Here is a 56,121-nt window from a genome sequence, read left to right as displayed (position 1 = left end):
GCATACTGGGCTGTAATTCTTTTACTGGCATGCTTATACTGACAGCAACCTGAGCCAACTGTTTGCAGCCACTGTTCATTCACAGCCTGCAGTGCAATACCTTTATTTATTGATACAATAAGCTCCGTCAACACGCGCGCTCCATTATATCATCCGCTGAAACTCTTGAGGATCGCTCCTGACCTCAAAGGCAAAGTGCCACATATTCAAAACATATTACTGGCATGAAAGGCCTTACTGGGGAAATCTACTGTTTCATCTACCACAGTTACATCTCACTTACGGGAACATTAGCGGCCGTGCCTGCAGGTTATTATGCTTTGTAGTTTCTGTGATCATATTTCCAGCAACTGGATTCATAAACTGAGCTGTTTCCAGCCCCACCAGAGTATTAGGGTGACATTTCCTTGTATGCCAGGATTAATATCTGGATGCAGGCTTTTAATTAAGATACACCTCTTTTCTTCAAAAAACGCCTGAAACAGAGCATCGATTTTGCTGGTAATCTTTGAAATTTGGTTTGCTGAATTGTAGCATCCCAAGGAGTCTTGGTACGTCTCACATTTTCCCTAAGGTTGTTTTCAGGTAGAGAACCCAGGCCAGACCTAGAGTTACTAAGGGACATGGTTTAGTGGTGGGACTTGGAAGGTCAGGTTGATGGCTGGACTTGGTGATCTTGAAGGTCTTTTCCTAAATCCTTGGTGATTCTACAGTTCTGTGATGTGCAGCCTTCCCAGCAGGGGGGAATTTGGGGTGCAGTTTGTTAACAGGACTTATTTTTGTCCTGGTGACTCCCAAGCCTCACAGCAGTCACAAGAACACGTGGCCTCCCAAACAGCACCTTCAATCAGCAACCTAAGAAAACCCTGCTTTGTGAGGAACTAGGGGAAACATGTTCACAAAAAATATAAATAAATAAATAAATAAATAAATAAATAAATCAGTGTGAAGAATTTTAAAACCAGCTCCTTGCATTGCCTAACTAGGAGCAAGGATTTAAAAGTTCTCACCTTTCAGATGAGGAACTTGTCCACCAGGCTAGGGAACACTGAGGTAGGTCTTTCTCTGATCCTGCGGAAATGGTTGCATTTAGTATGAGCAATTGCATCCATACTGTAGCAATGAGCAAAATGTGACATTCACTTAAAACATTTTTTTTTTCTTTCAGAATCAATGCACACTTTATTACCTAAATAATGGAAATTACCTTCATAATGGAAAATGGCAACAAGATAGACCAACAATCAGGATAAATTATATACATACACATCAGTGGCAGTCTTCTCCAGTGAGGACAGACACAGATGCTTTGGGCCCACACCATGAATCACGATGCTCCAGGAGTTCCAGTACAGTTTTGGAGGCATTGACCTTGTACATGAGTACCTCTCAAAACTAAGTGACTGGGAAATCTAGAAGCAACACCACAAAAACAGCATAAAAGCTATGGTGGATTTATATCTATGATTTATTTGCATTGAGGGTGTGCAAATGTAATAATAAGTTTTTAAAAAATCTAATTGTGCTTTAAAATCTAAGCCCTATCCACTGTGGGTTTCATTTTCCATCTGTAAATGTCAGTAGCACCTTCCCATTTTTGAATATATTTTGTGCAAATGAATATATCAAAGACTGAGAAGCACTCAGAAGGTACTCCAACTTGCCTAAGATTATTTTTCCTCTGAGAAGCCAATATTAGCAAAAAAAGCTTCTGTTACTTCAGAGACAAAACAAACACTCCAATCTCAAACTCCATCCAGACAGGCAGTGAAGTTATTTCTCACATATATACATTTGCGTTGTGCATTTGTACATTTTAAATTATTAGGGGTATAGAACGATTTGACCTTGGGGCAAAGCTTGGATGTCATTCATCGACTGTGAACACGGCCATAAAACAGCATCTGTGTTTCGTACTCCTCAGTACAGTTCATCAGCCTCGCCTGCTGCCTTTCTAGATGGCAGCTAGTAAGAATCCTTCGCCGGGGTTTGTAAGCCAGACGAGTGTTTAACAGAATGACAGGGGGGCTAACACACACTGGAGAGGAGGTCGTGACATAGTTTGGCATTTCTCACCTCTCCAGCTGTTCGCACACCTCATCAGGACAGCCCAGCTGGTTCTCCCAAACTGCACCGGGATCGTCACGTTCCCGCAGAAAAGCAAGAACCTCTACACTGCCAAACCTCAAAGACTACAGATCCAATTCCTCAAGCACACAGAACTGCTGTAGTAACACTGATTGTAAGTTGAAGGCATCCCTGCCCATGGCAGGGGGTTGGAACTGGGTGATCTCTAAGGTCCCTTCCAACCCAAACCTTTAACCTATTAATCAGGGATCTCAAATCCTGGGGACCACTCTTTTCAGTCCACTTTAACGGGTACTTCATCAGGTTACCTACAGGGATGTTACGGGAGACAGCTCTGAAAGGCTTGCTGAAGTTGAAATAAATAACACTCACAGCTCTTACTTCACCCACTGATTTTGTTGTAGGCTATCAGGCCAGTCAAGCATGATTTCCCCTTTGTGAATCCATGCTGACTATTTCTACCCCCAGTCACCCTTAAATATCTTGTGTGACAGCAATGAGACACAGCTTGGGCTTTTCTAGCCGTGCAGATGACATAGAGGATGACACTTTGAGCAATTAACCGGGATCTTTGGCAATTTGTAAACACTTTGGTACAACAGAAAGCTTTCAAATCAAGAAAATGTAAAAAAAAATACGCCCTCACAAAATGAAAAATAATATATATATTTATACACACACACAGCTGAAGGCTAAGATGTGACTGAGGTGAGTTAAAATACCTTTGACACTTGAGGGAAATCCCAAACATCCAGGAGCAGAACTCAACATTGCCGGACCTTAGGTCAATTCTTGCTTTGTCTCTAGCTACACGAAACAGAGGTCATAGTAAATTTATCAAAATGAAGTTGTAAGATTATAAAGCACACTAGGAAATGCTTATTTTCAGTACTTTAACCCTCTCCGGTTCAGCACGTGCTCGATTTGCCAGTCATAGCTGACAAAAATGAAAGCTACATCCTTCGAGCGCACCCTAGTGAGAGTAGTGCTGAAGCCTTTTTCCTGGTTTAACATCCTGAAAGCATCTCTACCTTGCAGTGCTTTGCTACTTTGACAAAAAGGTCTAGATTTAAAAAATATATACAGGAAAATAAGAAGAGACGGGTGCCTCGGTACCTTATAAAAATCCTAAATGGTAATTGGCCTGGCTGAATTACACCAAAATATTTTCTGCAAATCTTTCACAATGGTCTTGAAAAGCGGTCATTTTTCTTTTATTGTCCTTTCTATACAGAAATGATGTTGCTACTGTTATGGAAAAGGTTCATGTTTCCGTAATTTAGAATGAGCCAGGAAAGTCCACAACACGCTTAATTTTGGAAGAGCTGTCTATTTCTATTTCCACAGCACGACTCGAAATGTTTCTGTCATCAAATATGTTGGCAACGCTACCCTGTTAGCAGAAGGAGATGAAGATAAAAACATTAATGAATCCTTTTACCATTTCTCATGGTAAAGCTATTTAAAGATGTAGTTAAGAACAAATACACCAAGCATATATGGAAGGGCTCTAAAAAGGTAAAGGTTTTGCAAGGGAATGGATATCACAGTAGCAACTACAGGATCTGTAACAATAGAGACCTTTTATTAAAGTCTTGAAAGCATTTTATCTGCAAGATAAACCTCTCAGAAGTGTTCATTTAAAAGCACATAGCTAACGTAAGCTACAGTGAAACATTTTTTATTTTTATTGTTTATTACCACTATTAATTCTCCCTTTTCGGGAGCTGCTGCTAGCTGTTCCTTTGTCATGCCTTGAACTCCACTCGACTGTCAGGTTGTGACGTGCACTCGTGTGCTTATCTGGTATCTAATCTTTAGGGTAACTCCCACAAAATGATTATGGAGTTCCCTGCACCTACAGGTGACTCTCCATCACTGGAATGAATCTCATGAAAAAAAACAAAAAAAAGAAAACCCCTTGTTCTCTGAGATCACCCTGTGCTACAATTGAACTAACCAAGTCCCTTCATTTGCTGCCTGTTGCAGAGCCCCACGCAGGTGCCTGCACCAGTTCTGTTTTGCTGCCGAGTCCTGCAGGGCCCACGTGGACCCCCCAGGCTAACACATGCACCCCAGCATAAACCAATCCTGGTATCACACAGCATTATTCACAGTCCCCAGCCGTCACAGCACAGCACTGGCCAGGCACAGAGCTACTGAGGGCAAACTGCTTCACCATCTCCAGCGTCGTCCCCAGCAAAGTGGCCCCACCACAGCCAGCAAAGTCCACCTCTCGATGCAGTTTTGCAATGCTCACGAAGAGCCGTGCTTCCCATCAGGCAGACGCAAACGGCCAAGTCAGTGGCACAAAACCAAACAAAAAGTACAACCTGTCATCATGCTAAATCTGCTCAGGAAGGAGCGATCAAGAAACAAACGCAGGCCCAGTTTTCTTCTCACGAAAGAAGTGCCAGTTAGATGCTGGCTTAGTTCCTCTTAACCTTTCCCTCCTATGTTACAGGCTGCTTTGGCTGTGGAACTGGCTGAATTAGCTGTTTGAGCCTTTCCTGGCCAATTAAAGGTTTACATACCATATATTCCTTCCTACTGCTATGGAGCTGAAGAAAAAACATCTTATGGGGAACACCCTGTGAATAAAATAGACAAATCTTAAGTACAGTGGTATATGACACGTATCGCCTGTCCAACACAGCATTCACACTCACCTAGTTTTTCCAATCAATACATGATTTAAGATATTTTAAACAGATGCAATGCATTTATGCTTTTCCAGATGAATGTGGAATCTGACTCCTTGGTTTTAATAACAAGGGAGGGAGAGGAAAATAAACAACACAAGCATTTAAGCAAAGTATTTTATTTCTATGAACTTAGCATTTCGTTTCTTAGAAGTCATACAAAACACCTTCAGAGAAAGTCACCCCTTCGAGAACGTTTCCCATTAGTTACAACTACTGAAAATACAAAAACATTTGAAACTTGTTTTAACCTGAAGCTCTTGAAGTTGCTTTTGTAAAGCTTCATCTCTGTTGTTGTAACTGAACACCAGTCACAAGCAACAAGAAGTTGTAGGTACTTTCCAAGTCATTAGTAATGTCAGATAAAATAGCATGCAACAGGGCAGGATTGCAAAAATATCTCAGTAAGTTTTGATTACAAAGGTTATATTGGAAAAAAAAGACAGTGCTACATAAAAGCCTATAAATAAACCAGTCAGCAGAATCGGTAAATGGTTGCACTATGACAGCAATTGTATTAAATAGTATTTAGTAGACTAATCTACCAAATCGTATGAAACAATAACTCTTTAGAAAATAATTCTTTAGAAAGGTTATAGTAGATATATTCACTGAATACTTTTGTACTACAGCATTCATATTATGAATGGAACTCTTCATGGCTTGCGCATTTTCTTTGGTACAACGCACTTAAAATGAATGCAGGTTGGCCACGTAGGTAAATTAAGTGCCCATCAAGGCAGACACATCCTATAAAGTCCACGGTGACATTGACAGTAATTCCCACACCGTATGCATGTGGATCGTGTTTAAAAATTCTTCTCTTGTAGCCTGTGGCAACAAGAGAGATTCTCCAATTCCTTTAGCAAGAAACTGCAACTCCTTCACCTCCAAAGCACACTGTGAATCACAGCTTCCTCAAGAGACATTACCAATATTGCTTCTTCTATCAGCAGCATCATATAAAGCCGGAACTGCAAAACAAAACCAGGCATATGAACTGTACCATACTCTGAAGAAATAAAGCTGAAACAGAGAAAACAAATCTGGAAAACTTCTCAACTTGAGAATTAATCGCAACAGTACACATATTGACTGATGTTACCAATGATTCCACTTTCACATATAATTCCAATTTCTCCCATGAAGACATGCTGAGGGAGCTGGGGGTGCTCAGCCTGAAGACGAGAAGCCTCCAGGGAGACCTCATTGCACCTTTTCATTACTTAAAGGGGGCTTATAAAAAGGATGAAGAGCATCTTTTTGCTCAGGCAGGCAATGACAGGACAAGGGGGAATGGTTTTAAACTAAAAGAGGGGAGATTTAGATTACATATTAGGACGAGATTGCTCACCAAGAGCGTGGTGAGGCCCTGGCACAGGTTGCCCAGAGAAGCTGTGGGTGCCCCATCCCTGGAGGTGCTCAAGGCCAGGCTGGATGGGGCTTTGGGCAACCTGGGCTGGTGGGAGGTGTCCCTGCCCATGGCAGGGAGGTGGAATTAAATGATCTTTAAGATCCTTTCCAACCCACCCAAGCCCTTCTATGATTCTACAAAAAAGAAGTCTTGGAAAAGGAACTTAGTAAGAACTTAGTAATATTACTCAAAATTAAAAAAAAAAGGGGGGGGGGCAAACCATAAGTGTATATCCCAGAAATGTCAAAGCTGTCCTGCTGATATTTGTGGCAGTAAGTGCATCTATGTAGCTCCTGAAGTTTTTCATAATCTAGCAGTTATGTGTAACTTGTGTACAATAAAATCTGCTTTCAATTGCAACAAGACATTAACCAACCAGATTTTATCCGCAGTAAAGTTGTAACCTATCAGGATCAGAAAATAATAAATTAACTGACAACATCTCTTGTTTTTGTTACTTTATTTAATGTCTATTTACGAAGATGAGCATGTTGTTCTGGAGACTACCTTCAAATGTCTTTCTAAAATCTCACAGTTTGTTCAAGCATTTATTTTTTGGTGGAGAGGGAAGAAACATCAATATGCTCTGAAACTGAGATGTGCATCAGGTCATACTCCGCACTTGGTGTAATTTTACAGCCAATTTTATCAAGCTCTCCTCTCAAAAGTCTGCAAGAGGAAGACACATCTAGTGTTATGGGACAACAGCAGTTGGACAGCTTCATAAAACTAACATACGCTACATTCAAAACCTGAGTGCTGCAATCAAATACTATTTCTGGAATTCCCTGGGTGAATTTCTCTCCCTCTCTAACTTCTCCCTCTCGCTCTGTTCTTGAACATTCACAGTTTCTTCATTTCTGATATCAAAGCACAGGAGTTCAAGTCGAAAACCTTGTTCCCTTAATGGGGGGAAAGAAAAAGAAAAAAGGAAAACTCATAGAATATACAGCAATTACTCTAAATGTTAATCTTAGAGCCAGAGATCCAAGCATGATAGTACTTTACACACTTCTATCTTCTTAGCACATAACAGAATAGGAGCACACTTGTATCTTTTCTAAAAGATTACTAAAAGTTGTGTTATAAAAGTGACATGTAAAGCATTTTTTATTGCCATTTCTGATGACTAGCATCAGCACTTACTTCTTGCGGTCCTTGTCTCTCTTCAGACTAACAACAGGAGTAGAGACAAACGCTTGTGCTTGGAGTAATTCAGCATTAGCTTTCTTCTTATTAAACACAGCCATGTCATCTTCTAGAGCTTTTTTCTTTTTCTCTAATTTCAGTTTCTCTTCTTGATGCATTAGCATAAGACGATCAAATTTACTCTGTATCTGTTTAGAGAAAGCACAAAAAATGCATTTCCAACTTGTAACACAAGGTGGGGATATCACAAAACAAATGCACAGCAATTAAACAATAAAAGCTACCTCAGCTTGCATTGCAAGTCACACAAAATTGCAGTTTTTTTCCCAAAACTGAGAAGACTAAAAATCAACAAACCAGAAGAATAATCTTTTAGATCAGATTGTTCTCCTGGATGCCAGGTGACTGCATACAAAGTAAGGGGTGAAAACCACGGGAGGTACTAAGTGTTAGATTTACTATGGGATATACCTTTATTAGATCAAAAATAAGGAGTTCTTTAGATAGGAAACAATCATCAACAAAACTATTAAATGAGGAAGGGTCAGGCAAAATCTGCTTCCCTATAACCAGATGGAATGGACAAGAAACCACACAAACTTTAGTTATGCAGGTATGTATTTTAAAATGTTTATTAATTACATGTATATATTAATATGTACACACACGATATATCTGGTTGGGAGAGTTTCTTGTGAGCTGTCAGCAGTTAACTGCTTTTCTGCAGCAATAACTCTCTGATTGTTCTTTTGATGTGTTAATGGATCCTGCTCTTGGGATGTACTGGATCAGCTGAAATACACTGTGTAGCTGTGCATGATAACCACAGGGTGCTGCATGCCTCACTTCCTCACCTCCCATCTACCCCCCACGCTCACCTAAAATCCTGCTTTGGTATCCTTGTGACCAGCTGGATCAAGATGCTGATCTGGCTGAAAACTGCAACCCTACCAAAATACCCCTGGATTTCAACTGTGTTGTATCTCTGATCCAGCTGAAAAGACTGAACGTTTACAATCGACATGCACAGCTGCAGACTTTTGCCTATCCTATATAGCAGAGCTGTCAGATTTTATAAATGTGTGTATGTATGTATGTATCCTTTCGTTATTTATTTAATTACAACAGCTAATCAGATGCATTGCTGTACCAGGTCTGGCTGGGATGGAGTTAGCTTTCCCCACAGCAAAGATAAGGTCCTAAGCAGTCCTAAGCTTACTTGTACCACTCAGGAGCAGTAATGCTGCACACTGCGACTACAAGTTTCTTCTAAATGAAGGACATGAATGCACTCTCAGGTACAAGAGAAACTCCTGCTTTTCTTTCATTTCCATACACACACACATGCTTCTGGGAGAGCAAGCAGCGAGAGTATACCACACGTGTCCTTTAGAAGTGACTGCATTATCATTTTCTCGCATCAGGAACTGGGAAAACTAATATCCATAATTCGATGGCAGTATGCAGAGCTCACAGACACTGCATGGTAGAAAGCATAGAAGGGAAAATATCAAAGGGTATCACAGACACTGTGCAAGACCTAGCTGAGCCTATCTGGAACACAGCCAAATATTATTCCAACTGGGTAGCCTTGTGCTCAGAAGGATTGAGCCTGATTTTTTTTCCTCCACCCAGAGCACAGAGGATTTAACATTTGGAAAACAAAATACTCCTTGTATTTAAAACATGCATCTGAACATCATGCAAAAAAAAAAGTGCTGCATCTTTGCTGAGAGACCGAGGTACGGAAAAGAACATTAATAAGCAAACAGATTTCCAATTTCAATTAAGCCACTGTTTGAATACAAATACATATGACCATGACAGAGTCTGGCAGAAAGTAGATCAGAAGATCCTGTTTGGCTGGTGCAGTTTAACAGAACTAAACCTTCAACAACATATTCAAGAAACGTTCCACATTGCCAAACTCCAGGTATTTGACATTAGACAGGGATCTAGAAGTTGTAATATATTGATTTTTTCATTCCCTGCTAAAACTCTGAAGGTAATTGGAAGCAGATTTAAAAACAAAACAAACAAGAAAAAAAAAAAAAAAAAAAAAAACGCTTTCAAAGCTCTCAAGGTGCTGGTTGAGAATATATTAAGTAACTGAACCTGGAGGTCATGCAAGCATACATGCCCTACTACCTGAGATGAAAAACAACTCATGGGATTTTTTTTTCCTGAAATATCAGTTTTACAGTGAAATGATTCTGTAAAGCATACCTTTAGATTACTGACACGATGACCTTACACCCAGCGTAAGGTACATATATTGACTAGCATCTTCCAAAGCACTAAATAAGACACTTTCCCCTATTTTCAAAACATTCCAAAACTTACCACAATTTAATCCATCTACTATCGTATTTTAACACTCAGACAAGAGCTGTTATGGTAGTCTTTTCTGCTTAAAACCTCGCCACTAAACTCATTTCTACCACAATGTACAAAAAATTGCTATTGCATGGTACAATAGTGACTAGGCCACGGTTAACCATTATGAATTGCCAAAATGTGATTTTTAGAGGTCCCAGTATGCAGCCTACTCTTCCAGCACCTATGCCTGCAAAGCGCCTACTTTACTGACACACATAACCATTATATTCATCACTCCTTTACGTCACCATATTTCTTCCTACTCTACTGACTTGTTCCCAGCTATCCACCAAAACTTACAGATCATAAACTCTCTCACCCCCAAAAAGACTGATTAGACTAGCAAGTAAGTGTCAATCTGCTAATCTAATCTGTGTAATCAATCTACTTTTGATTTTAAGTATTACTGCCACCTAAATGTTAGACAATTATAAAGGTCAACTCGTGATTTTGCTAGGAACAAATCACAGCAAACAAACTTGAGACAGATAGGCATGCTTACTTCTTGCTCTGCTTCTTTCAATACTGTTTCTTTCTCCTTCACTCTCTGCACAAAGTGTTGTCTCATCTCCTCCTCTTTTCTTTGCAGCTCAAGGTAGAACTCATGTCTCTTTGCCTCATAGGCTTCCTGCAGACTGAAGTCCAAAAATGTTAGCAAGTCTCTGGCATAGCTCTTTACTCAATCTGGAGAACGAACAATCAGGAACACGATTTAAGCAACTCATATTCATCTGAAATAATAACTACCACAGTTCTCCAAGTAAAAATTCATAAACAAACTTCAATAGGAAGTTTATTTCAGTAGGAAACTTTCCTAAGGAAACATCCCTACATCAAATTATTTAAGCTAACAGCTCCAGGGCACTTGATATTACAAAGTAAATAAAGCATGTTAGGAAACTCGTGTTCTAAAAGACTGGAGTGTTAGAGCTTTCTGCCTCCAACATGAATAATCTTTTTCTTGAAGTTACTTATTAATAAAGGCACTAAAATTGCCAGAAAAATCCCCCCAAACTTCTGCCAAAATTAAAACCTCAGTCTTTAAATAGGATGTTACAAAAACAACACAGCTAGAGCATTAACACAGCACACTGGTTATTCACCCATCATATTATGCACTTGTCTAGCCGTATGCTGGACATTTTGTCCAGAAGGATGCTGTCAGAAACAGTACCAAAAGCTCTGCTGAATTCCAAAAAGATTACATCAACTGGCTTCCCTTGGTCAACTAGATGGGTAACCTTCTTATAAAAGGAAATTAGGTTTGTTAAACAGGACCTTCCCCTTGTAAACCTGTGCTGGCTGTGACCAAGGACTGCGTTGTCTTTCAAGTGTTTTTCAGAAACTCCCAGAATAATCTTCTCCATAATTTTAACAGGCACTGAAGTTTAGACTGACCGGCCTGTGATTACCAGGATCTTCTTTCTTGCTGTTCTTGAAAACTGGGACAACACCTGCCAGCTTCCAGTCAACTGGGACCTCTCCAGATTCCCAAGACCATTGAAAAATAATTGAGAGGTCTCACATTGACATCAGTGCGTATTTTCAGCATCTTATTCCTTTCTTCCAATTTTTTCTAAACTTGCTCTACTAGACACCAACATGCAAGACAATTTTCTTTCCTTTGAAAAACAGGCACTTGAAATTGAGAAACTTCTTTTGTATCAAAGCATATCATAGCACATTAAAAAGTGTTGATAATTTATACAAATACTACCACAGATTTGGTATTTTCTAGGTACACACCACAACTTTCTATCAGCACTGTGGAGACAGGCAAGTTGTTCTTCTCGGGTAAAAAAGAATACAGCCTGTTTACAGATGTAATTCATACCCCAAAGAGCAGGCTACATTTGAAAAGCATGCCTATGTAGTGATGCAAGTCCTCCAACAAAACATTTACCACACAACTTCTTCAAATCACAATTCCACAAAAGCAGAACTGGTGGATCAGAGCTGTGATTGTTGGTATTACAAAACCAAAAGGATCTCCCCAGTGTCTTGTAGGGCTTACAAAAGCATCAAAATATTGATAATATTCTCTTTATTCTGGGGCTATGCTTGTATAGCATTCAACACTTCCTGAAAGCTGACTAGTCAGCCTTTCTCAGTTATCATGAGTTATCCTTTGCCAGGCATCTCATGTCTTTCATTCTGATGTAAATATATGTTTTATACATAAAAATATAAAATACTTTTAACTGCTTTATAGTATTAATATATTAATTTAAATTTAAATGCATTATACGCACACTTTTGTACCCATTTTTAAGTCTCATTCTTAATATTTTTTTTTACAACTTTTATTGAAAGGGTTCTTAAATAGAAGGACTTACGAAACAGGACATCTAAAAGCTTAATAATTTGGAGCAACAGCAAGATGAAATATCTCTTATTTATTTAAACTTATGATGACCAGACAATTTCCTAATCCCCAAGTTACATAGTTTTATTAAAAATATAAACAAAGAGAGAGAGAAATCATCTTGAAATAGCACATGCAGCCTTAACGTTTTCTATGATTACAAAGTCAAAGCACGTTTCCTACCCTACATTATTTGAGCCACAAATCGCAACTAAGCAGGTTCAGAAGAACAACTTTCTGTTTTGTTTTTTAAATCAGCTGTGAACTAATTTAGGTCATCCTGAAATTGTATCTACTACTTGAAAATAAGGGCATGGTTTTCACACAGGTATATTAATTCACACTATCTTTGAGTTTAGACAGCATATGCACTAACAATAAAGCCTCAGTACTGGATATTCAAATGCTAAGTCTCACTATGTGTCAGTTCTGCTAGCAAACAGACTGCTTTCAAGTGCAATAAAGAAAAAAAAAAAAAAAGAAAGAAAGAAAAAGCAACATGCTGCAATTGCACCTTTATTTCAGTATGTGCACATTTTTAGACTCAGTTTAAGCTAGCTTATCAGGTAAAATCAGTAAAGGAGCTGCCATGATATTAGTAACATCTTAACATTGCAGACTCTGGATTTACTAAATAATCACATTACATGTTCAAAGAATGTGAGAAAGAAAAATGTACTTTTAAATCCCCCTCCTCCTCAACTGAATTGTTTTGGAAAGCACCGAGAAAATTAAAGAACCTTGTGTTTGGCATGTCAGCAAGATAAAGACCTAAAGAGTCTTTGGTTTTAGCAGCAGGGATGGGAGGTGGAAATAGCTCACCAGATTTTAAGCCAAAAGGGTCTTTTCAACGTTAGCACATACACTACTTGCAGTGAAACACTTTTCAGTTTACCTGAAGATTGGTCTCACTGTTTCTCATACAGCACATTATGGCAAACGAATTCATGTAGCCTCTCACTCTTCTTGGTTGGACCCCTATAATTTTATACGCTATCCCCTGTTTGTGAAGAAAGCATACGCCTTACTAACCCATTACATTGCTCGTAACAGCGCTACCACCTACCTTTCTACAGAAGCAAAGCTGTGACATACAGTTTTCCTATCTGTGTAAGACTTAGAACATAGATGCCTAAAGATAAAGATGCAAATCAGACATGATCTGTTCATAAATAAAGACTCTAACCGAAGCGAATTCAGCTCTCAGTGGAACACAACTGTTGTGTGCTTTGTGAGCTTTGGATAACAGAGATACTCAACCAATGTTTTACAGTTTGTTCATTTAAAATAATTGTCAATTTTGAAAAATGCACTTGGAACGTTCTGTGTAGAGTTCCAGTATCAGTTAAAGTATACCAGAAAAAAAAAAATAACTAGAAAAAAAAATCAACTAAAAAGTTAACTAGTGGCAGGTACTGTTAGGAGTCCCTTGACTCAGTGGATGACCTGTGTTGATATAAAGCAATACTTAGGATGTGGTAGGTCAAAATATTACTGTTTTCCCAATAGGGACTTGAAAAGCGTGTATTTTAGATGGGGTTCAGTGTTGCCATAAGGAAGATAAAATGTTTAGCTCAAATGCAAACATCAACAGCTGGTCAGATGATCTCCATTCCCAAGAGACTTCTCGAGGAAGAAGACTGATGGCCTTTCAAATATGGTGGTTTCCTTTCCTAGAATCACAGAATCATTAGGGTTGGAAAAGCCCTCCAAGATCATCTGGTTCAACCATCCCTCTACCACCAATACCACCCACTAAATCACATCCCTAAGCACCACATAGAAAATACGGCTAGAATCATATCAATTTTCCTCTCCACATGAACTCACTCATGTGATTGAATCCTTCCTGTTTTTCTCTCATCATCCTCAAAACAGACTGAAAATCAACATGTTTTTGTTGGGGAACTGCTAGGTCCAAATATTCCAGTTTTAGGGAGGAGTAAAGCACAAAATATAGATGGTTGCTCACATACTGAGAAACTGAGACATTTAAAATGGACAGATTGTACTCTTGAACACAGAAAAACAACTAAAACAGAAAATAATTAATATCAGAGAATCCAAACGCAAGCATACAGTCTGAATATCAATCATTGGCTTTTTTTCAGTAGACCCATGCATATCGTTTTTCTTTTTTAAACACTAGCACGTCCCTTAGGCAACACAGCTTAGATTAAAAAATGGATTTACAAAATGTCCAAATTCTAAACAGTAGTAAGCCTCTCCTCCCTTGCAAACATCTAAGCTTCCTAGGCACATATATATTCATACACACACACGTCTTTCTTTATATTCCAGCATGATCAAAGAAACACAAACCTTCCTACATATTAAAAGACGATAATAGAAGAAATTCCTAGATTTTACATCCATCAAGTTATGCACAAAATGCGTAAATCATCCCCCAAGTATTCTGCCATCCATTCACTTCATTACACAAATTTTGCAGTAACATGCTTTCCAAGCTCGTTGCTGACTGGCTGCTTTTCACGGATCAGAAACCAAATTATATCTACATGACTATGTTTAGCCTTAGATGGGATGCACCATATGATGGATTGTTAATTTTTAAAATGGTTTACCATATATTGTAATTTAATCTGATATGGTAAATATGTGACTGGAATTCTTATGACCTTTTGGAATAATACCCACTAAATGACTGAATTCTTCATTAAAAAAAAAAAAAAAAGTTTTGCATATTGTTTTTGCAAAGTATATGAATTTGATTCATTAAGCTCCCAAGTAACCATTACTTTCAGTTATGCTAGTTATTGTTACCTAATTTGAATATATAATGGTTTAAAAAAAATCCCAGTATAAGCAAGGTGTCCTGAAAGCAGCAAAATTAATAGCCTACATTCTGACGGATGATATTTTATATTCTACTATTCCTGCAATGATTCTAAGGTCCTACCTACATCTTTACACCTTTTTAACTATATAATTAGTATCCCTTCAGATTTCCTAGGTATTGTGAGTAGCCTCATGAATCTTTCACATGCACTATTCTTAGGCATTTCCAAATCGCCTATTACCCTCTCGTAGTATTACAATACTGCCAAGTTCCCAAGAATTCCGTAAGACATCTGGTAAGATCCAAGGTCGTCTTTTTTCCTGCAGTGAGAATATCAATTGGATAATCCCCTGGAAGCATCCAATACTAGCACCCAACTGAAGCTGGAAAATGGACAGCAGGTTCAGAAGTTATTAGAGAGAGACTGACATAGTGCAAATTTTAATTTCCATGGAATCTGGTTAATTTTTAGAATGCAGTTGCAAATAAACAAAAGTTAGTATGACACAAATTCACAAAAAAAAAAAAAATAGAATTATGGATTTGTTATTTTTAAGAGTGTACACCAGACGGTCAGTTCAGACTGCTCCTGACTTTATTTTCCCTCCTCACACCTAAAAATAAGGGTGCAAATATATTTTCAATTGCATCCTGAAAACATCTTTTTCCACATCTTTCATGAAAATATGATATACATCTGGACATAAAAGACTTCAAGCATCCCATGAAAAGTAAAGCTTGGCAACTTTTTTTTTCCACATGTAGGAGCTAAAAGCTTTACAGACGTCTGTCTGAAACTTATCTCACAAGGTACCTGAAAATCCAAGAATTACTGGTTTTGCGTTGCACTGGCATACAGTTTTGGATGAATAAATTACTATTTTACTTTTAAATCCAAAAGAGTTGTACCGAAACTCCACAAGTATTTTTTTCACAATATGCAAAAAGGTAGGGCATGTTAGCTACTCAAATGCTACAAACACCAGTGCTGCCAAAACAATTCCCCAAGTCTAGCAGAAATTTTCTAAATTTACATAAAACAACCCAATCGGATGACCAAATTTAGCATGTAAGCAGCTACATCACAGGCATAAAATACAACTTTTCAACATGCATTTAGACCATTATGTATACAAGAGACGTGGAATTCTAAAAATCAGTTATGCACTGCTATGTGTATTAACTAGACTTTAAAGCTCTTAGAATCCATACATACATTGTAAATATATTTGAGGACAGATAAGATAAATATTGAGTTCAATAGTACATATTTGCTTACGGTAACATGATAGTCCCTATCCTGAAAGATATTGAAATCCAGAAGTCAGCAAAATGGGAACCACTGAACTTCCTCTGTGGAAAGAGACATTTTCTATCACACCGCTGAGGATACCACACTTGAAGGTTTCATTGGTAGCTCCATAAAGCACCTTAGGCTATGTTAGTCTGCTAATCACACCACAGACAGATCCTCTGCATTCTCTTCCCTTTCTTGGTATCATAAAGCTTCTCTCCCAGAAGACCAAATGCCTTCTCTGTTAGACCTCAGTGCCATTCACTATGCCACACATCCTCGATCCAGTCCCACTTGTTTCTTCCTGTCTCAGTAAGTCTGGGAAAAAGTTAATTTTTCTAGATTCTTATGCCATGTTTATTCTCATCCTTCCAAAACAACGACATTTTCAACAGATACGTTTCACCAAAACTAATTTCTTAAGAGCACTGCCTTGCCCCAACATTCTCAATAAACTGATGTATAGCGAGCCCTACATAAAAACCAACACACGAGAGGGAACTCAGCTTTTCTCTAACTCCATGAAGGAATTTATTTCTAAACCAACTTCTGATGTGTAAAATACTATGACATTCTGATACAAACCTGCCACTTTATACTGTAAACAAAGTGCCAACTGCTTAGGGGTGTCGCAAAGACAATTTTTGAATTTGTGGCATAAAATGTACTTTAATGTACATGTTATTTTTTATAATTTAAGAACGCTTATCTTGAGATGGCTGTACACTGTGAAATTCAAGTTCAGGAAAGCAAAAGGTACTGCAGTCAATACTGCTATAAACACAGCTATAGAAAGGCTTTCCCTGGATAAAGCAAGTAAGATATCAGCTGTTAGTGTATGTTCTTAAACCCAAAGACATGTTTATGGTCAATTTCAGTGGGCTTTAAATCTCAGTCACCTTTGGTCCTCCATTCATGAAAAGGATTTGTTCCCTTCTTAAGTCCAGTGACGATTCCTTGATGACATTACTCTTATTTATAATTCTTTGAAAAATGTATAAATTAGATCTAGTCAAAGTGAAAAAAATGCTGCAACACACTATGAGTTACAGTAATTACAACTGCTTTACAACTTCTGCATGAAGTAGAGGTGAAAGCAAAGAATTTAAGCCACTAAAAACAGTGATTTGGAGGGAAGCTATCCATTTTTACCAGAACAGAATGGGTAAAGACAGTCTGGATCACTAAGTAAAACAAGTAAAAAAACCTGCTGGTTCAAAGCACTAAAAACTGTTTTTAATGCAAATCCGTATTTTGTTTTCATGTCTTGTTTAAGTGGGTATTTTCCAAAATAACTATGCAATAATACCATTTTGCTAAATTATAAAGACTTTGAAGACTTCTGAAGCATCAGCTTTTCCCTATCAGCATGCTAACAACTGGCATACTTGCAAAATACAGTCCTACATATAAAATGACCAAAGGAAGTTGGAAAAGGAAAAGGGAGATGACAGAAATTGAAATAAAAGATTAAACAAACTGGATATAGAGATTGTAAAAAGCTTTACTACATGAAACAACCAAGTGTCTCTAACCCCTAATCCTCTAATAACTTCCTATAGGCTAGCAAGAGACTTCTTGACCTGAAAAGGCTAGACACTTGTTATTACTGCAGATAATGTGGGAAGTCAATGGTGTAACCAATGATTTTGCAAATGTTTTTGGTTCATTTCCTTTTGAATTTTGAGTCCAACCAAACCATTGCTCAGAATCAGACATTCTCAAGAGAAAAAGTAAAACAGCATTCTAATGTACAGTGAAAATATTTTAAAAGGCGTAAGGTGTATGTACCTGAGGAAAATGAACATCCTCCACGCTGAAAATTAAAATCCTCATGTTTACTATAAGAGATATATTTCAGAAATACAACTAGCTCATACGTCTATAAAAGCAATGCTCATATAATCCCATATCCTGCTCCGTGAAGACAACTGAATGAACATGTATGTACTTACTGCAATTAAAAAATAAATAAATACATAAAAATTCTCTTTCTTAGAGGGACTGTATGAACCTTGTATGTATTAACCTCTTAGAAGAACAAGTATGAACCTTGTTTTGCATTGCATTGATACAGTCAAATGCAAAGTGAATGAAAGCTGAAAGCCAGTGCTGTACACAAAAATCCTTTACCTTACTGGTTTGTTCTCAGGGCCAATGTCTCTGAAGCCCATCTCTTCCAGTCTGCAGCGCCTGTACCGCTCATAGTGGCGTGCATGAGTCTGCTCTCTTAAGTCTTCCATATTTGTGCAAATAAGCATCTCACGAAGCTTCACAAAGTCACAGTGGTTCTCATTTTCCACTAATCAGTTACAAGAGGGAAATGTAATTATTACATACAAGTATATAAATTATCAATATGTATTTTAAATAGCATAGAGATCCTTTTATTTTGTTTACTAGCTATACTTCCAGGAAAAGGTATCTATATTTGTTGTACCTCTTAGACTTCCCTGTAATTTCTAATACAGACATTGAAGCACTAACTGTAAGTACCAGTAAACATGTTCCAATATGTCCTGATTTCCCATTTGAATTGAACAACAATCAAATTTCTCTCTTTTTTCCTCTTCTGTTCTGACAACTATGAAATTTTAACATTTGGTAGCACTGGTGGCACTGCCACAATACTAACCTACCTAAATATTACACATATCACCTCACAACTTGATTCCAGGGACGCATCAGTGTTGAAACTACCAGTTACTGCAGACCTTAAATATTAATTACTAAATTCCCTAAACTGTTTACCCAAAATACAAGCAATGACATGAGTGGCTAATAACAGCCACTTTTAAAATTAGTGAATTCTACAATTTAAAAATAAAAAAATATATAAAAACATAAAAACACCTTTGAGAATTCAGTTACCTTGTACAATGCCCCAAGGGTACTGACGAGCTTTCACCATTTTGTTTCCAATTTTCACCTCTTCCGTGCTTCCTACTACAGCAAATGGCAAGTGACCCTGTAAAAGTCACACCAACACGGCCTTATCTCTCCACGTTCTTATGTCAGAACTGAAAAGCAAACACTTTGAAAATAAACTGGGGGGGGGAACGATGGACACACGACACAACACCATTTCAGAAGAAGGCAGTTTTGAGCCAAACCCTTCAAACTTTGAAGGGATCTTCTTTGCTAGGCAACCCACTCATTCAAAAGTTACACTGACAAAGCCAGGAGGAGTGACTGGTAGACCAGACAGCTGTGCTGCCATTCGGAGGAACCCGTCAGGCTGGAGAAATGGGCTGACAGGAACCTGGTGATGTTCAAGCAAAGGAAATGCCAAGTCTTGTCCCTCAGGAGGAACAACCCCATGCTCCAGCAGATGCTGAGAGCTGCCTGTCTGGAAAGCCTCTTGGCAGAAACAGACATGGAGATCCTGGTGGACAACAGGTGGAACCTGACCCAGCAGGTCTGCCCTTACAGCAAAGTAGGCCAACACCATCCCGGGCTGAATCAGGAAGAGCATCACCAGTAAATAAATGTCTCTGCCACTCTGATTTGTACCCAACCAGAGCTTGAATCAGCAGCATCAGCCAGGAGACAATCACAGGTCTGGACCTGAGATGTTGTTACTGCTATGAGCTCTGCCAAGTGACCAGAAATACAGGACTGGGTGCTGCCTGTCTGGGTGCTGACCTGCTACAGCTGACCTAATAAAAATATGTCACCAACTGGGAACAAATCTTTAGAAAAGCATGACACTGCCTAAGTATCAGAAAACAACCTCTGCCCACAGCAGGCTCTGTTTCTGAATGATGTTCAGAGTCCCTGGCACAAGGGGTGGAGGCTGGCGCTGCAGAGCCATATACTTCCACATCTCAGTTCCTCCTTCCTGCTTTCAAACTCAAGTACACGCTGGGATAAGATACAAACATATGCAGATGAACAGTAGATACAGGCAGAGTTCTCAAAATACTCCAGTCTAGCTTTACAAGCTTGGTTTAACCTGGCGCGTACCACTGGGACAATCTGAAAGCACAGCAGTAAAAAAAGCCTAAAGTATATCTGGTTTAGTAATTCCCAAAGATAATTTGTCCTTATTTGGAAGGACAGCAACAGATAAAAGGAAAAGGCAAGTGGAAAAAAAAAAATTGAAATCATAAAGACCAGAGAAAACTGAAGAAGTGAGGCATTTTAGTATCTCCCATAACAGATGTAAGATAACTTACACTTTAGAAAAGAGCAAATCCAATCTGTCCACTAATGCTAGTAATTATGTTTTAATTATCCAGAAACTAGGAAAAGTATTTCTGAGAGAGATCCTCTTTTCTGTTACTGAGCCAGAAAAGAAAATGTCTCCTAAAACAAGCAACATCAACAGCAGAGGGACAAGATGACAAGATGACTGGGGGGAGGGAGGGCAGGGGAAGCCCAAAAACACAGGAGCTTTTTAAGGACAGGAAAAATAAGTATCAAACTTGCTGCACAAACCCATAAGCCTCAGAATAATCGTGGAAGAATGGGCATGAATCATCACTAGAGAGTGATGCTTTAATACTGAAATATCAGTGCCATTTACTTACATTCATGACGGTGTTAACTTGAGACACGGTTTCATCATCAGTTGGGAACTGGTATATCTGGACATCGTTGCTAACTAATTCACTCATGAGTTTGTTCTTGAACTTCTGCAGTTCTGTTTTCGAAATGCTGTCTGCTTTGCTTATAATTGGTATAATGTTCACCTGTTAACGACACACATTATATGGAATGTGTAAGGCTTCAGTTTTGAGATGACAACTTTTATGAATGTAATTGTTTGGTGATAAGCTCTTCAAAACTTTCCCCTCAGTCTAAACTTTCCCATCAATATCTGATGAGTTTCAACAATAACCAAAGAAAGCTTCACAAACCATAAAAAGAATTATTCATTGGCATCATCTTAACAAAATAATGACACATTATCTAATATATTCCCTCATAATTGACTCTGAGAAAAGAAGGAGGGATACCTCATACAGTGGAGTACTCAAAGAAAAGATCAGCAATGTCTACCTACTACCGAAATGATATTAAGTATTTATGTCTCTGTTAAAAATATATATTTTTTTTTTAGTTCATAGCACTTGGGGATGTAGTTTGGGTGTTAAATGAAAGTTGACAGTTTAAATGCACACAGAAAAGGAAGCTTAACACCAAGCTCTGCCAACCCCTCAGCCTCTTCCCTGGGCTCACCCATTTCAGGTACAACACCCTGTTCATCTCACCACTGTCACCCACAGCTCTTACTCTAGCCCCTAACACAGCAGTGAGTTTCACAAGCATCTGCTGAGGGCAGGAATGACTGAGATTGAATAATCAATCTTGCCTACAAGTTTTTACAGTAATTATTCAGAATTCAGCACGCAATCCTTCTGCTGTAAAGTGCCCTCTTTGCTAAAATGGTTATGACAGTAAGTCAGTATTTTTAAGAATAATTTGGCACCTATTCTCTTCCTATTATCACGTCCAAAGCAGGCACTTTTCCTAACAAGCTCCAAAGAATTAAAGTCAACGTCCAAAATTCTGGTGAAACAATACAAACAATTCTTCCAGATTTCAGAAGATTTGAGAGCTTTGCATACTTTCTTGATTATAGATACCAAAAAAAAGGAGGAAGAAACTCTCCTCAGTATATACAAACACATTCTTTTCATTGTTCTGACTATTCTGTCTGAATGGAAATTCCTAAGCATGGAATTTCAAATCCCAATTCAGTAATTTCTTCTGAGACCGTAAGACAAAAAGACTTAAAAAAAAAAAAAAAAAAAGACTGAACTGTGTCAAGAGGAGAGAAAAAAAAGTAATAAGTACTAAATCAAATAAACAACCCTCCTAGAAACATAGCTGATTATGCTCACAAGTGCTTGCAAGGCAGGTATGTGTAAGGCCTAGCATGTCAATATTTCAGGAATATTTCAGGAAAACAAATCTTGTGCTCTCCCCCTAACTCTGCACAAAACAAATGGTGTTTCAATTTCAGAAAAAAAAAAAAAAAATCTCTCAAAATCAGTATCAACAAAACCAGCATTGTTTTTCTTAAACTAGAAGTTTCTCGTCCTCGCTTGTTTTATTTTCCTGCCCCTGGGGCTCTTCCCTTCCCAGTTTCTTCTAGTGCAAATGCCTTATTTACAATTTAAAAGCTCGATCCAGGTGAGGCAATTCTGAGATTCAATGTTTTTAAATAAGTCTTCTCAATGTCTTAAGCAAAATTTCAGAAAGATGAAAGTATACCAACAATGTACAACTTCTAAGACTATGGCACAGCATATGTAGCCTAAGCACGTATGCTGTAAAACATCCAAAATCAAAATGCTTTATTTTTTATTTTTGGTAACTGAATTAACTTAAAATTTAAACGAGTGAAACTTCGAGCTCCAGCGAAATTAGTCGAGGTATGTCGATTTAGGTTTTCCACTGTGTAGCTTTCAAAATGGATGGGAGAGAATCCTTGAACTGAAATTAACCTTGATGCTGTCTTCTGAACACAAACCACTCACACCTAGGAGGGACTGGCTGGACAAAGAAAGGCAGAGGAAGACTGCTGTGGAGGCAGGTAACAAAAGAAAGCAAGATCGCCGCAAACTGATTCCAGCTATCAATATTGATGTTAAATCACACCTGTCATTAAAATTTAAAAGCAGTACTATTCTGACTTTAGATAAGCAACAGAAACAGTTATTTTTTCTTAATCTGTTAAGCAAGATTTATTTCTGCTTGTAGCACTTAAGGTTTTCTTGATTACTAGTATCTCAGCACTTTCATCCAAGAACAACATGAAATGAAAGCACACACCTGTACTAACAGGAGGCTTAAAGGGTTTTGATTTGGACCACGTCCAGATGTGCCCCAACTCCCAGTGCTCCCTTCTACATCTGCTGCTCACTTGGACACCAACTGACTCCTTCCAGCTTTCTCCACCGTTACAACTCCCACTACTACAAAACTAAATTTTGCTAGAAGGCTATAAGCCATTAATACAAAATCACTTTAATCCTGCATTAAAAAAAAAAAAAAAAAAAAATCTACATCTGCAACTAAAGCAGCAGTCCAGATCTTCCCCATGCCTGCAGCTGCTCTCTTCCAGGCAGAACTAAAATTAGTGCAGCTGTCCAAGGAGCCAGATACTTTTCAGCTTGATCAGTTCCCTAACCAAGCAAAAATCTTTAGCTTTCAGTTTAAATCAGTTCCTTCATCCAGAGAACTGGCTGCTGAACGAACTTAAGCATGCACACTGTGAAGAAGCAACTGATACTACTTCATTCAATAGCAATGCAGAACCGAGTTTAACTAAAATGACCATACAAAGTCACCAGGATAAAGGTTAAATTTTACCCATGCACTTAACTTCCCTGTTTGCTAGAACCAAATGTAGCCTTTTTTGATCATCACTCTGTCTGAAATACAAAGTATCACTTTTTTTCCCCATTTCCCTATTGTTCTAAATTAGGATTTCACATAACACCTTGCAGATTCATTTAACTATATTGGTAGGTGTCTTCAGGTTAAGATGTACACTTAAGGCTCACACACAAACAGTAAAAACAGAGTAAAATTAAAGCACAAAGGAAAAGGCAATAGGAACAGAAAAAACACCGAAGTTTTCAAATTTCGTAACATTTCAACAGTTAATGGATAATTTCTGTCTTCTACCAAATGATATAATACTTCTTAAGATGGCTTAAATATTTAGCTTCATCCAATTCATACAAGCAGGAAGAATCTTAAGAATCTGGAAAGTACAAGTAAACGCACTAGAAAATACTATTTTAAAGTTTTCCACAGAAATCAAGATGTAAGTTTAAAACATTAATGCAGTGTATTGTAGAAAAAAAAATCAGGCTAGCAAGGTGTTCTTCTCATGGCACTTGCCTATCCAGTTCTATTTAATAAGGTTCTTCACAGTGCTGCAAAGCTTTTTATACACCAACATTTCAGCAGCCCCAAATTTCGACAGTGTACTAAAATCAAACTTTATTAGAAGGATTACAGCACTCATGGGTGGTACCCTGCCCAATCACTTTAATATGCTAATGGTTCAATAAAAGAACAGTTAAATTTATTTTCTTTTTCAAACCTTGCTGTTTCTCTTTTTCAAACTTGTCCTAAAGAGGATGTCTCTCTCTGTCTTTCTGATCTGTAAATAACTAGGTGACGAACCTCAAACTGCCTGCTGAACTAATTGGTTCTGAACTTAAGGTACACCAGTACCAAAAAAACACCCTAAAACCAAACACACAGATATAGAATTAAGATGTGGCAAGACATCCACAAGCCGCAAGATGATTCAAAATATATGACAAATCCTTACAACTGCTTCAAAGTCTTACCTTGCTGTCTAGACTTTTCATGGTTAATAAATCTAGCGTTTTTAAGGAATGGCCTGTAGGTGAGATGAAATAGAGGCAGGCATGGATGCGAGTATCATGGTAGCTAAATAAAGAACGTTTAACTTTCAGTTCCTCCTGGAGATAGGCTTCAAATTGGGCATCTATATAATCCACTATTGGCTGATAGCTGCAAGAAATAAAATAAAATTTAGCAATCAGATATTACCTACTTCTAAGCTAAGCAAGGCTAAGAAAGGAATTCCTCTTGTATTCTTTTGTGGATTTTCACTTTACAATTAAGCAGCATGCCTACATATCTACATAATACGTCAGAAAATTAAATGTACCAAGTGATCCTAATTTCTGAGAGACTACTCAAAAATTAATCGTGCACCTAATATAGATAATACATTCTCTAGCTACTACTAGTGAAAAAAAAAAAGCTATGTAAAGTTACTTTTGCTTATTATCAGTCTTCCCAAGTGATGTATTATAAACTTCATCAATCAAGCTGTGCAACTGCAGGACTCTTAGATACAGGAAAGGTGCAAGAAACTCTTTAGACACAATACAAGAAAAGAAAGAACATGCAATTACCAGTACCAAGAAATAGGACTTCCAGTATCTTCTGAAGATGAAGTACTGTACATGAGAGAGCTCTTAATAAACAAAATTGAAAAGGAGGAACGTGAGAGAAGAATGAAAATCTGATTTGCAATTTAAGCACAGTTTAAGTAAACTTTACCCTACTTAAAACATGACTGTAATCTGCTTTCAAAAAGAAAGCATTGCTGGACACACTAGCAGCATGCCCTCACAGTTCTGCTGCTACAAAAAGTTTGTAAACCAGATCAAATGTGACCAAAATTCAAAAGTAGTTGTTGTATCCAAAATTAATAAAGAAGGGTTAAAAGGCAGCTTCCTACAATACAACACGCATCAACACCAGTATCTATACTAATATCCACTTACATCGCATTCATCCAAGTCTCTAGAAGTAGCTATTTCTCTAGAAGTAGCTATTTTCCTTATTATATCATAGAATAGAGATCTCATGACAATCATAACGTGGCTCTCTAACCTTCATTTATAATCACCACCTTTTAGGCACTCATATAGCACAAAGGACTGCTAGAACTCATTACAATTAAGGTGAAAGAAAATTTGCTGGAGTGTAGTTCAATATTTTTAAATCTTCAATTCATAAAAGCAGAGACTCAAAAACAAGTTCTGAACAAAACTAGCATTGTACCTCTACATCTTTTAGTTTAGCTGTCCAACAGAAGAACAAATACCTTCAGGAATCCATGTGATGTTCCTTCCAGTCTGACATCTTTAATATACACCAATAATTAAAACAAACAAACAAAAAAGAAAAATCACTATAGATATATTCTGTATAATGTACTGTACCTGATAACCTAGTTGGTTGTTTAAATAGTATCCCTGTAGGCCTTCTCCCTTCCACCCCAAAAGAAACTCTAGTCATTATCGCACATTTTATTTACACGTATTTATAAAATACTGTATCATAAAGAGGGAGCAGAGTTCAGCTGATTTCTCAACCTGTTTCCTAGACAAGAAGAACAACATGCCTGCTTTGGTGTACAGAGAAAACAGTTAACCAAGTATTTGGAATGTACGTTAAGAAAAATATTTACCACAAAGCAAGGAGAAAAATCAAACTGGAATTGAAGACCAAGACTTCTGCTCACCATGGAAACAAGACAACACTTACCTATCTTCTTTGTTTATCTGGTCACCAAAGCCCACGGTATTTACAATGGTTAGTTTCAAACGAACATTGCTTTCATGGAGTTCGTATGTCTGGGCTCGAAGTCTTACATTTGGCTGAAAATGAGTTGACACAGGGTCATCAAAACTGGTGTTAAACAGACTGTCTATTAAGGTCGACTTCCCAGTTCCAGTTTCTCCTAAGGTTGAACAGAAGGGGTGGGGTAGAAATTGTGCACATCAAATACCTGCTAAGTATATAAAGTGTTATTGCAACAACTTGACAAATTTGTCAAAAAATTGTCAACTAATTTCTTTGAACAGAACTGTTGCCTACATTCCCTTTTTTACAATGAGCACTAAATATCTTTTGTTCAATTTTTATCCTACAAGCAGGAGATGGGTACTACTTACCTGCTGATGAGGAATAAGCAGAATGGCCCAAACACTTTAGTGATTTTTTTTAAAGTACAAAAAAAATATCCAATTGAAATGCTAACTATAAAAACAAAGGATTTATACAAATGAGTAAAGTTGGAGCAAGAGTGGAATTATAGTTCGTGTTTAATATTAAAGAAAAAGCTAAACATTGCAAACGGATTTAAATTTCAGTCACTTCCTTAGGAGAGGGATAGTTTGCAACCAAAACCTTAAAAACTCCATGTATTACTTACCAATACAAAGAATGTTGAAGCAGAAGCCCTGCTTGATGGATTTGTTAACCAGCTGATCAGGTAAACTATCAAAACCGACATGACCAGACAAGGGTAAGGATCGATAGCCATCATTTTGCTATTAAATAAAATAAAATATTGAAATATGTATTAAATATTAATGACATGGCTTTAAATTAATAAAATATTGAAAAATGTATTAGCAAAGTGAGTTGCAAAGCAATTAGTAAGGGCAACAAAAGAACTCTGGTAGTAAGCTAGCACTTACAATTTACAAGGAACCCAGAAAAGCAAAAGTTCAGAAAAAAAAATCCATCAAGTCAACTTTATCCTATGACTTGAGAAAATACTCGGACTTACTTCACGACTATTCGCAGTGTAAAAATGAAGACCATGTTTTAGAAAGAAAAAAAAAAAAAGAATGAAATAAAGCAGACAAGCCCAACTAAAAATGTAAATTGAAAACCATAGACAGAACAGTAGATTATAGACGATTTGCTCTTAGAAATTAAGAAAAAAGCATTTTAAAGCAACTTAACAGGCAGATTTCAAAAAAGGGACCATAATCACAGGAAGGTATATGGTAACTACATTCTGAGTAACTGGTACAGCAATTATTATTTATATAAAATAGCACCTTACCTACACACCAAAACTCTAATATATATTATTAGAAATGTCTAGAGGAGCACACTCAGTTTAAAATGTTAGGAATCCTGCATCACAACACCAAGGCATTGCCCATAGTAAAAATGCCGAAGATTAAAAGGAAGTATCTTGGTTCACACACACAAACCGTGGTTTTAAAGAACCATTCCATATCAAATGTGTAAAAAGCGACAGGTCCATACTATTCTGTCTCTTCTGCTTCCAATCCACATGCCATTAGTGGTTCCTGGGAATACGTGCATAGCCAACAGCAGAAACATCCTCATTTAATACTTATAAGCTCCCCAGAGTGCCACCTTTTATAACAGGTATGCATAGAAAGTTTCAGACTTTGTCTTGCTAAAAGGATGTGGCCATCACTTACAGCAAGTATGTACCCTCTCATTTTGCACAGGACTTCTCATGTGGGACTACTGACTGCACTATCTCCGATTTTAGACTGATATAGCCAGATAACTCCATTTAGACTAATATAACGACGAAAAATATGAGTAAGCAAAGGGTGCAGTTTTAAGAGAAATAAAATAAACATTCATTCAAAATACATCTAAATACAAAATTCCACACGGTATTCTACTATATGGAAATTACTATTAAAAGGGGCAGAGAAGTGTTGACGACTGCAGCATCCTAATCATTTAAAGACAAGTATCCAAGACAAGCCAAGTTCAGTGTGATAGACAGGGAGCAATCACACTTACACAGTCTAACACTCAAACAACCCCTGTCACCGCCAAAATAAGCTCTCCACAAGCCAACCATCAGGACTCCACACCCAGAGACAGTACAAGAGGCTCAGCATAACTGCAGAAGGGAGCCCTTTCATGTGTCACCAGCCCAAATCCAAATTCTGTCGGGCTACCCTCAAAATCACTGCCTAATCATTTGTTACTCTCCACAAATAAATAAACAAATAAATAAACAAATAAATAAATAAATAAAAACACTAGAGCAAGAAGAACCGAATTTCATTCAAGTCCACTTGAATTTCCATGGGCAAAGCAACAAAAGCCACAACCTTACCGATCATTTCCAAAGGTTATTAGAAATACTGCATCACCCACAATACACAAGGACAGGATTAAAAACTGCGTAGATGGAGAAAACCAGTCTTACAGCTGTGTCTGCTGTACTGGCTAGGTGGGAAAACGGATGGCAGGAGTCCTCATAGCCATTGCCTCCATAAATTTCATTTCCAAAAGGAAGAAAGAGATTAATTGCAATCTAGCAATTCAGCTCAAATGTATCGTTTTCTGGGAATAAAACTAAAAAATAGTTAGTTATTCCACTATTATACTGGCTGTTTATCTCAAAATTTGTCAGCATTTCTGTGAAACAGAGGACAAAGGGAAATAATAAAATTGCAAAACAAGGTGCCTTCTCTGTGCTGAGCTTAGAAAACTATGGCTGTTTATAACAATGTGGATTTATCACTATTTAAAAATTTATATTGGAGGTCTAAGATGCTTAATTTATTTGTATTTCGGAGTTCCTCCCAAAGATAATTCTTATGGATATGTATTTCAGTCAGGAAAGTGAGTAACAATTTCTGCGATAGGTACTGATGCATTTGTCAAGATATTCTGAGACATTTCAAATTCAGTATCTTAAAAATACCACGTTTATGTCTTTCTTCGGTACATAAAAGTTAATTTAATGACACCACACTGCTAGGAGTGAAAATTAAAACCGTTTTTCTGGATATGTAAACATACAGAAGTGTATCGCAAGTGCTCTGTCGGTTCAGACGAAACCTTGACACCAGACAGAAAAGCCCTGGTAAACTGTAAAAGCGGATTACAGCCCCAGGAGCTTAGATGAACCTCCCCGACACAACAGCAGTGTTTTACACACGGCCATCTCCAGCCCTGGGCTAGGGGAGGGAGGCAAGCCAGCCACGTCATCTTTACTCTGAGTATAGGGTAAAGCTGTTAGCTGAGACAATAAAAGGAAAGGCCACAAGAACACGAAGCTCATGCACCCCTTAATGACAAGATCACTCTTCCCAGTTCCTTCTGCCAGAGGTAATGACTTTGTAAAGCAACAAACCACCACCACCTCCACCCCAAACCTCGCACATCACCAACTCCACACGGCCTGGCAGCAAGAACGTCAGCAGGAGGACATCTATAACCACCAGCTACGTGACTGCAGGAATGGCAAGCAGGGGAGAGAGTATTACTTATACCCGTCATGAGAACGTGCTTAAACGTCTTGCTCAAGTGTTTTAACATTTTAAAAAGGAGATTGACAAGCTGAAGGAGGATCAGAAAAGGAAAAGTCGTGGTCTATGGAAATCACTTTTGCAGACAGACAGTAAGAAGCACAGCCTAATTAAGTTGTTCTACAAAAAGTGGGCAGAGTTGACTTGATTACAGTGCCTACAATGGGAAGACTTCTGGCAGGATGCACACACACACAAAAAAAAAAACCCACTATATTAATAGTAAAATGTAAAGAAAAGCTAGAAACAAAGATTCTGAATCTATTTCTATTTTTAAATATGCATAATTTTTTTAAGGATTTTAACTGCTCCTAAATTGTTCAGAGAGCTGTCCTAAGACAATTGATTTTCCAGGAACCAGTTTCACCAAAAATGTCCCAGTAAAAGCTCTTAATTTAGACTGTTAAACTTCCAAGAAATATTGTGTAGTTCAACTGGGCCAAAGCCTCAGCCATGCCGATATAGAAGACCTTGTATCCTTCAATGTCCGTTCTCCATCAGGCAAACATGACAGCACTGAGGCCTACGGTCCTGATTTGGAGACCTGCCTCCCTCCAAGCTAATATTAAAAATAAATAAAAAATGGGTCTCAGACTATATGTAGATCTCCTATATAAGCCTCCTGCAGAACCAGACTCACAGCCCAAGCATATAATCATGGGCAAAGACCACTGAAAAGCACCCTCTGAAGCGTGAGGGAAAATAGAAGTAGATGCCGGCCAGCCAGGCCCCTAACACCACACGGGCGGGCGGCACGATGGGAACAGAAAGGAAACCGTGGCAAAATAACGCAGAAGGAAGGGAACCAAAAACATATGGGAGGTAGAAAAATACAGAAAGAAAAGTCTATGGAGATGCAGAGTAAGAAAGGAAATACATTAAAATCACACAGAATGAATACATTGGCCTATTCTATAAAACCAAAAGCAAGTCAAGTATGAAACAACACATTCCAAAAACTTTCCATAGGAAAAAAAGTATTGGCCAAAAGACACTTCAATGAAAACTCATTTGACTAATTTAACTCACAGTTATCAAGTAATTTATTCAATATGACAAAAATTGTAGGCAGTTTTTTAGGGATTGGTCCAAAATACCATGAGCTCAGAATTCTCCTAGCAGCCCTTGCAAATGACTTTTTACATGTTATTTTGTTGTACCTACAATTTTTTTTTCTAACCCACTTTAACACACAAGACAGATTATGTTGCCTTAAATAATAGGTTGCCACAGTATTTCCTTGATGCACACATATATATGTCTGATTCTATTTACATGTATGTATATATGGAAATATCTTAGAAGGAACTTTAAAGAAAAAAAAGTGACATTTGTGTCCTAAGCTTCTGTCTGAAAAGCCTTGAGGCAGTGCAGAATCTCTACAAATGCCCTGAAATCCCCTGGGCCAAGTAGAGGAAAAAGTTGTAGCCTCCTCAGCAAAGAACAGGAGGCACAGCATGCAGGCTGTTACTGGAGAGAATTGCTGGACTGTATTTTAAGGTACTTAGGAACAAACAAGCAAAAATGCAGAAATACCTTGCTCATTTTTCAGTTGTGAGGAGGTGAGTTCACAGACAGCAACGTATGCATTTGCAAACACCGCAAAGGCCTCTCTTCACCAGCACATGATTGAGTAACCTGAAAATCCAGCACATGCTGTACCTGTTCCTCCTTTGCTGAAGGTAAGGAGAAAAACAAAGGGACCGAAATCTGCCGTTGCCCTCTGAGATGACCACGATAAGGCAAAATACTCAGCATTAACACCGTGACTGCTGTCACTTCTGAAGATTTATGCTGGTCTGGCTGTGCTGGCGCAGCTGTGTGTGCTGCAGCTGTAGCACTGGGTTTCTCTCCTGGAGAGCAGCAATTCAGTCTCTGCATACAAGCCAGAGCCCTCGACCACAGCCACCCTGATGCAGACCTTGCTTGTCCTCATGAGAAAGTGCTGGTCCTGGATGTGAGAATGGCAGCTGCTATCTGCAGGCATCTGACTGCAGCAGGGCCTTCTCTTTCGCCTCCTTTTAAATTAGTCAATGGCAAGCATTGTGTGCTGTTGTACGGCAGCAATAGCTGCCAGAACTTTCCCAGAAGTCAAAATTTCAAGAATTGGAAGTACTGAATGCTTGCATCTCAGACGTTGTGTAGCCTGATTGTAAATAGATTTACAGGGTAAGGTCAGGCTGCATTCTGGGAGTGATTTTGCATTTCTTTTGTGAAAGGACTGAAAACAAAATCCTTCCCACAACACAGTAAGAAATACTTTAACAATTACACAGCGTGTGTGAAACTAGAAAATCTTATTTGATGTCAGTCTCCGTTACTTATAAAGCTAGGACTAAATCACTCCCCTCCCTTACAGACCTATCTTACACCTCTGGTTTTAGTTTTCTCCTCTGTGAAGCTTTCCATCTCCACGCATCCCTCAGCAGATCTAGGGAAGCCTCAAGTCCCACTCTCACTCACTTTAGCTGGTTTACCGCCTCTCTCTGCACTCTTCACGCAAACATTAATCAACAAAAGCATCTTGTAATGTTTCTTAAACCTCAGCTCTTAGGCTTTTCTTCTTTCCAGCCTCCTCCAGCAAGAGCCAGCCTGTGAAGCAGTGACTCTCAGTGTCACTATATAGATGGATGGATGTATGGAGAGAAAAAGCTAGCATGAAATTAATGCATCACACTACATCATACCGCCACTCGAGAGGATTTATCCGTGCCTTAACGACAGTATCTGTGAAATGCACCTCTCCAAACATGAACTCTGACGGAAAGCAATCTACGCTCAACAGCCAAGTCTTGGGCAAGCGGGGGAACATGAACAAAGCCCCTTCATTCCCCTGCTGAAGGTTAGTTGGAGCTGGGTGGATGGCTCTGACAATAGCAGGACGAATAATTATTTCAGCACCAGGAGCAAGGGTAGACCGGGTCCTCCTCTAGCCCCTGCTTCTACGCCGCCCCTTGGGTTATGTCACAGAGAGACAGGGAGGAAAACTGGCTGGGATGCAAGCTGCTCCAAGGAAAGAAAACTTCAAAAGAGCGGTGGCCTGGATAGGAGCTGCTCCAAGGAACGAAAATGTCCAAGGAGTGGTGGCCGCTCTCCATTCCTCCAGCTCCCACACAAGCTGTGCCGCATACCCGAGGCCAGCAGCATGGCACCAGGATGAAGCCAATAACCACTGAGACAGGTACTTCACCTGCCCACCACAAGACACAAGACCAGCTGAAAACCACTCTTCTTTCCCAAAACAACCCAAATCCCCCTGCCCTTAGCAATACCTAGAACCGCTCTGCGCTGTCACCAGGCATGCAGTGAGGCACGGCTGCAGGCACACACAGACCCATGTGTCTCCCCCAAAACGGGGAGCGATGCTGCAGCCCTTGGGAGCCCAGGGGCCGCCAGCTGAGCCCCCACCGAGCTCCTCCAGCCCTCCTCTTCCACCCCCCGGCAAATTTCGGCTGCCAGGGGCACTGCGGCGGGGACTTACCGGCTGCCGGCCGGCACGGGGGGCGGCCATGGCCCCAAAAGGAGGGGACGGAGAGAAGAAGGAGGGAAGGGGAGAGGGGAATGAAGGATGGCAACCCCCTGCCGGGGCTGGGGCCGAGGGCAGGCGGCGCCCAACGGGCGGAGCGGCGGCCGGGGGGCGGAGGGGGAGAGCGGGCGGCTCTATGGGGGAACCCGCCCCGCTCCCTCCCGGCCGGAGGAGGGGCTGGGGAAGCCGGGCTCCGCCGCGCCCTCGTGAGCAGCAGCAGCAGGAGGAGAAAGGAGAAAGGAGGAGGAGGAGGAGGAGGATGTGAGATGAGATGGCGGAGCCCGGCGAGCTGCGGCAGGAGGCGGTGGTGCGGTTCCTGCGGGAGCGGGGCGGGCGGGCGCGCAACGCCGAGCTGCTGGAGCATTTCGGCGGCTGGCTCAGCCCCGCCGAGCCCGGGCAGCGAGCCGCAGCCCGGCAGCGCTTCAAGGAGCTGGTCAACGCCGTGGCCACTGTCCGCCCGGAGCCCGGCACCGGGGCTAAGTACGTGCATCTCCGCCGCCGCTTCTGCGAGCCGCCCTCCCCCAGGGCACCACCACCACCACCACCACCAGCAGCAGCACCACCTCCTCCTGCTCCTGCTCCTGATCCAGCGAAGGGGGATGAAGAGGAGGAGGAGGAGGCTGCCCGCGGCTCCCCCGGGGGCCGCAGGAGCCTGCGGGGCGGCTCGCCCCAGCTGAAGCGCGGCGCCGGGCGCGGCCGCGACTCGGACAGCGGCTCGGTGGCCTCGTCGTCGGCCGAGGAGGAGGGCAGCGCGGCGGGGTCGGTGGCGCTGGACCCGCTGGAGCACGCCTGGATGCTGTCGGCCTCGGACGGGCGGTGGGAGAGCCTGGAGGGGCTGCTGAGCTGCGAGCCGGCGCTGTGCTGCAAGCGGGACTTCATCAGCGGCTTCACGGCGCTGCACTGGGCGGCCAAGCACGGGCGGCAGGAGCTGCTGGCCACCTTGGTCAACTTCGCCCAGAGGCACCGGCTGCCCGTGGACATCAACGCCCGCACCAGCGGCGGGCACACGGCGCTGCACATCGCCGCCATGCACGGCCACACCGAGGTGGTGAAGCTGCTGGTGGGCGCCTACGACGCCGACGTGGACATCCGCGACTACAGCGGGCGCAAGGCCGCGCAGTACCTGCAGCAGGGCACCTCCGGCGACATGCGGAGCCTGGTGGGGGCCCTGGACGACGAGGAGGAGGAGGAGGAGGAGGAAGGGGCCGCCGGCAACGGGAGCGGGCGCTGGAGGCTCTCCAAGGTGTTGCCGTCCAACCTGATGAGCTACCGGCTCTCCCACCACCACCACCACCACCATCATCACCACAGCGCCGGGGAGGAAGCCGAGGGCACCGACGGGGCGGCGGTGCCGGGCAAGGGCAAGGAGATGACCAGGAAAGCCTCCGGCAGCGGGAGGATGAAGCCGCGGCTTAACAAGATCCGCTTCAGGACTCAGATCATCCACAACACGCCCTCCTTCCGCGGGGACACCGAGGAGGAAGAGCAGGAGGAGAAATCCCTGAAAGCCTCGTTCAAGCTCAGGCCGAAGTCCAACGTCTTTGGATAGGGCCGGGGTGCAGGAGGTCGGGGAGGTGGGCGCACGGACCAGCGACCCCGGGGTGTAGCGTGGAAGGGGAGGCAGCTGCAGGCGGGGGCTCCTCCGGACTCTCGTGTGCTCTGGGGAGATGGGTCCCGAGCATCTTGCTTTAACCCTCGGTGCAGCAGGGCTCAGGTGGCTGCCAAGGAGGCAGCTGCCTCGACTGGGCCCTCAGCACTGAAACGAAGGGCAGTCGGGTGCGTTGAGAAACGCTGGGGTGTCTGAAAGCTGTGCTCCTTCCTCTCTGAAGGCAGACTTCTGGGTCAGAAACCCGTGTCCGTAAATCCTAGGATTAGCGAGTTGACCGGGGGAGAGGAAAATGCAAACGTTCTGCTCTTATATTATCAGCTGGTACTATAAACTCCTTACATCTTGCTGTGTAAGAACACCACCTCAGTAATACGCGAGTATATTTTAAGTTTCTTTTTAACAGCAATACCACCTGGCACAGCACAGACCTGGGTACCCGAAGTGAGACCGTGGATAAGTTTCCAGTCAGAATCCAAGTTTCAGTCCAGCAAAGACCTGAGCCTGTGTTAACTGTGTGCGCTGAGAATTGCCTGTTTTAACATTGTGAATATCAAAGGAAAAAAAAAAAAAACATTGCACTGCAAGCAGTGAACAAAGTTAACCATGTGCTGAGGTCTGTGCTGTCTGAGGTACTACTGAACTCGCTCATCACTGTAGTAATACTGATAGAAAATAACGCGAGTGAAGAGTCTTTTATATAGTTGGTGTCTTACGTTTTGTCTTAGGCAAAGCAGTTTTGTTTTAATCACTGTGAATTCTCAAGTGCCAGACCTAGCGCAGTTCCGTTTATTCAGTCTGGTCAAGTCTTGTTCATGTTTGTGTAACTGGCTGCATTTAAAATCAGAAAATTGTGCTGTATGTGTTACATGTGAAAGTCATTCTCTTTTAGAAAAGAGCACCGACACCATTGCATGCAATCTGCCTGAAACTGATGTGGTCCTGTAATGTAATAGGTACAGGTCCGTGTTTGATAGAAACTTATGTGCCAATCCCTTCAAATTACTTTGTGGAGAAACAGAAGGTAAGGAGAAAAAGGGGGAGAGGGGGTACAAGGTGAATAACCAGAACTCTGAAGCTTTATCCCTATTTATAATGCTCAGTAAAAGCCAAATAATGACATATTTTAGTTAAGTGGCAGCAATGGTGTTTGAGTTCTTTTAAACTTGTATTTCTAGAGAAGTAATAACTAAGGCTTTGAACATCGTGTCTGTCTGCTAAAGCTTTCTGAAACCTTGAATATTTTTTTCTCTGCTTTAAAGGTAGCAATTCCAGAGCAATCTAGGAGGCTTTCCTTAAGAGTGAGGTATTGAGCTGCCCCTGGATCCTGAATGCTGCTCCAGGTAGAAGTCACCCGTGCTTAGATGTTAAGGTACCGCCAATCTCAAGGCAACGCTTGTCAGAGCATGTTTCAGGTTGGCTTCCTCAGAATGTTTGTGCGTGTCTGTCAGGCAACGAATGGAAAGTCGGTAGACTTTGACTGGTTTCAGTCCAAATTTGAGACACTGATTAAGTGCGTGCCACAAGCACTAGAACACTTCACAGGGAAACTGCTGCTGGGAGTTGTGCACTTTCAAGGTAACAGCTGTCTGTAGCTGTTGCTGGTGGTTTACTTTATTTTAGAGACAGAGGAAGGGAGTGGTAGCAATTCATCAGTTTCAGACTTCCCATGCACATGGATTACCAGTATCTGCACTTTGTGTCAAAACCTAATAAATAACAGTATTTGATAGGCATGCAAGCAACACTTAACTGTTTCTAGGAAAAGTTACATGGAAGAAAAATTGAATCTGGAGAGGTGCTGGTCATTACTTTCATGCAAAAAGACTAAAAATTATGCAGAGGTTCAGCTTTAGTTTATAAATTATAGCTATAATAGAGATTTCATGTGCCTTCATTTTGGGTTGGTTGCTACAAATGCGCTGGATATAGTCAGTTTTGCAAAGCACTTTGTCTTTACATCTGTGGGACAGGACCAAAAATTTTTTCCCCGGCCCTTCCTGTTTAAACTGTCAATTCATACAACAATTGGGTGTCTGAAAGGGGAAAAAAATAACACGTATTATTCTTCAGAGCTAATTCTTCTGTAGCAGAGGAGAGAATTAAACACTTAAAATTTAAACTTCATTCACTACAGAAGATAAATAGCTTTTTAGCCTTCTGCAAAAAGGTTTTCAATTGGACACGAGTCCTCTTCAGCATGGCATTTTCTGGATTGTGCACATTCCATTCAACTACTTCCAAATCTTATTAAAGTAACTTTCTGCTTTTAGAGTTTATAATTCTTACACGTGAACGGTTGGGTCAAGTGTTTCTCTCTTCACATGCAAATAGCAAAGAATTGCACAGAATTACTGAGACTTAGCTAGCTGTTGTGGTTTGGGGAAACAAGTTGAGGACTTCCACGCCTTGGGATTTGGAATATGAAACCCTTTGGATTTTAAAAGACTAACTGGAATGTAGTTTTATCTTGCGTAATACAGTAGAACTTGGTAATTACTAAGAGAATTTGGCAAATGGTAAGAAGACACATCATTGTAACTCATCGCTTGAACTGTCAAAGTGAAACTCTTGGTCCACTCATATGGTCTTGTCAACTAGAGAGACCTCACTTTAATGGTCCAAAGGTTTTCGCAAGGTGGGGTGCAATGACACCAAGTCCAAGCCCTAAAAAAATGGTACCGTTGGCGTTAGAGATATTTTTGACAGATGGCTGTATAACCACTAGTGTATATTTGCGCTATGGGACTAAAGCACTTTGATTTCACATTATGACTTGTCACATTCCACACAGTTACTTTTTATAACATGAGCTAAAACTGAAGTTTTCATTTGGAGATAGGAAAGACTTGATGCCCTGTTTAAGAATATTTACAGTCTAAAGGTACTCTTTAGTCAAGTATTTTTGGATACACTGCCTAGAAAGATGTGAATTTGAAATAAAGTTGTATGGTACAGAAAACTGGAGCACTTACTGGTGTCTTTTTAATAGTACACTTGAGGTTCCTGAATGTGTTTGTTTACTTTCTGTGATAGTGTGTAAGGCAGCAAGGCTGTAATGTAAACAGTTGATATCTTTTATTGTATCTTAACGCTTGAAATATTTTAGAGGCCCGGAAGCCCGTCAGTTTTTATTAATACCGCTTTTTATGGGTGTCTTTCTCAATGGTTATGAGTTAAGGAGCTGTAAATTTTAGTTTTACCGAAATAAAAAGAGCCCATGAATTGTTCATGCTTGGATCTACTTTTGTACTTAGCTACGTACTTAGGGGCTGCTGGCGTGTTGGCTGGTAAAACTATGCCTTGTTTTGGATTTTCTGCTATCGTGAAGAGGTCTGATACTGGCTAACACTACAGAAAGAAAAAGATGGGAAAAAGATAGTGGAGTTGCTTGAAAGGCAGTAACGCTCCTCCTTAGCAGTCGCCCTCCGATAACTCATGTCAAAGTAAATGAAGACACAACAGGGTTTCTGCAGAGAAGTATGTCTAAATAAGGGCCTGGGAGAGTGGTGTTGCTTGACTTAAAATAGCACCCTGACCTTATTTCTGTGCAATTAAAAATCTCTGACTCTGAGAAGACTTAATACTAGTTTTTGTCAGTATGTAAAGGTCAATACCTGATTAAAAAAGGTTTAGGATTAAGGCTTTTTGTAATGTTTGAACTACAACCAGCAGCTTCTCTGTAGGGAAGTATGACGGCAGTACCACATGGATTTTGGTCTACCTAAATATCCTTTGAACTTGCTGCCTCACTTAAACATATTTTAAGGCTAGTGGGCCTCATGCTGCCAATAAATCCTTTGAGAGCCATCCAAATTTATGGTCAGACTGAAAAAAGACTCCACTGTTGCTGAGGATTACAGGTTGATGAGGATGCGAGCGGCTCCAAGCCAAGCAACCCCAGATCAGTGGTTTGGAGACGTGAGTGAGAGGAGGACGGAGGGGAGGTGTTCTCAGGAGCTCAGGGGAGAACGGGGGCATGCGGGAAGCAGCTGAGGTTATGGGGACAGAGCGAGGACGTGAGCTTTGCTGGTCGTGCAATGGCTTGAGGAGCTGGTCAGAAAGCTCTGTGATAAACATACATCCCTTCTGCTACACAGTAATGCTGGGAGAGACGACTCACTGAGAGCTCAAATGTAAATTAATGTCTCATGTGAAGTATTTTGGTTGGTCCTCTTACCCTTGTTTCCTAGCGTAGCTAGTACTGTTTGCAAGAAGTACAAACAACTCTTCTGTTGAGCGTAGCTACAGCTGTTGAGTCTCTGAACATCAGCTTGGTCCCACTTTAGATTTCTCACTGGGAGAGCAGCCCTTCGGTATTGCATTGTTATCTTCCTTTCCCATTGACTGGAAAGGAAGGGTAAGGGGACTGCAGTCCTGACTTACTGTGCCTATTTGGGCTGCATGAGCCTGAAGACATTAGAACAAACTTTGGAGACTTCATCCAGAAAAACGATGAGTTTGGTTATGCATTTTGGTGTTTAGTTGGTTGTTTTTTCCCTCAAGTTGAGGCGAAAAAAGTATATATTGCTATTTTTTTTATTCCCCTGAGTGTTAAGGGCAGGGAAGAAGTTGTAGATTAATATTAGGGTTTGGGAGAGCTGCTAGCTGTTCAATTTGGGTTAAATTATTAACAGTTTGGGGAGAGAACTGGAACATGACTTTGCATTTTCAGAGTTGTTCAGTGAAACATCTTATCTTCACGTTTTGCATCTGTTCCAGAATTTATCTTGTCTCACTCTTCAGTTTAGCCAAAATCAGTGCTGATGTGTCCTAATTATGCACGTTACTGGAAAAACTGAGCCAAGCTACCAGGTTTTGTTTGTTTTTAATACAACTTTTGTCTATTTTAACATAACTTTGTTTCATTAAAAGGCATTTTACGAACCTATGGTAGCAATGTCAAGCGGCAGCAGCACTAGTCAATGAAGTTGGGTCTCTGCGTGTATCCACATCAGTGCCAGTAAGTCATCAAGGCTGTTGCTGTCGGCCCAAAGCAGACAGCCTATAGCATGCTCACTCATTCCTGTTCATGAAAAGTAAGTTTGGAAACTTAAATGTCCCTAGCCACCAAAATAATTGAGTTGGCTGGGTTGTTTCTAGACCTAGCCTTACCTGTAGATGAAACACTGGGATTTTCCTCAGTAGTTTTCCCCTGGAGCTAGAGGCCTTTTGCTTTTGCTAGGTGTCTCTTGAGCTCCACTGCTTATTTCACTCTGTAGTTCCCCAGAGCACCTGAGAAATTGGTGGCAGAGTGGGCAGGAGTAGTGGATTCATTCCTCTTCTTGAAGCTGGAGGGGTGGGTGTTCTTGGGTGGAGGTTTTTTTGGGGTGGGTGATTATTTTTTTTGTGTGTGTGTGTGTGGTTGTGGTTGTTTTGTGGTTTTTGTTTTTTAATTTCTTTCAGGAAAGAGATGAAGGATATCAGCAGATTTGTTGGTGCACAGAGATCCCGTGAGACAGTTCATATTAAGGAGGTGCTGTCCATGTTGCTACTTTGATTGCAGAACAACAAAATGAGTTATGTAGGTTATAAAGATGTCTTCTGTTCACTGAACATAAATTTGTTTGAAATAAGAAAACCTCAAAATTCCAGAAAATAAGTTAGTGACACTTGAACAAATAACAGCATTTCTATTTTCTATTTCTTTGCCTTTTTACCTATCACATACCATCTTACCACAGGTACATCTTATAGAAATAACTGTGTTAACTTGGGAGCTTGTAATTAAAGGGTTGCAGCTAGGCCCTGCTGGTTCAGCTGCCTCCTACAGCAGCACCGTTAGCTACCATTCTCACACTTCTGCCTCTTGAAGCTTCCCCTTCATCGCAGATGGGCTGGGTGGAACAGTCTGCAGGCATCGCAGCTGCATGGCGTGGGTTGTGGCAGTGGCGAATCTCAAGGCTTCTGAAGCTGCTAGAAGTGCTTCCCTCGATGGGGATGGGAGCAGAGATGCTACGTCACATCATCTGCCTCTGACATTTGCACAGGTATTACACTTGTATGTGAACAAATGGCTGGAAATGGCTGTATTAGGTTTTCTTTTTTAACCTGGAATTATCTTACCTTCAAATTCTTACAGCCATCTCCCAGGATATCCACTGACAATAAAATTAGCCGTGATAAAACTAGTGTCTTTTATGGTGGGTCCTAAAATGGGAGTTCTGCTTAGCCAGAGGGCCCACCCCATCCTCCTGTGCAGACGAGTTCCTTTCAGTAGCTGTCTAGATGAATTCAGATTTGGGAAAGCTTTGCCTCAGCTCCTGTTAAAAATCACACAAAATAGAAGACTGTGACTTTAAAGATGACTAATCATTTTGAAAGTTCACTTCCCTACACACCCTTCAAACCGAACGCCTGAGGTAAAGAAGAAGGGGGGGAAAAAAAAAGTAACACGTCTCAAGCATGCCAGCACACACAGTGACTAAGCAGTACAGGGCAGCAGCTTCTTTTTTAATCCCTGAATGATTTTAGCGTTCCCCATTCCACAATAGCATTCTTCATTGAAACCTGTGCAAGGTTTCGATGCCACTGACCTCTATAGGAAGCACCCCTGGCTTTCATGGGTCAGTAATGATGAATTACCTGCTCAGAAAATAGTGCTGTTATGTTTTTTAAAGTATAGCACCTTCCCTTGGCTGAAACAAGTGGCAGGAAGACTTTGGAGATGGATTTGATTTTTATTTTTTTTCCCCCAGTGATCTTTTTAAAAAGGAATTGATACCATAAGGTATGGATTTGTTGACATCACCATGACTTATGGTCCTTTATGGCCTTGTGAACATCTCGCCTACTCCCTTGATTTGAGGTGGAGTGAAAAGACAAGGAAGTGATGTTAAGGGAGTGGAATCTGATCGGCTGGGAGCGGAGGAAATGTATTAGGCTGTCAAACTTCTGCTGATAACATTGCTACTGCTGGTTCTAGAGTGGTATTGCCAAATCACAATTGGTATCTCAAAATATCAGGTGCTGTCCAAACATGAGAAAAGATGCTGCTCCTGACCCTAGAATCTCTGCAGCCTACTCAAACAGGGATCAAATATGCAAAATAGATCATATATCTATATATACATTAAATAAATAAATAAATAAATAAATAAATAAGAAAAGAAAAGCCATACCACTTTTGGCTAGATGTTTTGCTGCTTTTCCCCTCGCGCCTTACTATGACTCTCCTGGGAGCCAGTCAGTCAACTCTTTTACAAATCTTTTAGCATATTTGGAATTAATGAAATTTCAAATAGCATGAAGGAGATATCAGTAGCCTAAATCTCCAAACTAACATGCTTAAAGCCTAATTTAAACGACGCAGCTGAATTTGGCTTAAACTGGTTTAATATGCTAATGAAGAAACTTAAGCCCAGCTTGGTCAAAGAACATATGTGAAAATCATCAGTGCATTTCCAGAGTATGACCACAAAACTGGTGAAAAGTGCTTCACTGACAGCTTGGATTTAGGTCCCAGGCTTGACACTTAGCTGCCCCAGTAGTGAGTGCTATGGAAAAATCTATTTTGTGTGTTCCTACACTAGTGCTTACAAAACAAGTCAGGGAAAAAAAAATATAGGTGTTGAAAACTTGACATCATGTTTCTTCTACAAAGGATGAGGAAAATAAAGGAGATGATGTTTGAATTTGCTCCTGTTTCCAAAATAGGAAAAGTAGTAGCAGTAAATGTTCTTTCATTCCCGTTTTTCCCTTCTGTAACGAGCTTCTAGAAAGCACACCCTGAAAGTTTCTCATTAACAGCGTGTATGTTCACATCTGATGGGTCTTTCATAAAAACTCACCATAATTGTTTGGGCCACCTGGCAGTTTTCCTTCTGCTTGGATAGATTTACCCATCCTTTTCATTTTTAGTTGTTCCTGTTGGCACTGTACCTCATGGCCAGCATGGAACTAGGATGGCATTAAAAGTGCTTCAAAATTACAGTGAAGAAAGGTGTACTGACAACTTTGAGAAAGGGGGGAGTGAATACCTGCGTTTCAGGCTAGTTAGGAGGTCCCAGGAGGCACTGAAGAGTTTCCACCCAGTGGTCTACCTGTACAAACAGAAACGTGGACACTGAGATAAGCTCATTGTTTTACACCCTCCTAGTATTTCTGATTTCATGAAGATCCCATAGTTGCTGTGAGATCGTCGCAAGGATCCCTTGACAAGCCAGAAGGGAAAAGGAAGAGATGCTGGGATAGAGCAGCACTGCGGTAAGAAAGGCTCAGGCACCTGTGTTCTGCCACCGCAAGTGCTGCAGGACAGAAGAAGCTTTTGGCCCAGTCTGATGATAGCGCGTTATGTTTTTCCTAATCTACTTTCTGTGTCTTCTCATACAGCAGCAGTCATGGCCACAGGGTAGGGATGTTGGATGTTTTGATTTTTGCTTTACTTACACTCACTCACTATTGAAATTTGGTCCAATTTTGTGGCATCATTTTAACCAAGGATCTCACTAACCTTGCTGCTTTTTGATTTGGGGAACATGAGAAGAAAAGTGCCAACTGTTCTGGGATCCTCAGGTTCCTACGTTTTATCATAACATCAGTGTTACCCAGCATCAGTGATACCCGGCATCTCCAGATTCTCCACAGGCACTACAGAATTGCTTTCACTTCACACGTAAGAATGTGAAACACTGCAGTAAAATGTATCCCACCAAATGTCATAAGCCTGAGGAAACGAGAGGCACGCAAGCGTGCAGGTTGTCTCAGTTAACACAGGAAGGGTGTGAACAAGTAGGAAACGTTAACTTGTTCTGTACTTAGAAAAGAAGTAAGCTGTTCTACCAAATTCTCGGTAAATATTCAATCCTAGAATCTCAAATATGGAATTCACATGGGATTCAAATGTTTGCTAATTTTAGACTTTTTGAGTAACATCTTTAAATAGTCGCAGTTTCTTCACTCCCATGAATAACTTTGCATTTGCTACAGTCGTCTCCTGCCTTCCCCCCCTCCACCCTGTGGCTTACGATGACAATTTGGCAATTCATGAATGAGTGGGTGACATTAAATGTCACCGTTCATCCTAGCCAGTATTGATGTAAAAGGTCTATTTGTGTTTGCTGGCTAAATCCTGCCTCTAACAGAAGGGATTTATTAGTTCTGTTGTTAGAATAATTGTTTCTTTAATGACACAGTGATGATATATCTGATTGTGCACAGAAGCAGAAAAGACAGCTGATGGAATTACAGTGCAAATTACAAATTACAGTTTCACAGGGAGATAATAGTAAATTTTAGGGTTTTTTTTTCTGGCTGAAAATTGCCCTGTATTACACTAATTTGTATACTTTGCTGCTAGTTCACATCCAGAGCTATGATTAATTAGAATTTCCTTATGATTAACCTTAGCCACACTTTCTTTGTGTCAAGTGCAGGAATACATTTGCTGTTGGCACGCATTTGCTAACTCGTATTTTATTAGCAGCAACATTACCAACTTGATTGGGTAGGATCTGCACAACTAGTACAGTTATCAAGAAGTTAAATGCCTCGATCAGATACTCTTTTTAATCATTTTATAGTCAAAGGAGGAAATAGGGACTTTTGAGGATAAGTTGTTTTTACCCAACATAAATTTTTAAGGTAATTACTCAGTAGAGCACCAGAGTTCTCCATCATTTGCATCATTTACACACCACAAACTACGTTGTTTCAAATTGTGACGTAGCAGATCAGCTCCTAGCCCACAAATTAAAGAATAGCTTTAAGAAAGTACTCAGTATTCAATCCATTTCTTGCATTATGTTCTGATAACTGCAAATTGAGCCAGATGAATTTATGAGCACTGTACCCCTGTGTGAGTAACCCACAGACTGCTGCAGATCACCCCATGCCTCCAGGCTTAAGAACTGCCATCAAAGATTTGAAAGTACCTTACTTGATGTGGAAATATGAAAATACAAAGGAAGTTTGATGTTTTGGGACCCCAGCCATCAGAAAGGCTCTAAAGGAGAAGACAGCACCTGTAGGTGGTTTTATGTGAAGTTTTTGGCTGATGCTGTGGTTTGATGCACCTGTGTAGGCCCAGGTGGGGCCTACAATGGGAAAGACACCAATTGCCCTTGTCCTATCCCCACCCTACCCCCAAATGCATGCTCCAACAGCCTCTGATACAGGATCATCTGCTTGGTGAGGCTCTTTAGCCCGCCAGCCCCATTGGGAGCCAAGCCTCCACTGCAAATAAAAAATAATTTGAAATAAATTCAGGTCAAAGCTAGGACTTCGGTGCTTGGGCAGTTTAGCTCCACCTCAGGGCCTAGAGCAGCCAGGCAGGGATGGTATCAAAGCACCTTTTGGCTTGGATGGTGGGATATGAATAGATACCAAAAGCCACAAAGGGCACAGGTTTCTTATTTGTTCTCTCCAAAATGTATTGTGAAGACCACATGTGAAGATATGGAGTCTTTTATCTCGGGGGGGGGGGGGGGGGGGGGGACAGGGCAGTGGGTTCTGCATGGCCAAACAGAAGTCATTCTCTGTTTCTATTTCTGCAGCCATTCTCATCAGGTCTCTTTTCAAATCTGTTCAACTTCCCTCTTCTAGGAACCCTACAGATTTGATCCTTCACCTCATTTTGGGGTATAATTTGGTCAGTGGGAAACGACAGCAAGAAAGGAACACTGACCAAAAAACAAAAGATGACTGAGCAGAAATCTGACTCCTCCACAGTTTTTAGTCCAAGTGTTATGTCAAGCTCCGGTTCTCCCAAGAGGGATTGTTAAAGAATGGGAACCTGAAGCTCTGAATCCGTGGAGCTCCCCTCCACACGTGAGATTTAAAAGAAACAATGCGCAGAAAGAAAGCAGTGAAAATGGGAGTTGAGCTAACCACCTCTTCCTTAGCAAACGTCTGTGGTTTCGACAGAAAAAAAAATATGAAACCAGAAGTGGTCTGAGGTGTAAGAGCACAATAAAAGAACTAAGTACAGGTATTCAAAAAGCTCCCTTTTAAATTGTTTGGAAAGACTCTTGCACAACTGGCTCCTGCTTTACCGGAATATGAATAACAACAATAATCTTCAGGCAGAGCTCCTTATCCTGCCAAGGTTTCTACATTGTCATATTCCCTAAATGCTGGTTTGAATTTAAGAGTTTGATTATTTTTTTTAATCACTATGGAAAGCATTCAATTCTTGAGCAATTTTATATGTGTCACAGTTTATCTGTAGTTCTTTTCATTCATTCTTTTCTAATTAATTTGGTATTTAAAAAGGATCAGAGCTACAGTGCTTCTCAAGAAGACTGTTGTCTGCAATTAAATAGTTTATATTAAAATTTTCCAAGGAAAACATGGGGATTTCCTCATACTATTTATTGAAAGGTATGCAGCTAAATCTCCATTACTGTCATAGAAGTCCCAAATTCGTCATTTCTACAGAATCTAGATTTACACATTTGCCGTTTTAAGCTGTTCTCTGTGCAAGTTTTGCTTAGACTCCAGAAAATTCCTTCCCACACAAAGACCTCAGAGCCTCAGTTACACCATGGCAAAGCAGCAGCAAGTGTTCAGCTGGAAGATACAAGCTGTGTTACTAGAAAAAAAAAAAACACTTTTTTTTTTCTTTTTCAGAAAAAAATTGCAATGTGCCAGCAGTAACCTTTACTGACATGGTGACCTCTGAATGAGATTTTCAACTATTTTCATATTATTTATCTTTTTGAGCTTCTGTGGAAGGGACAAAGTTTGTATTTGGGGCTGGTTTGATGACATGATGAGAAGCAACGACAGTGTTTCTCTTCCACGTGAGAACTGGCTCACCAGTTTTCGTCCGAGAGCCGGAGATGGTTCAAGGGCAGGGACAAAGCCACGTGGCTGAGGCCACCAAGTGCTTCCAGCACAGCACTCAGCAAACTGCAGCTCACCAAAGAGTGACCTGATGAAAATACGATTGTGTTTCTGAACATGGAAGTGAACGGCTTGGTCTCTTAAGTGTGCTCAGAGAGCAATAAGCACAAGCAGGTCCGCCAAATCAGAACAAAGTGGAAGGAAGACATCCTAACCCCTTAAATATGCCTGCTTTTAAATGACAACGGAGCCCTGCTAGCCCAAACCTGCTGTGCCAGCAGCCCAGTTTTGCTGAATACTAGTCTCCTACTGCTCAGTGTGATTGCCACCAGAAAGACTGCTGTGCTTAAAGCCTTGCTCTAAATTTTTGTTTATTTGCTTTGACTGATGCCAAAATACTTTTTTTTTTTTTTTTAATCCACAGAGGACATAGTCTATCTGGAGAGCAAGCAAACACCACGCTGCAGTCATATGCCCTTCCAAATAATGACGCACTGCCAAAACACTCAGGTTGGAAAGTTTTTACTGAATTACGCATGGGGCTGAGGCTTTGCTCTTACTGCTTCATTTATTCCACACACACACCTTCATGGTCACACCTCCCTTAATTCTAGTATAAAGGTGGAATTCTTCTACAGGGGAATTCTTCTTTCCAGAAATAACCATTTCCACATTAGGATGGGTAACCCACTACATGGTAGTAGAGTTCATGTGCAGATAAGGTTTTAGAGCTGAGATATCCTGCCCTTAAGAGTAGGAATCGCACTCATATTTTTGGCAGAAATTTCCTCCTCTGTATTAGCAGAAGTAAATAGCTGTTTGTCAGCAGCCTTGTGGAGCTGGCAAATTCAGCTTTCAGGAAGATCACTTACCTACAAAGCAGAAGTAGGCTGAAGCGTGGATCGAAAATCAAACACAAAGTGGTCCTGAAATTTGGGATGAAGTTAAAAGGTGAGAATCAGAGCTGCACCCAGGCTGCAATACCATCACAGTGACACAGTGACATGGCATCCTACCAGAAGAGTCCAGAGCACTGGCTCGAGATCCCCAGTCCCTCTGCTGCAGGTGCTCCACGTGCTGGCCCAGAGGGATGTTCCTGCTCTCTGGAGTTTGCCCTGAATCAAGGCTGCATCTCAGGAACCACTGACAGACAGAAAGGGGATATCAAGAACAAACAAACAAACAAACTTTTATGGTTATTCCCTAAATCCATAGATATGGGAGCACTCAATGGGGTATATTGTCATTAAGGATTTCTCCTCACTTTAGTACCCATATGGAGGTCACTCCCTCAGCAGATTGAAGTCGTTTCAGAACAAAAGGTTTTGATATCTTTCCTCTGGCTTAAGACGCCTCCATCTGTGCACGGTGTAGGCTGGGAGCCCCAGGCGGATTCATTTGCTCTCAGAGTCCTGCCAGCAAACTAGGGCTGGGGCCCCCTGGGTCTTTCACTGGAGGAGATGGCCAGAAGGCCCTGCAAGTGCTGTCTCCTTATGGCTATTTGCATCCTCCTCCTGTCCTTTCTCCTCTTGTTCCTGCCTGGAAAGCAACTTACAGATGAGGGAATTACTGCTCAGAGAGAATTCTGTTACTAGCACAAGAAGCTTCAGTAATACCATAACATTTTGTGAATTGAGACTGGGTTTTGTTTAGTCAGAAAACAATAAATAAATAAAATGCTTTTTGAAAAAAAATTACTTGAGCCAGTTCCACTTTTTTTTTCAAAATGAAATACATTTCTTTTCAGCTTTCTGTTTCAATGTTTCCATGAAGTTTACTTTCTAGTAATTTCAATGTGAATAAAAATGCTCAAAGCAGAAAAATGATGCATTTGAGATCAAACCAAGTATTTATCCTCAAATTATTTTTCTCAAACCTTTTGATTTCACAGATTTCAATAGTTTCTGTTTCAATGCAAATCAAAATCTTTTTTCTTTTTCTTTCATCTTTTTCTGAACTATCTACAATTCAAGATATCTATTATCTTTGCTATCCTATTTCCAGGTAACGTGAATAACCAATGCCTGGTTTCAGAGAAGACTTTTCATTACCGGTAATTTAACACAGAGATTCTTAACTTTCTGATTAAAGAAATGGAAATACTTGTGATCCTTCATCTCAATCATGAGCTGAATGCCAGCAGGCAGAAGATACTGCTTATGATGAGCTGTAAAGAAAGCATGGTTCCAGCATGTTCTATAAAGCTGAGCCAGAAAATAAAAGGACATGAGTGGAGATGAAGCCTCTGTAGAAATGCATTCATTTCAGAGCTGGCTTCAAAGCATTTTCACTCTCAGTTGAGGAGTGCTGAGAGTTTGTTGTCCACAAATCCTCAGGAGCCAAACTTCAGACATTCAGAGCCATGGCATTCCATGTGGATTTGGTGTTTTGCTTATTTCAATGTTTTCCATTAACTCAGTTGATGTCACCATTAAAGTCTGACTCTCTAGGGCAAATCCCTGTAGCTGTTCAAAAAAAATCTGGTCACTGGGGGCAGCACTGATATTTTCCTCATGTGGGTTCCCTTCTCTTTTCACGTTCATCCCCATGAATGGGGAAGGTAATAGTTAAAAAAAATAAATAAATCAGTTTTCCAATGCCCTGTACACCTAAATATCTAATGTGAAAGAGTACAAGGGGTTGTTATCTGAAAGAATTTTACATCTGGAAGTGATTTCGAAAGCCAGCACATATGCCACAGACTTAAAAAGAAGCTAAACAAAGCAGACAGATGGTCAGCCACCAAATTAGATGCAATCAGAATGTGGAAAGATAATTTCTCACATTCCCTCTCCCCAGCTTCTCACGTAGATACTGGACTTGGCAAGCTGTCGCTTCTCTCCTGTGAGCGCTTACAGTAGAGCTGGGAGCTCTGAGTGCTGCCAGGCCCAGCAGAAGTGGCAGATTTCCACAGGCCAAGTCTCTCAGACACATTTTCTGAGGTGCTGGGTGCTCCGGCCCTGCGTGGCTGCTTACATTCCCCTCCTGTGCCCGCGGCTTCACGGTGCAGTAACATCTCGCAGCTACACAATGTGAAGTGCTGACTTAGGCTTTGACACTCAGTCCAGTTCTCACGGCTAATCTGTTGTATCAACAGTTTTTTTTTTTTATAGGTTTATTTTCCAGTGGGACTGGGATCGTGTGGCCCGGGCTGATCCCCGTGACCTCTGGCCTGGGATCTGGCGTGCACAAAGCCGGATTATGGCACCACGTTTTCCCCTGCATGTGTACACGTTAAGGCTGAGTGCCTTTGAGTAACAGACGTGCTGTTCTCATTTGTCGTTTGGCTTCCCCTGAAGGTTTTAGAGCACACAAACTAATCCCAGCAGCACAGAGGAGGGAATGTAGCACCTGAGGCAGGACGTAAAAGCCTCCCCCTGCATTTCCCCTCTCCTTTTTCCTCATTTTCATTTCTCCCTGCTGTCCTAGATGACTGCATAACTTCACCCAAGCCAGAGGCTTAGCAGACCCCATGCTGGTGCTCTTAACGAAGGTGGATCAGGGAAAAACAGTGTCAGGCCAAGCAAGTTGGCAACAGCAAAGGGAAAGAAGAGGGCAGGTGCTTTTGACAACACCACTCCCCTAAACAGATTGCGCTGTGCTGTCTAACCACACCTTTAGCTATGCCTCCACCACCCACGTTAGCTTCTAAGATCACCGTGTAAGAAACAGCAGAGGCTGTCCCAATACTATGAGGCTGTGAGAAACCTTAAGGCAGCATTGAACTCTGGACATTTGAAAGGTGAAACACAAGTTGGGGATCATTTTTCTGTGCTCGTCCCCCTGCTGGGACCCATGCCACTAGTGGAGGAACCACGTTAATGTGTACCTAGGGTGTTTTGCCATGGGGCAGGACACAAAACTTCAGTGCAGTGTAGCTGCTGAGGACACCGCTTCCCCCTGCCAGTGTCTCCCTCAGACAGGAGCCCAACACCGCCCCTGTTGCTGTGGTTAACTCAGGTCAGAAGCAGTCTGTCTCAAAGGGAAGGATTTTGTCCTGCTGTGTTTTGACACTTCACTATTTCATTTCCTTCTGGGTGACATTTAAGCTGGCAGGGATTTCTTCATTTCCACAGCAAGACAAGCACCCGTACTGCAGATCTACAGCCACATGCTACAAGGCAGCATCTTGAGAGATTATTTACAGCCCATTTCCACAAATTCTCCACAAATGAGCTGTAGGATCTGGCAGCAACTTTCCCCAAAGTTTCCCATTAAGGGTTAGTTAATATTTTGCTCCCGTTTTAGTGATCTTTTCCAAGATCCCTGTCTTCTCCCCTGCAAAACTGCCCTGAGAGACTCAGGTGTTTTCCTCTTTGGTTACAGCAGTGCCAATCCCCTAAGGTGTCTTAGGGGACACCTTTTGATGCCAGGTGAACATAACACCTCACAGCCATGAAATGACAAAAGCAATGAGCACAGATGTTAGAGGGTGTTTGCCTCAGTGTAGAGTAAACACCACCAAAACAGCCCCTTGTCTGGTTAGACATGGCTTTGGGCTCCTCGCAGCTCCTTCCATCTCCCAGAAATGATGAGATGGAGCCCCTGGTAGACAGCAGGAGCTATCAAATTGTTAAATTGTCAAGTTGGTTTTTGAAGCTATCAAGACAGCATTAGGAAAGCTTATCAAAACCGCTTCCTACTTGGAACATGGCACAGGGTTCGATTTACTTGAGAATTGTCCTCCCCAAGAGACTGCATGCTCTGTGAAACCTCCTCCAGATAAAAATAGATTGAAAAGATAGGAAATGTTTGTAGTGGTCCCAGTCATCGGGATGCAAGCCAGGAAAAAAAACAGATTGTCCCCTGTCTACTATTAACATAATTAAGGAGAAGTTTGACTCTGATCAGCTTGGGTTATCTCCCAGTCTGGCAGACTTCGTAGCTAGATTTTCTTTTCTTGGGGGATCTCATTGCAGGTTGGCTGGGACATTTCAATTCCATGCCAAGAACACAACTACTGGCACCAGCACTTCTGTCAGAGTAGCAGCCATAGGTTTATGGACCTTAACTGCACTATCCGACCACTTTGAGTAGTCAAGACCTAAGTCTTAGAGGCAGGCTTGATGCCACTGCCACATTTTCTTGTCCTGCTAGCAAACGCTGGTGGCGTGTTGGTCTCAACTTTCGCTTTCCCCCCATCCTATACTGACTGCAAAATTCAATGACGGAAGTCAGATATTTAGTTGCCCTATCTAAGGATTTGTTATCAGCCATCTAGCCAAATCAATCTATTATTTTTGTCAAACCAGAAATTAAAAAAAAAAAAAAAAAAAAAAAAAAAAAAAAAAAGGTGGGGGAAGGGGGCAAGTAACAGCTACCAACAGGTACCAAACACCTCTGCTAAATCTCCTCAGATTTGCACAAGAAGCTTACTGTATTTTGAGCTGCATAAAGAACATCAGTGCATGGGCACAAACCAGTCCCCACAGGCCTACTTGCCACTCTTTTACTCATCCACTCCCAGAGCTTTATGTAGGCAAATCCTGGTGCTCACAAAAGCGTCTGTCTTGGCCAACTCCATGTTTGCAAAACATGCTGGCTTCATCACAAGAAGGGCACCTGGGAAGGGCTACCACCAGATTTGCCAGCTTTGTGTCAACACAGGAAGGCCGCAGAAAAGGCTTTTACTACATTATCTTGCACAGGCAAGTTCACCCAGCAAACATGACAGGGAAGATTGATCACCCCTTTAAACAATTCCCCTTGCTAAAGCCAGTACACAAGCAGCGTCAAGGGGCCTTGCCACCTGAGCTTCACATTCACAAATACTTTAACTTAGGTCTGGGGCTGGCCCTTTACTCCTACAGCTGGGGTGAGATGAGGAAAACACAACAGAAAGTTGCAGGCTTTTGAAAGGGAGAAGCTCAAAGTCTGCTGTGTGGGGGCACTTTTTAAATAGCTTGATTAAATAATTTGATTTGGTCCAGCTTCAGCTGCCACTTTTCCTCCTAGACCCTTCTCTACTGCAACCCATCTGAGCAGGCCGCATCTGGGCCAGCAGAGCTGGGCAGGGGGAAGGACGCAGTGTGGCTCCATGCGAGGAGCTAAATGAAGCCTTTCCTCCCCAGAGAGGGTCTGAGATCTGCTCCAGGGAGAACAAAAAGGGAATTTTAGCTGAAACAGCTACCAAAGGATGGAACTCAGTGTGTGACTGGGCACCTTTCACCTATTTGGCTGCCTGGCTGCTGGTGACAGGTCCGTGGCACAAACCCAGAACTAACTCAGAGCTGCTCCAAGGAGCTTGTTGGTTGGTGAAAAGACAACAGAGTCTGGAAGCTGGGAGGTTTGCAGATAGGTTGCTGGCCTCAAAAACACATATGGGAACCACTCACCTTGCTATCAAACAGGAGGGAGAAAGTGCTTACCTTCATCCCTCCCCTTTGGCACACAGCAGTGAAAAACCACCCAAGCAGCTGCAGAAGTTTTAGTACAAAGAAATGTAAAAGCTTGCTGCTTTCTACAGAGAAGACTGTCTGCTGGGACTCCGGCTGCCTGACTCCAAGGAAAAGGTGTGTGGTTACTGCTGACACTGATTGCTCAGTTGCTTACAGCCGAGAAGAGGCGGTTGCCATCCCACAAAGGGAAAGCTGAAATCTCAATGCTGTCAATAAGAAATTAGAGGAAGGAATTATTTTACCACACAAGTCGAGTGGTAAAATGGGAAGGAAATTACCAACTTCAGCACTGAAGCTGAATCCCAGCTTTATTGCTGAAACTAAGCAGAGCGGCATGCGGGCGTTTCTAGCCAGGGACTGAGTCACTTCAGGAGTCACAGTTCTGCTGGTACATGCCCATAGCAAACAGCCAAGGCCTGATGGTGGCTGCCAGCCCACGTATCAAACAGTAGAGGAGGACTTGATCCAGTTGTGTCATACTGAGAGTGCTAGCTAATTAAAAATGGAAACTTAACCCCAGATCTGCAGTGATAACATCAGACAAGGGGATTGTTGGCATTAGATTGTTTCTCTCTCAGCATCCCATCCCTTCCAGATGGGAATTATTTGTACTTGGATATGTGCTAAGTCTTTAATTAGAGTGCTCAGAGATTTATAGTTGAAAAGATGTACACAAGGCAAAAATAGTAACAATTATTATTCCTATGGTGATCTTTTCCACTACCAGCTGTTTAAAAATATGTATAATATGCTAAGTATGAGGCCTTATTGCTTCCTTTGTTTAACTCTGTATTATTATTTTTTTTTCCACAGTATATATCTTTTCATTTCTTTTGCTTTATCTCCTCATCATGAGCTAGACTCTATTGGACTAAACGATACACAGAAAAGACAAGATGGCCATTGCCCCAGTCCTTTACAGTTTGATGGCAGCATAAAAGATAAGAGAGAGTGATTAAAGGGCTGAGACAAAGCTAGGCAGTGCAATTGGCAGCAGTGTCATTAGCCTACTGTGACTGCTGCTGGTGGCATGGCAAAGAGGGATTTTAAGGAAGAAGAGCTGTGGGGAGGATCAGGAGGGTGCTTTGATGATGCCTGTGGGTAATGGCTTTCTAGGAGAGCAGGGAAGAGTCTCAGCCCTTCTCTTCGTGGTGCTTCGTGGCACAGCCCAGGGCCAGCCAGGCAGGGGCTACAGCCTTGTTAGTCACATTTGTTCCTGCTACAGAGGATCACATTTGCAGTGCAGAAGAGACACAGCTTATGAAATGCTGTTTAGTAGCCCTTTACACATCACACAGAACAAACTCATAGAAACTGAGAGGTATCTTAAAAACCTTTCTGTTTCTGCTGCTCCTCAACCTTTTCTTTTTTTTTTTTGTCAAAGGAAGCTTGTGTGTACAGCAGTTCCACAAAAAATTTGCATTTACAACCACAAAGAAAGGGCTGAAAACTGAAGGCTTGTTTCTTATTGTTATTTTTTTTGTTATTGTCGTTGTTTGTTCATAAGTGCAAGTAGCTGCATTGTACAATTTTTAAAAGTATTGTGTTGCAGTCATTCCCTGGATCACCTTCTCATGCTTTGTGGAGCAGATCACAGACTGGAGAGCACTGATGTTACCCATTCCCATGCCTGGAAGTGGGGTCATCTGTACTTAAATTAGTTTAAGATGTTACCCAGCCGAGGGCCTGCTCCCACCTACAGTGACAGAGCAAGAAGATGGCAGGGAGTGGGACGATGATGAGCTCAGGCGAGCTCTGCTCAGCCGAACCACAGCTGATGGCTAACCACCTCCACAAGCAACCAGCATGGCAACAGGCTAGGATGGAAGCATTCGCAGAAGAGACAGGACTTTCACATGTGAAAGTGTTTGTGCACTGATCATTCAAACAATTTCCCCCTCGCGGTAGTTTTCTGTTCCATGTAATTGTGCAGCAGGGAACGACGTATCGGGTTATTTTTATTAGGAAGAATGGGATTCAGGTTACGAAAGTCAGGAGGTGCTACACTCAGACTCAGTCACAACCAATGCAAAAGGAAATGTAATGAAACATGTCAGAGACTTCATGTGTTTTCTTAGAAGATTGAAGCATTTTTGGCCATATTTTCTGGGAGACAAATATGGTGAGTTATTGCCACCTCTTCATTTTGAGCATTTTTACATTGCATATGTCCTGAATTGTACACACTAATTCCTTCTAAAGAACATTATATTCTTTCCATAATGCATCCTGTGACTCAGACGCAGAAAATCTGTCGCTAAAGCCTGTTGTCTATATAACCTGCCAGTATACTGGAAATGAGTACCACCGAGAAGTAGAACAAACATCCTTAAAGGGGAAGAATATCCCTCCTTTCTTAAGAATGGAAAGCTTAATAATGAGCAAACATTGTTTAACAGGCTTTGCTTATTCATAAGAAAAGACGAAAAAGACATCCAGGAGAGCTGCAACCAGCACAAAGGATTGCAGCTCCTTGAAGGTCAGACTGACATACTGGTGGTTTGCTTAGGCACAAGACAAAGGCTTGTGGAGTGGATCTATTGTCAGGAACTCCCACAACATATCAAATACCACTCGTTCAGTAGTGTTACTAAACAGACACAATAAGAAAATATTATTTCTCGCTTTTTAAGACACTTGTACCTTTTAGAGATTCCAGCACAGACAAAATCCACCATTTGCAGTGAAGGTGAAGGCTTCTGAAGAGAAGTAAGAGATCTCTTCCCCTTTACTGGAGAGCACAGCTGATGGTTGTCTACCGGCACGTACAGTTACGATGCCATTATCAAGGACATTTTAATCTCTGGCTTTTAATTCCTTTTAAATAACTGTGTTTGCTTTGGTTGTTACTGGTGGAAGAAGCACTCGGGAATTTTTCGGTCAGATGAGAACCAAAACCAAACCCTACATTATATACATGGTAAAGATCAAACAACTTAGAATAACATACTAAACATTTTGTTCGCTTGGGTGTAACGTCATCTCCAGGCATGTTTC

General features: G+C 41.1%; 2 protein-coding genes across 13 annotated transcripts; one reads left to right on the top strand and one right to left on the bottom strand.

Annotated features, from left to right (window-relative positions):
- Nucleotides 1-4,893: 4,893 nt before the first annotated feature.
- SEPTIN10 (septin 10) lies at nt 4,894-33,431 on the bottom strand. 12 transcript variants are annotated; one of them, XM_084517023.1, is made up of 13 exons: nt 33,292-33,403; nt 26,918-27,035; nt 26,248-26,360; nt 25,113-25,168; nt 24,510-24,696; nt 20,724-20,885; nt 19,063-19,159; nt 18,325-18,493; nt 10,235-10,367; nt 7,351-7,541; nt 6,996-7,106; nt 6,712-6,876; nt 4,894-5,764 (listed from the first exon to the last, which is right to left on the bottom strand). In XM_084517023.1, exons 4-12 carry the CDS (start codon nt 25,157-25,159, stop codon nt 6,753-6,755), a joined length of 1,221 nt encoding a protein of 406 aa, XP_084373149.1. In that variant the 5' UTR covers nt 25,160-25,168; nt 26,248-26,360; nt 26,918-27,035; nt 33,292-33,403; the 3' UTR covers nt 4,894-5,764; nt 6,712-6,752. The 12 variants fall into 12 exon arrangements, 11 of the variants coding, with proteins under 11 accessions (XP_084373149.1, XP_084373147.1, XP_084373156.1 ...); XM_084517021.1 differs by lacking the exon at nt 25,113-25,168 and having other exon boundaries at nt 26,248-26,443; nt 33,292-33,431; XM_084517030.1 differs by lacking the exon at nt 25,113-25,168 and having other exon boundaries at nt 33,292-33,424.
- An 87-nt stretch (nt 33,432-33,518) lies between these two features.
- On the top strand, nt 33,519-38,172 carry SOWAHC (sosondowah ankyrin repeat domain family member C). Its single transcript, XM_084517127.1, has one exon. The coding sequence runs from the start codon at nt 33,608-33,610 to the stop codon at nt 34,883-34,885; it is 1,278 nt and encodes a 425-aa protein (XP_084373253.1). The 5' UTR covers nt 33,519-33,607; the 3' UTR covers nt 34,886-38,172.
- Nucleotides 38,173-56,121: the final 17,949 nt, after the last annotated feature.

The sequence above is a fragment of the Aythya ferina genome (genome assembly GCF_964211825.1).
Source record: "Aythya ferina genome assembly, chromosome: 1".
Classification (NCBI taxonomy): domain Eukaryota; kingdom Metazoa; phylum Chordata; class Aves; order Anseriformes; family Anatidae; genus Aythya; species Aythya ferina.
The sequence above is the reverse complement of the archived record's forward strand: the minus strand, read 5'-3'. Positions and strand labels throughout refer to the sequence as shown.

Bases quoted from the DNA above. Each gene is read 5' to 3' on its own strand.
- SEPTIN10 (XM_084517021.1), bottom strand. From the start codon at position 33,321: ATGGCCGCCCCCCGTGCCGGCCGGCAGCCG. The intron at 20,886-24,509 runs GTAAGACTTTGA...TGTCGTTAACAG, and splicing joins TGAAAAGTCTAGACAGCAAG to GTGAACATTATACCAATTAT. The intron at 18,494-19,062 runs GTAACTGAATTC...GTAACTGATTAG, and splicing joins CCCTTGGGGCATTGTACAAG to TGGAAAATGAGAACCACTGT.
- SOWAHC (XM_084517127.1), top strand. From the start codon at position 33,608: ATGGCGGAGCCCGGCGAGCTGCGGCAGGAGGCGGTGGTGCGGTTCCTG.